We start from the raw sequence: 72,089 nt of genomic DNA on the forward strand, positions 1-72,089 counted from the left end.
GTCTGTTAGACGTGTGCGGTGCTGCACATTTCATGCAACCTCAGTGTATATGTGTGTGCTTAATCTGCATTTAAAAAAGAAAAAAACATTTTTTCCTTCATATTTAACTTTAAAGACTGTATGTCAGACAGACATTGCTTTTCTAACCTCCTCTTCAAAAAGCACCAACGTGAGAGGAAAATAATTATTTTACAGTATTTAGGGTAAAATAAATATTTTTCAGTTTTTCATTCAGATGGGGTTTTTTTTTTTTATTCAATAGCGGAATAGAACAACAGTATTCAACCTGGCTGTTAGGCGTGCGGTGCTGCACATTTCATGCAACCTCAGTGCATATGTGTGTGCTTAATCTGCATTAAAAAAAGAAAAAGGATTTTTTCCTTCATATTTAACTTTAAAGACTGTATGTCAGACAGACATTGCTTTTCTAACCTCCTCTTCAAAAAGCACCAATGTGAGGGGAAAATAATTTTTCATTCATACATTACAGTGAGATACACCCATTGCATACGGTTGTATTGCACCGTGCAAAAAAAAAAAACTATTTAGGGGACAAAAAAAGTAGATTGCGGCCCTGTCTGCATATGTTACAGTGAGATACACCCATTGCGCACTGTTGAATTGTGCCTTGCAATAAAAAAAAATATTTAGGGGACCAAAAAAGTTGATTGCATCCCTGTCTGCATATGTTACAGTGACATACACCCATTGTGTACTGTTGAGTTGCACCGTGCAATGAAAAAAACGATTTAGAGGACCAAAAAAGTTGATTGCGGCCCTGTCCGCATATGTTACAGTGAGATACACCCATTGCATACTGTTGATTTGCTCCTTGCAATAAAAAAAAACTATTTAGGGGACAAAAAAAGTTGATATATAAAGTCTGCATATGTTACAGTGACATACACCCATTGCATACTGTTGTATTGCGCCGTGCAATAAAAAAACATTTAGGGGCAAAAAAGTCTATTGCGGCCCTGTCCGCATATGTTACAGTGAGATACACCCATTGCGTACTGTTGTATTGCGCCTTGCAATAAAAAAGCTATTTAGGGGACCAAAAGAGTTTATTGCTGCCCTGTCTGCATATGTTACAGTGACATACACCCATTGCGTACTGTTCTATTGCGCCGTGCAATAAGAAAAAAACAATTTAGGGGACAAAAGAGTTTATTGCTGCCCTGTCCGCATATGTTACAGGGACATACACCCATTGCATACTGTTCTAGTGCGCCGTGCAATAAAAAAAAACTATTTAGGGGACAAAAGAGTTTATTGCTGCCCTGTCCGCATATGTTACAGTTAGATACACGCATTGCGTACTGTTGTATTGCGCCTTGCAATAAAAAAACTATTTAGGGGACCAAAAGAGTTTATTGCTGCCCTGTCCGCATATGTTACAGTGACATACACCCATTGCATACTGTTCTATTGCGCCGTGCAATAAAAAAAAAATATTTAGGGGACAAAAGAGTTTATTGCTTCCCTGTCTGCATATGTTACAGTGACATACACCCATTGCATACTGTTGTATTGCGCCTTGCAATAAAAAAACTATTTAGGGGACCAAAAGAGTTTATTGCTGCCCTGTCCGCATATGTTACAGTGACATACACCCATTGCGTACTGTTGAATTGCGCATTGCAATAAAAAAAACGATTTAGGGGACCAAAAAAGTTGATTGCTGCCCTGTCCGCATATGTTACAGTGACATACACCCATTGCATACTGTTGTATTGCGCCGTGCAATAAAAAAAACTATTTAGGGGACAAAAGAGTTTATTGCTGCCCTGTCCGCATATGTTACAGTGACATACACCCATTGCATACTGTTCTATTGCGCAGTGCAATAAAAAAAAACTATTTAGGGGACAAAAGAGTTTATTGCTGCCCTGTCCACATATGTTACAGTGACATACGCCCATTGCATACTGTTCTATTGCGCCGTGCAATAATAAAAAATATTTAGGGGACAAAAGAGTTTATTGCTGCCCTGTCTGCATATGTTACAGTGACATACACCCATTGCATACTGTTCTATTGTGCCTTGCAATAAAAAAAACTATTTAGGGGACCAAAAAAAGTAGATTGCGGCCCTGTCTGCATATGTTACATTGAGATACACCCATTGCGTACTGTAGAATTGCGTCTTGCAATAAAAAAAACTATTTAGGGGACCAAAAAAGTTGATTGCGACCCTGTCTGCAAATGTTACAGTGAGATACACCCATTGCGTACTGTTGAATTGCACAGTGCATTAAAAAAAACTATTTAGAGGACCAAAAAAGTTGATTGCGGCCCTGTCTGCATATGTTACAGTGAGATACACCCATTGCGTAAGGTTGTATTGCACCTTGCAATAAAAAAACGATTTAGGGGACCAAAAGAGTTTATTGCTGCCCTGTCCGCATATGTTACAGTGACATACACCCATTGCGTACTGTTCTATTGCGCCGTACAATAAAAAAAACTATTTAGGGGACAAAAGAGTTTATTGCTGCCCTGTCCGCATATGTTACAGGGACATACACCCATTGCATACTGTTCTTTTGCGCCGTGCAATGAAAATAACTATTTAGGGGACAAAAGAGTTTATTGCTGCCCTGTCCGCATATGTTACAGTGACATACACCCATTGCATACTGTTCTATTGCGCTGTGCAATAAAAAAAAACTATTTAGGGGGAAAAAAAAGTTGATTGCGGCCCTGTCTGCATATGTTACGGTGAGATACACCCATTGCGTACTGTTGTATTGCGCTGTGCAATAAAAAAAAACTATTTAGGGGACAAAAGAGTTTATTGCTGCCCTGTCCGCATATGTTACAGTGAGATACACGCATTGCGTACTGTTGTATTGCGCCTTGCAATAAAAAAACTATTTAGGGAACCAAAAGAGTTTATTGCTGCCCTGTCCGCATATGTTACAGTGACATACACCCATTGCGTACTGTTGAATTGCGCCTTGCAATAAAAAAAACTATTTAGGGGACCAAAAAAGTTGATTGCGGCCCTATCTGCATATGTTTCAGTGACATACACCCATTGCGTACTGTTGTATTGCGCCGTGCAATAAAAAACATTTAGGGGCAAAAAAGTTTATTGCGGCCCTGTCTGCATATGTTACAGTGAGATACACCCTTTGCGTACTGTTGAATTGCGCCTTGCAATAAAAAAAACTATTTAGGGGACAAAAGAGTTTATTGCTGCCCTGTCCACATATGTTACAGTGATATACACCCATTGCATACCGTTGTATTGCGCCGTGCAATAAAAAAACTATTTAGGGGACAAAAGAGTTTATTGCTGCCCTGTCCGCATATGTTACAGTGACATACACCCATTGCATACTGTTCTATTGCGCCGTGCAATAAAAAAACTATTTAGGGGACAAAATAAGTTGATTGCGGCCCTCTCTGCATATGTTACGGTGAGATACACCCATTGCGTACTGTTGTATTGCGCCTTGCAATAAAAAAAAACTATTTAGGGGACAGAAAGATATTAAATTGCGGCTTAGTCTGTATCCGTACGTGTGAGATACACTCGTTGGATATTGTTGTTCTATTCCGCTATTCAATAAACACCCATTTAGGAAAAAAATATTACATTTCGGCTTAGTCTGCATATTTTACTGTGAGATACACTCGTTAGATACTGTTATTCTATTCCGCTATTCAATAAACACCCATTTAGGGAAAAAATATTACATTGCGGCCTAGTCTGCATATGTTACAGCGCAACAAGGCACACAGGTCTCGCGGAGGCCCAGTTACTGGTGGTGAAGTGGTGCTGTTCCGCAGAGGGACTCATGCATGCGTGCTGCAGCTGAAACTCCACTATGGCCTGCTGCTGCTCGCACAGTCTGGCCAGAATGTGCAAGGTGTAGTTCCACCTTGTGGGCACATCACATATGAGGCGGTGAGCTGGAAGGCCGAAGTTACACTGCAGCGCTGACAGGCGAGCAGCAGCAGGGTGAGGATGCTGAAAGTGCACACTTTCTACAGCAGCTCTGACATATCGGGGTAATTTCTAAGGAACCTCTGCACCACCAAATTCAGCACATGCGCCAGGCAAGGGATGTGTGTCGAACCGGCTAGGCCCAGAGCTGCTATGAGATTTCGCCTATTATCGCACACCACCAGGCCAAGCTTGAGGCTCACTGGCACCAACCACTCATCGGTCTGCTGTTCAATGCCCCTCCACAACTTCTGCGCGCTGTGTGGTTTTTCCCCAAAACAGGCAAGTTTTAAAACTGCCTGCTGTCGTTTACCCCTGGCTGTGCTGAAGTTGGTGGTGATGGTGTTACGCTGACTGGATGAGGAGGCGGTAGAGGATGAGGAAGCAGGGTAGGAGGAGTTAAGAACAGGAGGCAAACTGAAGCGTACTGCAATCCTCGGTGGTGGAAGGACATGTGCCAAACTGCTATCCGCCTCAGGCCCAGCCGCCACTGCATTTACCCAGTGTGCTGTTAGGGAGATATAACGATCCCTGACCGTGCTTACTGGTCCACGCATCCATAGTTAGGTGGACCTTGCCACAGATGGCGTTGCGCAGTGCATACCTGATTTTGTCACCCACTTGGTTGTGCAGGGAATGGATGGCTTACCTGGAAAAGTAGTGGCAGCTGGGCACGACGTACTGTGGGACAGCCACCGCCCTAAGGCTTTTAAAACTCTGCATCTTCCCCAGACGGAATGACAGCATTTTAAATGCCAGGAATTTTGAAATGCTGGCATTCAGGGCCAGGGATCGTGTGTGGGTAGGGGGGGTACTTCCTCTTCTGCTCCAGTGTTTGGGAGATAGAAAGCTGAACGCTTCCACGGGACATTGTGGAGATGGTTGTAGGTGACCCAGGTGGTGGTGTTGCTGGCAGGTCCTCTGTTTGCGGGGTGGCAGGTGCCGGTCTCACTACAGAGGTGGATGAAGAGGCCGAGACTGCAGCAGCAGAAGAGGAAGCAGGAGGAGCCAGATACCTTTCTTGGTTTTTGAGGTGTGAACTCCACTGCAGCTCGTGATTTGCACTTAGATGCCTGGTCATGCAGGTTGTGCTCAGGTTGAGAAGGTTTATGCCTCGCTTCAGGCTCTGATTGCACAGCGTGCAAACCACTCGTGTCCTGTCATCATCACATTGTCTGAAGAACTGCCATGCTAGGAAACTCCTTTGAGCTGGCTTTGGTGTGCTCGGTCCCTTGCTGCATTGGGCAGTAGCAGGTTTAGTGTCTAGGGGACGGCCGCTCCGCTTTTGCACCCTGCTCCCTCTTCTGCTGTGCTGGTGGCTTTGTGCGACCACCGCTTCTTCCTCCAAACTACTCAGGTCACCTGCATGACGTTCATTCCATGTGCGGTCGAGGACCTCATCGTCCTCCACATCATCTTCCACCCAGTCTTCACCCCTGCAACCCTTGTCGGTCTCCACAATTCGGAATTCCGCAGCAGTTGGCACCTGTGTTTTGTCATCATCCTGGAAGTGCTGCGATGGTCCTCCCATGTACTCATCTTTCTTGAGACATAAGTGGTTGGGCATCGGTGCACTCAATCTCTTCCACTTCTTGGGCAGGGCTAGATGGATGGCCCTGGGAAACCATGCTAACAGAGTCATCAAAAAGAAGAAGAGACTGCTGCATGACGTGGAGCTCACACTGCTTGGCTGATTTGAAAGGGGGTGAGGTGAAAGATTGATGAACATCGGCTGCAGGTGCCAACTCTGACCTTTCAGCAGAAGACTGGGTGGGAGACAATGTGAAGGAACTGGAGGCACTGTCAGCAACCCAATCTACTATGTATCGCCTGTACTTGTTCTGGCCTCAACATTTGTAGAGGCGCATTAGGCCCTGCCAAATACTGCTGTAAACTTCTGCCGCCTACTCGCAGCTGAGAAAGGTGATTCACTTGTGCGTGTAACTGCCACAGATCGACCACGTCCTCTCCTGGCAACAGGAGCTCCACCAGCAGCACCACCACCCAGCACTAACATGGTGGAGCAGTATGTGTGCACACGCCTAGACATACTGAATGACGGGTCTGCCCCCTTCAACCAACTTCTGGGTCTCCAAATTGAGCACATGGCCTGAGCTTGCCCTTTACGCCTTGGAGGTGCTGGCCTGCCCTGCAGCCAGTGTATTATCTGACGTGTATTTAGAACGACTGGGGGCGTTATCACAGACAAGCGCAGCCGCCTGTCCATAGCCAATGTAGACAAGCTTACATTCATTAAAATGAACCAGGCATGGATCCCACAGGACTTGTCCGTACCTTGTGCAGAATAGACATGTATACCGGCCTTACCCAGCCATTGTTGTATTTTTTATCTTTCTCACTCTTTTTGGGATTTACCCTAATTTAAAAAGAAATAAAATTAAAAACAAAAACCAGTGTTGGCTACCTCGTCCTCCTCCACCACCACCTCAACCTCCTACTCCATATGGGCCTCGTCCTCCTCCTACATCATTCAAGATGATTATTTTTTATTTTTCTGTTTTTTCTGTTTTTTTAAGTTATTTCCCTATCCACATTTGTTTGCAGAGCACTTGCCATGCTCTTAAGATGATTTTGATGCCATTTGCAGCCCTCTAGCCCTTTCCATGTTTTTTTTAGAGGCATTTTAGTGCTCAAAAGTTCGGGTCTCCATTGACTTCAATGGGGTTCAGGATCGGGACAAAGTTCGGGTTAAGTCCGGGTCACGAACCAAGACTTTTTTTTCAAGTTCGGCCGAACCCGAACATCCAGGTGTTCGCTCAACTCTATTACTGATCTGTTACTGCAACTGTTAAATAAACTGAAGATTTTATGGATACTACACCATGAGGAGTCCATCTCTTGTGTTCCCTAAGTTCTGCATATAGGAATATCCTCCTTAAGCACCTATGGACTGGTGGACCAGAGACCACGGGGATCTCTTAAGTGCTATTTGATCTTCTTTTGCCATATGGTTAAATAAATCAACAACATCTGGTGAGTTTGAAATCTCTCTAACCTTATAACACACGGAGGGTGTCACCATCACTACTGGTTTGGGCAGATAGCACTTTGCACTTTTAAGAAAAGTATTCACCCCGTTGGAATGTAAAGGAATTAATATTTATTGAGGTTGAACTCCTCCTTTGGACATTATATGCACTTTTTTTTACATTCACCTGGACTGTATTTGCACTTTTTCTATTAATCATATTTCTTTGGAATAAATTTTCATTTTTTTTTCTAATTTATTATAATGTATTTATGTGTATATATTGCACTTGAGCACTTAATCTATGGTATGATTTTTTATCACAATATTTTACACTGGAATTGATTTATTTATTTGAGGAATTTGCGCTGCTAATAGTTATTGTCAGTACTATGCATCACGCTTCTATGGAAAGGCCAACTCAATAAACTGGAGAGCCAGCACGGAGGTCAACATAAATAAAAGGTATAGAAAAAGGAGAATAAAAAAACAGGAAAACACAAGAAAGGACAGAGGCCCGAGAAGAATTAAGGAATGTTGCAAAAAAAAGTGTGGTTTATGCTAAAGGGGAGACCGTAAAGCAGAAAGGGCAGCTTCAGAGGCGCAGCAATGGTAATTGCGACCTTTCAATGCGCAATCCACCTTGGAGGAAGGTACTGTTTTCTCTTCAGGCTCTTGAATGACCTAATTTACTTCTGCTGAGTGTTTATTAAGCAAAGTGACTGGTCACTTAGCTAAATGAATACATTAGGCTAAATTCAGGGAAATAAAAAAAATAGGATTGGATTACTGAAGAGTATCACAGATCGTTTTATTTTCTTTGTTAAGTAAACATTTGCCATTTCTTTGGTAAATCAAGCCCACATGGTGGAGCTACCAAATAAGCATAATCCCAACATTGATCATGATCTGAGGAACAGAATCGTTTTACTTTATTTTTACTGAAAGGTATTACAGAAAAAAGATAATATTATTTAGTGACTTTACATAATTTAAACATAAAATAATGTTTAGACACAAATATTGTAGCACAATTCACTTCTTTGCCTATCCTACAAAATATTTCAATATACTGATTCAAAGAAAAATTAGTCTTCTATTAAATTAAGTGTCCATACGTTACAAACAGTCAAAGACAAGAACATGAAAGAGTCTGGGAAAAAAAGCAATCTGAATGAAAAACCAAATATGGTTCCCCTACTGTGTGCTTGAATTGAGAATACATGATGAAAGGTTGCACCTTTACTGCTTAGAGTAACTTTTAGGTGCGAATATATTCAATCTCTTTTATGATGTATAAAGTTATTCATTCATGGATGTGTCATTGCTAAGATATCTCACAACAGATTTCCTGGATTTGAACATCCACATGTCTAAACTATATTTTACTGTGATTGTATCAGAAGCTTTTATGTAAACATTGTCAGCAAATCTTACATACCATATAATTTTAGAAAACATGTTTTTTTTCCATTTCATATAGTGCAAGAGCTGTAAAAAAAAAAAAAAAAAAGAAAAGAACCTTTAGATTTAGCAAATGGTATAATTCATTCTCTGTCTAGGTTTTAATAAATGCAGCCCACTCAAAAGTGACATTTTAATTAAATTGACTGTCATTGGTTAAACAAGAAAAAAGGTTGCTGTAGGTATAAAGTGCAGACAGGAAGAGGTGCACAGTGCAACTTCTCTTGCAAAGTGAGTATATGATTTGCCTTTGGCAAATCAACCCTTGAGTCTCTGCTAGTTTAGGAGCACAGGGCTTTTTTTCCTCCTTCTATGGGTAAATCCTTGGCAGTGCCTACTCCTAACTGGATATTACAAAGTTGAGTTAATTTCCAAAATTTCCACTTTGTCCAAGCATTTGCTTCTTATGTAGGTAAAATACAGTATATCAAATCCAGCCAATGAATATCTTTTCTGTATGTTTATTAAAACTTGGCTGATAAAAAGAAAAACAAGGGGTGGAAGGATTACCCAAAATATTAGAGCAGAGTTTCTATTACGACAGTCAGTCCCTGCATGAGTTTCAGATTGCCCTACTTGATCCTCACCTAGATAGCAAGCAATTAAGCTGCAAGTTTAAAAATTACTTGCTAAGCTATTGCTAGACTTGCCAGGCTTCACAAGTTTGTTGCACAATTGCAGCAAGTCCCCATTGTGTGACTTCATATCAACTTTCTTTGCAAACATTCTGCAAGTCTGCTGAAAGTTCTGGCACAGTTATGTTGTGCTATAGTCATCCCACCACAGGGGTCACTGTGACTTGCAGAGCTCTTGCTGTAGACACACCACTGCAACTTTGCTCTTGCTAAAGACTTGCCATGCTCATTTGCTACAAATTGGAAAAGTGTCAACTAGAACTTGTGCTTCAAGTGCTCTCCAAGTGTACAACTTGCCAGTGAAAATGTGCAGCAAGTTAACAAGACTTACAATTCAACACTGCCACAAATTTGTGGCAAGTTATCCTTGCTATCCGGGCATTCATAAAAGGCTAAGGTAGCATTCAGTCCCACAGAAATCCTTGTCTATTACTGTGTGATGTTTCTCATCATATTTATCTATTCTTGACCCAATGCACTGGGAGTAAACTGTTTAGACGAAAACCAACTCTTAAATATGCAGCATAAATGCCCTGAAACACTTTTGATACGCTCAGGAGCTAACTGGAACTCTTAAGCATGGCAAAAAATGCACTAGGGAACTACATCCATACAATATATTTTTTTAGTTACCAGTTTTATCTCTTAATTAGAGATGAGCATAAAAGAAAAGTATGTTTTTTTTCAGATTCATTTGTTAAGTAAATCATTTTGTTTTGTCATTTTTAGTATGTTAAAATATATATTTTTTCAGAATCAGTTTCATATATTCAGATTAGTTTCCTATATTAGTTATTTTGAATGAAATAACAAGTAATTTAAACCCGCCCTGGAACAGAAATGAATATAAATACAAATTAAAGAGACATCAATGTCTTTGATAACGCCCTGGTAGGTGGGCGAAACGCGTTGACACCCTTCCAGTCACGGCAAACCAACGCCGTCACTTCCTGGAGTCTGTGAAACGCACGCCGGCTGCGTTCCGGGAAGTTTTGCGATTCTGTGACTTCTTTCCTAAATGCGTGCCACTATTTTTATTCTTGTAAATATTTAACTAAGCGGCTAATAAACATTTACATGCGGACTTCACTATGTCAGTCATTCCTTTCCTTTGAGCTGCCAAGAGGAAGGCAAAAGAAAGGATCTTAGGTGGGTTCATTTGGAGGAGTCCTATCCTATACTGTGGATTTATTATAAGACTCATTTGACCTTCCAGGAAGGTCCATCGGTTCTGGTAAGTGGATTCCCAAAGGGATTCGGGACACTCTTGCACCGTTATGAGCAAGACAGCGATTTATGATAGCAGCACTTCAAGCACCTTTTCACATTATATTGGACCACACTTTAGCACTTTATATCATATATATTTTGCACAATTCTATTGGACTTTTTTCTTCATCATTTGCACATAATATTGTATTTCTAGCACTTTTGCATTTGCTCATAATTTCCAGCATTTTTGTATTTGTCAAAAAATGTGCACGACCTATTGTTGCATTTTAGCACGATTAAACTTTTTTTTATCTATGTTTACCAATTTATTGCTACATCACTGGTTATATATATTTATTTTTTGAGAGTTACACCATTGATTTTTTGCAAGCGCTATTTTTTGTGTATTAGTTATTTTGAATGGGTTTGTATTTTCAGAAGTCATTTCAGAAGATTAGCTATTGTAACGCTCCAGATCCACTCACCTGTGCCCGCTCCGGCTCCCTCCTCTGCTCCCCGCTCACATGGTTCCCGGAGCACGCGCCCCTGCACCATAGGGCGCGCGCGCGCAGGTCGTTTGAAATTTAGGGGGTCTGTGCACCAGTAATTGGTGCCTGGTCCAAACCTCCCTTCCTGTTTCCTGTGACCTGTTTCCTGTTTCCTGTGACCTGTTTCCTGTGACCTGTTTCCTGTGACCTGTTTCCTGTGACCTGTTTCCTGTTTCCTGTTTCCTATATAAGTGACCTGCCCCTTCCAGCCATTGCCGGATCTTTGTTGCCTTTTTGCCTTAGTGAAAGCGTTATTTGTGTAATCCTTTGCCTGTTGCCGAACCCTTTGCTAACGACTATTGCCTCTGAACCTGTGCTGCCTGCCCTGACCTTTGCTACGTCTGACTACGCCTCTGCCTGTCCCTTTTGTACTACGCCTATATCAGCAGTCGGTGAGGTTGAGCCGCTACCAGAGGACACGACCTGGTAGTTACCGCCGCAGCAAGCCCATCCCACCTTGCGGCGGGCTCTGGTGAAAACCAGTAACTACTTAGAACCTATCCTCCGGTACGGTCCACGCCAATCCCTCACTGACACAGCGGATCCACTCCCTGCACCGCTCCTGCTACCAGTCCGGACCCTGACAGTAAGATCCGGCCATGGATCCCGCTGATGTGCCTCTGCCTAGTATCGCGGACCTTACTACAGTTGTGGCCCAGCAGTCGCAGCAGATCGCTCAGCAAGGTCAACAGCTGGCACAGTTGACCGCCATGCTGCAGCAGCTTCTTCCAGCACAGCAGCAGCCGCCTCCACCACCTGCATCTGCTTCACCACCGCAGCCTGTGGCCGCCGCCACTTCTAGAGTCCTTCTGTCCATGCCGGCCAAGTACGACGGTGATCCCAAGTTGTGCCGCGGATTCTTATCCCAATGCTCCCTTCACCTGGAGATGTCGGCTGACCAGTTCCCCTCGGAGCGAGCCAAGGTGGCATTTGTCGTTAGCCTGCTTTCGGGGAAGGCCCTGGCCTGGGCTACACCACTTTGGGACCGCAACGATCCTGCCACTGCCAGTGTCCAGAGTTTCTTTGTGGAATTCCGGAGTGTTTTTGAGGAGCCAGCCCGGGCTGCCTCAGCAGAGACTGCGTTATTGAACTTGTCCCAGGGGAGTTCCTCTGTCTGAGACTATGCTATCCGTTTCCGCACCCTGGCTTCGGAACTCTCCTGGAATAACGAGGCGCTCTGTGCTACCTTTAAGAAAGGCTTGTCCAGTGCCATAAAGGACGTCCTGGCCGCACGAGAAGTCCCTACCAACCTGAGTGACCTCATCCATTTGGCCACCAGGATTGACCTGCGTTTTGCTGAGCGACGAGAGGAACTGCTACAGGAAAAGGGAAGTGCTCGTCCCAGACGCTTTCCTCGTCTGGCGCCTATCTTCCAGCCTCCACCGCAACCCTCTTCTGGGCCTCCCGCCGAGGAAGCCATGCAGGTGGATCGGTCTCGCCTGACCACGCAAGAAAGGAACCGCCGTAGAGACGAGAACCTCTGTTTGTACTGTGCCAGTACTGAGCACTTTCTAAAGGACTGTCCTCTCCGTCCACCGCATCAGGGAAACGCTCGCACCTAGTCAACGTGGGAGAGGCGTTGCTAGGTGTGAATACCTCCTCTCCACGCATTACGGTACCCGTGCGGATTTCCGTGTCCGCCAAGATCTCCTTTGCTGCCTCTGCCTTTCTGGATTCCGGTTCAGCCAGTAACTTCATCGACGCCTCGCTGGTGAACAAGTTCCACATCCCTGTGGTTCGTTTACTGAAGCCCATCTTCATCTCCACAGTTAATGGAGAGAGATTCGACGGTATGGTGCAGTTCCGTACAGAACCCCTCCAGATGGACATCGGAGTCCTGCATTCGGAGCGATTGGAGTTTTTTGTGTTACCCCATTGCACCTCAGAACTCCTCTTGGGTCTGCCCTGGCTCCAGCGCCATTGTCCCGTTCTGGATTGGACCTCCGGAGAGGTTCGAAGCTGGGGTTCGGCTTGTTTCGGCAGATGTCTCAAGTCGGTACGAGTCAAGTCTGCACCTGTTATTTCTCCTCCTCCCGGTCTGCCTGAACCATATGCGGATTTTCCAGACGTTTTTTGCAAGAAACAGGCGGAGGTGTTACCTCCACATAGGCCATATGACTGCCCCATTGACTTGCAACCTGGCACTACGCTGCCTAGGGGAAGAATCTATCCTCTCTCCCCTCCAGAGACTCTAGCCATGTCAGAGTATATCCAGGAGAACCTGCAGAGAGGGTTTATCAGGAAATCCTCTTCTCCTGCCGGAGCAGGATTCTTCTTTGTTGCGAAGAAGGACGGTACCCTTAGGCCTTGCATAGACTTTCGGGGTCTCAACAGCATTACTGTAAAGAACCGTTACCCTCTTCCCCTGATTACGGAACTCTTTGACCGGTTACAAGGCGCCAAGTACTTCACCAAGTTGGATCTCAGAGGGGCCTATAACCTTATTCGCATCCGAGCGGGTGACGAGTGGAAGACGGCTTTTAACACCCGAGACGGGCATTTTGAGTACTTAGTCATGCCTTTCGGGCTCTGTAACGCTCCAGCGGTCTTCCAGGAGTTCGTTAACGACATTTTCCGAGACCTGCTCTATACCTGTGTCGTGGTCTATTTGGATGACATCCTCATCTTCTCTACTAACTTGGATCAACACCGTGCTCATGTCCGCTTAGTACTCTCCCGTCTCAGAAAGAACCGTCTCTACGCTAAATTTGAAAAGTGTTTGTTCGACCGTACCAGCCTTCCCTTCCTGGGCTACATCATTTCTGCCAAGGGACTACAAATGGATCCTGCCAAACTGTCTGCCATCCTGGACTGGCCTCGTCCCTCTGGCCTTAAGGCCATCCAGCGATTCCTCGGATTCGCAAACTATTATAGACAGTTCATACCGCATTACTCCACCCTTGTGGCACCAATTGTAGCCCTAACCAAGAAGGGGGCTAACCCGAAATCTTGGCCGCCCCAGGCCGAGAAGGCCTTCAGCGCTCTTAAGTCTGCCTTTGCCACCGCCCCAGTTCTGTCCAGACCGGATCCTACTAAGCCGTTCTACCTGGAAGTAGACGCTTCCTCTGTTGGTGCTGGTGCTTTGCTCATGCAAAAGACTACGAGAGGCAAGTCGGTTACTTGCGGGTTTTTCTCTAAGACTTTCTCTCCCGCTGAAAGAAATGATTCTATTGGGGATAGAGAATTACTCGCCATCAAGCTGGCCTTGGAAGAGTGGCGGCATTTACTGGAAGGATCGGTACATCCTGTGAACATCTACACGGATCATAAAAATTTATCTTACCTCCAGTCTGCTCAGAGACTAAATCCCCGCCAAGCTCGCTGGTCTCTATTTTTTGCCAGATTTAACTTCCGGATCCACTTTCGTCCAGCGAGCAAGAACCTCAGGGCCGATGCCCTCTCTCGTTCGTCTGATGTCACAGGAGAGGAAGTCAAGCCACAGCACATTGTGCCCCCGGAATGTCTGGTCACTGTGGCACCTATAGACTTGCGTAACCTCCCTCCCGGAAAGACCTATGTTTCTCCCCGTCTTCGCCTAAAGGTTCTTAAGTGGGGACATTCTTCTCTTCTCGCAGGACATCCTGGCGTCCGAAAGACTCTACAACTTATCTCCAGGAGATATTGGTGGCCATCCTTGGAGAAGGACATCTCTGAATTTGTACAGTCCTGCTCTGTATGTGCCAGAGACAAAACCCCTCGCCAAAGACCCGCCGGCTTTCTCCAGCCACTTCCCATACCAGAGACCCCTTGGTCCAATATCGCGATGGACTTTGTTACGGACCTACCACCATCTCACGGGAAAACGATAATTTGGGTCGTCGTAGATCGCTTCTCGAAGATGGCGCACTTCATCCCGTTGCCAGCCTTACCATCCGCACCTCAGTTGGCCAAGCATTTCCTCCGACACATCTTCCGGTTACACGGCCTGCCTTCACATATTGTCTCCGATAGAGGAGTCCAGTTTGTGTCCAAGTTCTGGAGGGCTCTCTGTGGACGGCTTAAAATCAAGCTGGATTTCTCTTCTTCATACCACCCCCAAACCAACGGACAAGTAGAGCGGGTCAATCAAATCTTGGGCGACTACCTTCGCCACTTCGTTTCCTCCCGTCAAGACGATTGGGTCGACCTCCTCCCGTGGGCGGAGTTCTCCTATAACCACAAAGACTCTTCCGCCACCAACAAGTCTCCCTTCTTCGTGGTTTACGGTCGTCATCCTCTGCCTCCTCTGCCGTTATCCTCCTCCTCCGGTGTACCTGCAGTGGATGACCTGGTGCAAGACTTTTCTGCCATCTGGCGTGAGACGCGCCTGTCCCTCTTACAGGCCTCATCCCGCATGAAAATCCAAGCGGACAAGAAACATCGGTCTCCTCCTGTCCTGGTTCCTGGGGACCGAGTTTGGCTCTCCTCCAAGTACGTCCGCTTCAGGGTTCCTAGTTACAAGCTTGGTCCTCGTTATTTGGGACCCTACAAGGTCAAGAAGAGGATCAATCCTGTGTGTTACCAACTCCATCTCCCTCCCTCCCTTAAAATTCCCAACTGTTTTCATGTCTCCCTCCTCAAGCCTGCGGTCTTTAATCGCTTTTCCCCCAAGAATCTTCCTCCCACGCCTGTATCCGGTACCTCGGATGTCTTCTCCGTTCAGGAGATATTGGCCTCTAAATTGGTCAGGGGGAGAAGATATTTTTTGGTGGACTGGGAGGGCTGCGGTCCTGAAGAGAGATCCTGGGAGCCAGAGGAGAATATCTTGGACAGTAACCTCATCCTCAGGTTTCTGGGTACCAAAAAGAGGGGGAGACCAAAGAGGGGGGGTACTGTAACGCTCCAGATCCACTCACCTGTGCCCGCTCTGGCTCCCTCCTCCGCTCCCCGCTCACATGGTTCCCGGAGCGCGCGCCCCTGCACCATAGGGCGCGCGCGCGCAGGTCGTTTGAAATTTAGGGGGCCTGTGCACCAGTAATTGGTGCCTGGTCCAAACCTCCCTTCCTGTTTCCTGTGACCTGTTTCCTGTTTCCTGTTTCCTGTGACCTGTGACCTGTTTCCTGTTTCCTGTGACCTGTTTCCTGTGACCTGTTTCCTGTGACCTGTTTCCTGTTTCCTGTTTCCTATATAAGTGACCTGCCCCTTCCAGCCATTGCCGGATCTTTGTTGCCTTTTTGCCTTAGTGAAAGCGCTATTTGTGTAATCCTTTGCCTGTTGCCGAACCCTTTGCTTACGACTATCGCCTCTGAACCTGTGCTGCCTGCCCTGACCTTTGCTACGTCTGACTACGCCTCTGCCTGTCCCTTTTGTACTACGCCTATATCAGCAGTCGGTGAGGTTGAGCCGCTACCAGAGGACACGACCTGGTAGTTACCGCCGCAGCAAGCCCATCCCGCCTTGCGGCGGGCTCTGGTGAAAACCAGTAACTACTTAGAACCGATCCTCCGGTATGGTCCACGCCAATCCCTCACTGACACAGCGGATCCACTCCCTGCACCGCTCCTGCTACCAGTCCGGACCCTGACAGCTATATTCATTCTAACATAGTAATTTGTTATTTCGGGAGAATACTTATGCAGTCTGAGTCATCCCTGCTAGTCTAACCCACGAAGACAAACGGAATGAGCTGATTGGGCGATATTGACTGAAGTTGCCTGCATCCGCAAGTAACAAATGGACCAAAATGAAATTCAGATCCAATCGTTATGTTATGATTTGGAGATTCTGATGGATCTACCTCCATCCAATCCAAACACAATAAGCAGGAATCATCCTATTTCATTTGTATACCTTACTGTATTTCTTGCAATGTTTCCATTTCATATGTAGTGTGTTTTTTATAATATTGAACAATGTTAATGCAAAAGGAATCGGCTGATTATCCAAGTATCAAAGACGAACGCACCACTCTCCTCTGAAACATAAATATTGATTTGTTATGTTATTAAGTTGAATTAATTTCCTTATTCCCAACTGACTTTGTTGGGCAGCGCACATACAAATGAAATGAATGGCCTCTTAAGTGCAAACCCAATACAAAAATAATCATATTAGAATATTTGTGCTATGCTCACTTGAATAAAATCAAATGGATCCAAATAAATTTGGATCATTCGTTATGTTGTTACGTTATTTTGGATGCTATAAACATTAACAAAAGGCCCAAACTATTGAATCATGCCACCTAAATGAAACAAATGACTACGACTGAATTTGTTGTTTTCATTATAATTTATTTCAGATTCATTGAAATTCGGTACTATTGTGATTCAAAGATTCTGATATGTCCAAAATGATGGTACTTTTTACCTGTTTGATTTTGCTGGGAGCTATCATACTCTTGATGTTATGTGCTCTCCTATATGTGATTTTGGGAGCATCTGTAATGGACTTTTTTAGATAAGGATCCTCCAGAAGTATTCCCCAATGTCTCCACCAGATATGTCCTATTTTCTTATGTTGAGTGTGGAACTGGGTAATGAACCTAACTGATTGAGATTGCGTATGGTTTTGGTTTCTTTGGGTACAGGAGGTGGGCTGATCTGTCAAAAAGGTGGAGAATGCATCTTGTACCAGCGAGGATGGGTACCCTTTGTCAAGGAGTTTTTCTATAGCAGGTGACCCTGTGACACGAAATCCTCATTGCGTGTGCAATTGTGTTGGAGGTGACAGAATTATCTTTCATAGACATCGGTCTACTGTTCCCTGGTATATTATAAAGGTATGTACCAATGTCATTCATATTTTTCCTATAAAGTTTACACTCTATTTTGTTCATATTTCTCATTTTTCACAATTTCAGTGTCAACCTCTATCATTTAATTTTGTTAATAATTATGTTTACCATGTAGTCTTATTTTCCATGCTTCATTCTAACTAAAACAATAAAACACAGTTATCAGGTAACTTGGTATAATATTACCAAATTAAATTAAAATAGCAGAATAATGAATATCAAGCATGTTAAATTAAAGAGTATTAATCAAATGATGGAAAGCATCTTTTCTTCAACAGGAGGCCCAGTATGGCGCTTTGTAGAACAATTCATACATTTGCTATTTGTTGCCAATTGAAAAGGCCATACATGTTGTGCCAATTAAACCATGCAAGTAGCATAATTATGTGACAATGTAAATTACAGTTTCAGAATGCGCTGAAAAAATATAATGAATAATGTAAAGAATAGATGGAATTTTATACCATTATGCATAGATTAATGTGTGTTATATTTTTAGTTTTAAAAAACAAGTTATCAATTTACTTCTAGTTTTTTTGTATCTTCTTGGTACAATAAAATTTTTTCATCAGCCTTTTGTAAACCTACACATTATCAAGTATATTCTTTAAAAAATACATTTCTAATGTGTGGTTTGGACACCGTTAAAGATTTGTTTAACTTTGCAATATGTCTGTGACCTGTGCTACTTTTATTTTTCCCTAATCTTGTATATCTATTGATGCTGTCCCTGTTTGTACACTTTTGCCAGCATGCAAAATGTTGGTATAGAGTCTTTATGAAAATTAAAACAAAACTTCTATCTGCACTGCAATTCAGATGTATAAGGAAAACTTACTTGTAAGCAGGACTTTGTTAATATTAATAAAGGCTGTTCCTGGCCACCAGCAGGATTAGAAAAGACTACACCTTTGAGTACCTGGGCTGCACCAGTACCACTAGGGGCTTTATTATTATCTTTGTAGCATTGGGTGAATGTTCCCAAGTCTGCTTGAGTACAGAGAGGACATAACCTACTTCCATTTATAGGATACTAAGTTCTGCACTAAATGGAAAATGCAAAACGTAGGGTATCAGAATACTATACTAAAGATCTAATAACTAAAGAGTATAGTGCAGGCTTGCATAAAATATGTAAAATAAATTGCAATAGAAATAATTCAATAAATAGTAAAAACATTTCAAAGATCCAAAATTAATAAATAATCACAACACCTAAAAGTGCATCTATGCAAAAAAGTAACAAAAATCAATAAAAGTAATTTTCCCACATAGATTGTGCTAAACACAATATTCAAAAATTAAGTCCAGTAAATGGTGGACTTCATACAGAACATCTAATGACCAAACATACACTACACCAGATGAAAGATGAAAGCAAAAATGATCTTTAGCACACTACCACTGTGCACCAACCATCAAATCAATACACCACTACTGCTTATCAGATAGCAAGACCTCAAAAGCTCAGAGGTCTAACAGCCCTTAAGGGAGAAATCCGAGACCCAGATGGATGGTGCATCTCACATATTAGCCTCTCATCTATGCATTCGGCTTCAATTGGATCACATCACAAGCACCCAGGTAGTCAGTTAACCATATCATAAAAAGAGGAAGTAAAATTACCCATAGTGCAATGCCCTATTGAAACCATTTATATAAAATGGCAGGTACTCACATCAAAGTTAAACAATTTACAGCATGCATAAACCTTGGTCAGCCACCCTGGTGATGACATCACTGCAATAACTCTATCTTAGACACGTTTCGTCTGAAAAGACTTCTTAACAGGGGCTCACTGAGATAGATGCTAAGGATCTCTTTTAGTATGTTAAAAGTGTTAACCACCTTGCTAAGCCACCAAAAGGAAAATGTCCCTTGACCATGAGATCTGTGAGTGGGGTGGCCAGTGTAAAGATGTTTCTGTGTCCTAAATTAAATCCAAAAATTCCCTTTATCTTGACAATATCTTTTGGAAAACCCAGCTGAGACACAATTTGTCAAAATACATCTTAAAGCGGAGTTCCGGGCACAAAAACAATTTTTTTTGTGCCCCTCCGCTAGGTAGAGCTCACCTGAAAAGGAATTGGATAGTTATTTTTATTTTTTTTGTTTACTCACCTTTTTATTGAAGATCGTAAATACTCACCTATGACTGCTTCCTCCTCCAGCGCCGAGGCTCACCCCGTCACTTCCTGCCTCACGATGATTCCTGGGAGCTAAACGTCATAGCTCCCAGGAATCAATGCGACGGCACCGGCCCCGCTCGTCATTTCCGGGCGACGCCGCATTCCCCTGCTAAACAGCTTCTGGGCATGCCCAGAAGCTGTTTAGGAATGCGGCGCCGCACCGAAAGTGACGAGAGGGGCCGGTGCAGTGCATTCTGGGACACGAAGACGCGGAAGAAGACAGAGAAGAGGACCGCGCCGGCTTCAGCTGCCCACAACAGAGATGGAAACGCTGTGGAAGAAATTTTCTAAGTAAGTATTTCTTCTAAAAGGTAAGTGCGAACCGGGACAGATCAGAGGCTAGCCATTGTGGAATGTGCTAGCCCTGACTGTCCCGGGGGTATGTTCAGCAAAAAATCATTTCTGTGCCCGGAACTCCGCTTTAAGGCTTCATTTACACGGGCAAATGTATATTTTCTGCACAGAATGCAGGTTACATAGTTAATTTGTTTTGAATTTATCAACACTGCCTGCTGACTACACTAACTGTGTGTACTACAGCGTCTATGAGTGAAACATGACCTATGAATGGAGGAGAGGCAGATGATTGACAGGTCCGCCCCCTGCATTCATAGATTACATTTCACTCATAGAAATTGTAGTACAGTTTCTATAAATGGAGGAGTTGAACAGAAAGGGCGAAAATAGTTAACCACTCTTAATGAGTGCGTGTGACAGCTCATCAATTTCATTAAAGTGGTTATAAACCCTTACATATACCCACTGCAGTGACTAGCCTCAGGTGATACACAGAGATTAAACAAATTCTCCTACATAAGTTGAACTTGTTTATCTACAGCAATTTCCCCCATAGAGCCTGCTGTGTGCTGGAGGGAGGTGACTGTCTCCCTGCAGGCTGTTGTTTCAGTTACGTGTTCTATCAGTAACTCATGCAGATACAGTAGCAGAAAGAGGAGAGATTGGGGAGGAACCAGGCTCAGTACTTTGGATTCAAACTAATACACACTGTGCTGCCAAGCAGCTTTAAGCTTTAACTGTCTAGCAGTTGTTATTACATGTTATGTTATGCTATGTTATTGGTATCATCCTTGCACCCCTGCTGTTTCCGGCTAGTTGGTTGCTCCCACCTCCATTTCCTGCTGTAACTCCCATTTTGTTTAGTTGTTATGAGGAGACTGCAGAGTGTGGAAGCTGTGTAACTTCATTGGAAATTTACCTATGGAAAAGTCTCTATGTTTATGCCTTTGCTAACTTGAAGCATAAAGAAGCATTGGAGAACACCTCTGGAGTCTTTATTCATTGAGTAATCTATCTGTTAAAGTCATCATTCAACCTGCTGCACACACTTCAGACTGGGTCTACAAGAAGGTCACAGGTACAATCGATGCTGAGACAGAACAGTAAATTTCCATGAATCCATCACATGGTTATCTCTGCAGCTTCAGAAAGTAAATTTCCAGAAGAATCCATCAAAGGTATCTCTGCAGCTTCAGAAACGTGAGTAGCCACTTGCCTGTGTGTTACCTGCAGTCACCAGAAGCATTACTCTGCATATGAAACCAGCCACCTACTGAATGCTTCATTACTGTTACAGCCTTCTGAGCTGAGCTATCCAGTCTGAACCAGTTGCAGCACTAGCTAGCTATTGTTACAAATATCCAGCTCCTCAGCCCAGCCTGCTTACTAACAGAAGTCACTACTTACAGAACTGAGCTCTGGCAGATTTCTAACAAGACACAAAAACTACAGTACTTATTATGTCTGACAGAGATTCCACAGAGTTACCTGCATTTAGTCAAGATAAAGCAGACTCCTTACTTCATTCTCCTCGTCCTGTTAAATCCCCTCATCCATCCTTGAAGGCAAGGGAGGTTTATGAAGCAAGTAAGGAAGAAACATCTAGTAACCTGACTGCATTATGGGAAAAGACTTTAAGTTGTATTACAGCCACTAATGAAACTAGCAACAATTCTGAGCAATTGAACACTGCTCTCTCAAGGGTTAAGAAGGCATTTGAGAATTATAAAAGTCTTTCTGAGAAGTACTATTCCTTATTGTCACATTACAACATAGAGGAAGCTGCATTGGAATTAAAGGACTTTACTTCTAATGACCAGCAGAGGCATAGTACATATCTTGAAGCAAAGGCACAGATAGAAGGTAGATTAGCACAGCTACATGAAACTACATCCTGTAAATCTGCTTCTTCCAGACACTCAGGAAAATCTTCTAGGTCTAACCGCTCATATCATAAATCTTCTTCTAAGTCATTACGGTCCTGCTCTATAAGGTCAATACTGAAGGACCAAATACTCAAAGCTCGCCAAAAGGTTGCAGTAGCCCAGGTTCAAGCCGCCTGCTCTGAAAAAGAAGAAGCCTTCAAGGCAGAAGCTAAATGCAAGGAAGCAGAAGCTAAACGCATTCAAGCAAGAATACAAGCAGAAACAGAGGCTCAGCTAGAAATTCTTCAGAAGAATAGAGAAAAGGAAGTAGCTTTAGCAGAGTTATCTGTCTTGGAACAAGCCCTATTGGAAGAAGAAGGAGCAGCTTGTACCAGCTTGGCTGCTTGTCAAGACCCTGTTGAAAGGACCCTACAGTTTGTCTTAACTCAGAACCACGACAATACAGTCCCACCTACAGTTGGAGATTCTTCTCATAATCATCCAGCAAGTGGATCAGAAGGCAATGTGTCGCCAAAACAAGCTGGTCAACAAGACACACCTACTAACAGAGATTCTCCACAACTACCGCACGTCACAAAATCAAGTGAATCAACTTACGCAGCTCATGTGCCACCACAACCCTATGTGCATAGAGATTACAAGGTCACAGCAGAAGACTACAGAATGAACTCTATACCCCCTTTGATACAGCTCTCTTTAACTTCAAATGCTCAGAGACCTTCAGACGACAGACCCTTACCTAGATTAAACCCATCTGCAACACCTTTCTCTCTACCTACCAGCCAACATCATATACCAACCATGGTCCAAGACGGCGCACCATCAGTACCCCCTGTGGCTATAAAAACTGAAAGCACTGACATTGCAGAGTTCAGCAAGTATATGATTCGACGAGAGTTGATTACAACTGGACTGTCTAGATTTGATGACCGCCCAGAGAACTACAGGAGTTGGAGATCTACATTTAAGGTGGTAACCAAGAACTTGGACATTGAACCTCAAGCAGAACTTGACTTACTAATAAAGTGGTTGGGGCGTCAATCTTCAGAACAAGTAAAGAGACTTAAATCTGTCTACATTTATAACTTTAAAGCAGACCTTGATGCTGCCTGGGAACGTCTAGAACAAGACTATGGGAGCCCCGAAGTCATTGAATCTGCCTTATTCCAGAGACTAAAATCTCTGTTAAGGACAATCATAAGCTTAGAGAGTTAGGTGACCTCCTTCATGAACTTGAAATTGCTAAGTTAGATCCTAGTTTACCAGGTCTTAGCTATTTAGACACTGCTCAGGGGCGTAAATCCTATTGTAGCAAAGTTGCCTAGTTATCTTCAGGGAAAGTGGACTAGTGTAGGATCAAAGTATAAGTATGAACATCATGTTTCCTTCCCTCCCTTTTCTTATTTCGCAGAGTTCGTGCGGAAGGTTGCAAGATCCAAGAATGACCCAAGCTTCTTCTATCCAGATACAACCACCATTCCTTTAACTACTTCAAGGGGTATTGCCACCAACAGTAAATTCAAGGATTTAAGGCATCCTATAGCATCCAACGTCTTAGCTACAGACATTAAAGCTAGCAATCTCAATCAACAGTGTCCTATTCATAATTCGCCACACTCTCTCTCCAAATGTCGTGTATTTAAGGACAAGCCTATTGAAGAACGCAAGTCATTTCTCAAAGAGCATAATATCTGTTTTAAGTGTTGTGTATCCTCTGATCATTTAGCTAGAGACTGTAAGATCGCCATCAGATGTTCTCTCTGTAACAGAGCTGTGCATATCAAAGTAATCGAGTCAATGGATACTTCGAGCTTTATCAATGCTCTAAGGAGATTTTTTGCTCTAAGAGGTCCCGTGAAGATGTTGAGATCAGATTGTGGAACTAACTTCATTGGTGCTTGCAGAGAGTTACAGATTGACTGAAAACAAGTTGGAAATTATTTGAGTGATCTAGGCTGCATGTGGAAATTCAACCCACCACACGCTTCACACATGGGCGGAGCATGGGAACGTAAGATTGGGATGGCAAGGCGCATACTGGATTCTATGTAGCTTGATGTGAGTTCTTCACGTCTTACCCATGAAGTACTTACTACATTCCTTGCTGAGGTCGCAGCAATAATCAACTCAAGACCGTTGACCGCTGTATCCACAGACCCAGAATGTCCGACTGTTTTAACTCCAGCTGCATTATTGAGCCGGAAAATTGGACAGATCCCAGCGCCAAAGAGCATCTTTGATGAAAAGGACATATATAAACGTCAATGGAGATACTCTCAATACCTTGCAGATTGTTTCTGGGGCAGATGGAGGAGGGAATACCTCACACTTCTCCAAGGACGTAAAAAGTGGCAAACCCAGAAGCCTAACTTAAAGGAAGGGGACCTGGTTCTTATAAAAGACAAGCAAACCAATCGGATCCAGTCGCCAGTTTGAGTTATTACAAAGGCCATTGCTAGTGATGATGGAAAGGTCCGAAGTGTGGAAGTCAGGATTGTAAAGGACGGGAGCCCAAAAACCTTCCTGAGACCAGTCACTGAGACAGTCCTAATTATGCCTGCTTCCAAAAATTCTGATTCAGTGTTATGTGAAGGAGTCACTTAGACCTCTAGTATAGTTATCTTAGACTAGAGGGATACATAGCATTCTACTGTATGCAATGTTAATTGTATGTTTATGGAAAATAATTGTGTAGTGGTATCTCACGATACCAGGCGGGGAGTGTGCTGCCATGCAGCTTTAACTGTCTAGCAGTTGTTATTATATGTTATGTTATGCTATGTTATTGGTATCATCCTTGCACCCCTGCTGTTTCCGGCTAGTTGGTTGCTCCCACCTCCATTTCCTGCTGTAACTCCCATTTCGTTTAGTTGTTATGAGGAGACTGCAGAGTGTGGAAGCTGTGTAACTTCATTGGAAATTTACCTATGGAAAAGTCTCTATGTTTATGCCTTTGCTAACTTGAAGCTGAAAGAAGCATTGGAGAACACCTCTGGAGTCTTTATTCATTGAGTAATCTATCTGTTAAAGTCATCATTCAACCTGCTGCACACACTTTCAGACTGGGTCTACAAGAAGGTCACAGGTACAATCGATGCTGAGACAGAACACACACTATAGTGGAATGTGTCTTGTTCATGTCTGAGGTTTATGACCACTTTAACCCAAGAAGTTTATGGCGGCAGGGGGTGGAGGGGAAATCGGTGGAGGAACATTGTTACTGAACTAGATGAGAGAAGCACATGGGACACATCACACTGAGAGTAAGTAACATCCCTTGCGCTTTTTTCTTTTTTAGGTAAACTTAAGCTTTAAAGATTATGTAAACCCAGAACTTTTTGATTGACAGAGTAGGGAATGCTTAAAACTCTTTTCCTTCTTTTTTTTTACTCTGCTCCATTTGGGAGATTTCACTTCACTATCTCTTGATCACACAACAATAAGTAACTCATCTTATCAATATGGTAAAAGATGAATTCTGAGATGCAATTAACCACTAAATTAACACACAATGCTAGCTGAGAGTGCCATCTAATTAATATTTGCCACTAGTGGTAGCATACAGTTTTCACTCAAAAGGCTGATAATTCCTGATTAATAATTTCATTTCACACATTTGATACAGCACAGGAGGGAAAATCATTATCTGTAACACAGTCATGGTTGGCTTAAAAGAAAGGTCAGGGAAATTATTGAAGCATCAAAAAAATGTCCTGCCTGTTTATGTGAATCGATACATGGGCTGATCTATAATTTATGCAAAGAAGTTTGTGTTTGTGGCCTAGGGTATTTTTTGCTTGCAGTACTCAAAGGTTTAGAATATTTCTTTCCTACTTTGTAACACTATATTATCATTTAGCCCCTATTATATTAAAGTTGAATGTCAGATTACATTTTTGTTTAGTGTTTGTAGAGAGATATAGTTAAAGCTAGAAATTTTTCTTTTCAGTACTTGTTATTTCACTTCAGGAAGTGAAGAAAAAATCTTTTCAATTGGGACACAAAAAAAAAAAACATTAGTGTTAGAACCTCTTTAAAATAATTGCTTTCTGTGTAACCACTAGGAAGCTGGCCATACTTCCTGATATGTCACTAATCTACCAAAAACAAAAAAAAAAAATTCACACTAACCAATTTACAGCATTTGCATGTTCCAATCTCAGCTGCAGTACTCAGTGGCTCAGAGTGACTCAGGAGGCAGCAATGGGCCTGGAATAATGAGCTATCAGTGACAGCAAGGATCCAGTGCTCAGCCAAGATGGTAAATCATTTAGCTCTAGGAATTTATATTAAAGGGGTTGTAAAGTCCGAAGGTTTTTTGTTTCTAAAGCATTTTATGCATTGAGATAAAAAGCCTTCTGTGTGCAGCTTTGCCCAATCAGGGTGACTGTAAGTTGGTTGTTAAGAAGCGGAGTCGGGAAGCTGGACGCAGCATCCTTAACAACCAATGACTTATCAGCTGTCAATGGGTTTCCCTGCTGACAGCTGAATAAAAAAAAGTGCTGGTTAAAAAAAAAAAGGCGTGGCCTTCGGGTCTGGTATGGGTTTTAAGGGGAATCCCACACAAAACTACAAAAAAACAGCGTGGGGTCCCCCCAAAATCCATACCAGACTCTTATCTGGGCATGCAGCCTGGCAAGTCAGGAAAGGGGGAGGACGAGCGAGTACCCCCCTCCTGAAACATACCAGGCCACATGCCCTCAACATGGGGAGGATGCTTTGGGGCAGGGGACCTCTGCTGATTAGAACAAGAGTCTCTTCCTGACAACCCTGGCCTGTGGTTGTCGGGGTCTGCGGGCGGGGGGCTTATCAGAATCTGGAAGCCACCTTTAACAAGCGGACCCCGGTCCCGGCTCTCGCCCATGTGAATGGGTATGGGGTACATAGCATCCCTACTCATTCACCAAAAAAGTATACAAAAAATAAATAAAAACAGGAGACAAGTTTTTGACAAATCCTTTACAGTGTCCCTCGATGTAAATCCATCATCAATCACGCTGCCCGCCGCACTGGAAAAGAAAAAAAAACACTCCACCTTTTAGGACGGCTGGCCACCCAATGCCTTCTCCGCGCTTTGACAGTTATAATATAGGTAAAGGTGGGGCCACCTGGCAACGTCACCTGATGGCCCCACCCCTTGTAACATCACAGACCGGTGCATGCTGGGCCGATGATGTCACAAGGGGGCGAAAGCCACCAGGTGACATTACCAGATGGCCCCGTCCTTACCTATTCAATTACTGTCACGGAGGAGGCATTTGGTAGGCTGTCATCCCAGAAGGAGGAGTGTTTTTTTATTTTTTGGAGTGCAGTGGGTGGCGTGATTGACAATGGATTTACATTGAGGGACACTGTTTTTTTTATTTTGTAATAAAGGATTTGACAAAAACATGTCTCAAAAAAAATGAAAAAACATTTGTCCAATAATCTCATTGTGTGTACTAGGCTTTAACCACTTTACGACCGCTCACAGTAATATTACTGCGGCAAAGTGGCTCGTTATCGTCTGACGACGTAGTACTACGTCGTCAGACACTCCCCCTTCTGCTCGCTCCCGCTGTTTTCATTCACAGCGGGAGTCGGGCCAGGGGAGGAGCACTTGCTCTTACCCGATCGTCGGGGATCGAGTCTGGCGATCCGCCCACTGTGTGTAAATACAGCGGGCGGATCTCCATAGTGACACGGAGTGACAGATCGGACTGTTCAGCATAGCTGGACATCCGATCTGTCCTTGACTCACTCAGTCACCTCCCCCCCTACACGTCAGTAAGCACCAGGCATACATTAACCCCTCCCTCTCCAATAAAATTAACCCCTTCCCTGCCAGTGTCATTTTTACAGTAACAGTGCATATATATAGCACTGATTACTGCAGTAATGTCACTGGTACCCCCAAAAGTGTCAAAAATGTCAGTCAATGGTCCGATCTGTCGCAGTCCCGCAAAAAAAAATCGCAGATCGCCGCCATTACGCGTTAAAAAAAAAAACACCAAAAATGACAGAAATCTTTCCCTTTGTTAGTAAACGCAATAACTTTTGCGCAAACCAATCAAAATACGCTTATTGCGATTTTTTTTACCAAACATAGGTAGCAGAAAACAAATTGGCCAAAAATTTTTTAAAAAATTGGTTTTTACATCTTTTTTGGGGGGCATTTCATATAAAAAAATGTTAAAAATATTGTTATTTTTTCAATATAAACGCTCTTTTTTTGTTTATAGCGCAAAAAGTAAAAATCGCACAGGTGATCAAATACCACCAAAAGAAAGCTCTGTTTGTGGAAAAAAAAGGACGTAAATTTCGTTTGGGTACGGCGTCGCACGACCGCGCAATTGTCAGTTGAAGTCGCACAGCGCCGAATCGCAAAAAGTGGCCTGGACGGAAGACAGCAAAATCCTCCGGTGGTAAAGTGGTTAAAATAACAGTTACATTTAATCTAATCTTATCTTGAACAAAAAAAAAAAAAAAAAAAACGAACAGCTCCAGTTGGAGCTGCTTTACTAACTATGCAAAGTAAGTACAGTGATCTCCCCTGCTGAGGTATTATGTTCTGACAGAGGGATGGCCCCCCTGCCAGAACACTCCAATTAGTGCTCTCTGCTATTGGCTGAGAGCGCTATATGGGAGTCGGTCGGCTGATGGTTTTCCAACAAGCACGTCTGACAGAAGCCAAATGGTTGGCTTCTGTCGGACAGACTGACATACACACATGCTGAATGTCAGCCGTTTTTTTTGTTTGAACAGACAAATGTCTTCCAACATGTGGCCCGTGTGTACCCTACCTAAAAATCATCCTAACAGCATATAATGCACAGCATTGTAAGTATGAGAATTTGGCCTGATATCAGTCACCTACAATCCCCTATACAGCAGAAGACAGACTGGGAAAAAGTGAGACAGTACATGGAGCAAGTTAGTTGCACCGTAGTGTAAGAAGTATGCTGATAGGATTGGATAATGTTAGGAATAACACTGAAAAGTCAGAAAGCAATGTGCTAAATCCTTCTCTTCTAAAATGTCAACACCTAGATTATTTCTAAATTATTTTGCCAGAAGTTATTGATTTGGCACCACTAAACTAACCAGATAAATTAGATATTCTAGCTGGCTATTGCTTACTGGTCTTGATCTGGACTGTTGCTTTAAGACCCAGAGCAGCAGAAGAAACATGCAGTTTGTCTGGTAAAATATTACACTTAGGTCTCATTCATACTTGGGCGATTAGGAACCATGGTTAGAACCGGCGTGATTCTGCCCGTGATTCCCCAATAGCAGAAAAATACGCAATGCTCGCTTGGGTGCTTTTCATTGTGAATGGCACCCCAAACATGGTGCAAATTTGCCACAATTGTTGTATGACAAAACACGAGAATCACAGCAAAGTGCAAGTGTAAAAACTCTCCTGACACAGGGTCAAACTTTGACCCTTGAGCTTCTGTGCCACAACAAATGCTCATAGGGCAGCCCATTCAAATGAAAAGGTTGCCCTATCCGTGACACGTGAAATCATGTGAGAATCACACAAAAAAAAACACAGAAAGTGTGAATGGGGTCTTAGGGTTCTATATACAGATAGATGTTTGAAAAGCCTTATATAAACCAATACAAATGTAAATAAAAAATGACAGAATTAGCAGATGCTTGGTAAAAAGATTTAGGCAAGTTAGAAGACCATACTCTGCATATGTTGTACATTTAGTTGTCATAATTATTATCAATGCATTTCGCTGTGTGCTGGTAAAGTAAAAGTTAATTATAATAATAATCATCATGTTAGAAATAATAGGAAATACAATAGAAATAATAATAACTATAATTATTCTTCTTATTATTAATATACTCTTTGTAGGAAAACCACAATAGTTCGGTATTTTAGAAATGGGACCCAGAAAAGGCAATATCCTGGAGCAAAATAAATTTCACAGTAATTAAATGTCATAAGCTTGTTACATGAGAAAACTTATCTTAAAGTGATATTAAAGTCAAAAATGAAAAAAATGAAAAAAACAAACATGTTATACTTACCTGCACTATGCAATTGGTCCCATTCTCGGGCCCCCGCGACGCTCCTGGCCCCTCACTCCTGTAAAGTTCCCCAAGAGCAAGCAGCTTGCAATGGGGCACTCAGTCTTGCTCCTGAGCCCTGGCTCTGTGTGTCCATTCACACACAGGGCCGCGGTTTGGCTCTGCCCCCTCTCTCTCCTCATAGGCTCACTGGCGGTCATTGACAGCAGATGGAGCCAATGGCTCCCGCAGCTGTCTTAGCCAATGAGGAGAGAGAGTTCCTGGGGAGCTGAGGCTCTTGTGCACATTGCTGGATTAAGATTGAGCTCAGGTAAGTATTGGGGGGGGGCTGGGGGGGATGCTACACACTGAAGGTTTTTTACCTTCATGCATATAATGCGTGAACGTAGATAAACCTTCAGCCTTTACAAACGCTTTAAGTTACTGAGGAAAAGGGACCCCTTAAAGTGTGTCCAAACCCAAAGATAAAAATTATATATTGTAGCTTTAAAGTCCTTAGGCATGATGGCTGCATTAGCTTTTGTTTTTTTAGCTTTTTTCTCTATTTTAACTTGGTGATCCAGCCAGTAATATTAACTCTATCTACAGAGGAGCAACATAGACAGCAGCACTGTCAACCTGTAGAGAGGGTAGTGTGAGATGGACTAGATGTCAAGCTAAATAAAACAATACATTAACTAATCTATACATGTCTATACTGTACATGTTGCTCTTAAAGTAGCTCTAAACCTTAAAGTTTTACTAAACCCAAGACCCTGCATTTACTAGATCTGGTCTCCCACAGTACACAGAACATGAAAATGCAATTATTTTAGTAAATATAAACTGCTAAATACCTTTTTTCATCAGGAGTATATAGCAGTCTTATGACTCCTATCAGTGTCTGGTTAAACCTTGTATTAGGGGTTTTTATTTCTACTCTGACTGTCCTATGAGGCTGCAGGACCCCTGATCCTCTGTCTGGACAGTGCTGATTGGCCCTGTGCTGATCACATGCACCCTCCCGAGAAAAAAAAACAACTCTCTAGCACTACACACCAAACTAAGCATGTACAGATTGACTCCAAAGGCTCTGTCTTATCAGGAGATGGATTGGGGACTGTGAAAGAATGGGTGGATCAGGGAAGACAAGCTCAAACAGCCTTTTTACACAATGCAGAGGATTCACCCCTTAGGTTCCACAGTGAGTATAACAAGCATGCTTTACTCTATATGCAGACAGATTTTACTTTTGTGGGTTTAGTAACACTTTGACTGGAGGATATTTAGTTTGCAAAAACACAAAAATTGCCATTTCATTTATAAAAAATAGTTTCCCCATTTTTTTTATTTATTTTTTTCATTCACTGCTCCTGATCACTACCAGCCTCTTTCAGCCACTTTTCATCCCCAGGGTGGGCTTCCATGATGGTGAGAACCAGTGGCGGCTGTTGCATCGGGGGCACAGGGGCGCCGCCCCCCCATCCATGCGTCCCGCCCCATGCAGGTAAGCCGGACGCATGAATTTCAATGGTTTTTTTTTGAAGCACGTGATTAGAGCCAACGGCTCTAATAGTCTTCGAAAAAGGGTGGGCTCAGGTGGGGGGGGGGGCAGAGCACTGCGCCCTGAGCCCACCCAGTTGTGTGACAATAGCGAATGAATATTCGCTATTATCACACTGATTGTCCTCCCAGCCAATCAGGAAGTTGGTCCTGTGACCCGTTTCCAGATTGGCCAAAAGGATAGGCAATGCTATTGGCCAAAGGGGAGGAGGAGGGAGGAGACACAGGGGAAGCCGCCGCCGCCGCTAAGGGAAGCCACCTCCGCTGCCTGCCCTCCACGTCAGTCCACTGGTGACAACAGTGGGACATTCCAGCAGGATGTGTGTCACCACAGCCACATGTAGTCTCCACCAAGGGCACATGTGGCAGGGAGACAATATAGGAGCATTGCTAGCAATAATTGTCATCCTATAACATGAATAAATGAAAGCTGCAAATGAAAAAAAAGAGTAGAAATTACATTAGCATGTAAAAGTGTGTGTGTGTGTGTGGGGGGGGGGGGGGGGGGCATAGAGGTACTTCTCACTTGTACACGCTCACAAATGCTTGGGACCAGGCGGCTCTGCAGTCATGTGAAAGTCATCATGAAGATAGAACTGCAGCTTAGAGATGACTCGTAAACCGTGATGCAATGTGCAGGGTCTCTTTGTAAAACATTCTGTCTCAAATCTATAAATACCTTTGCCTAATAAATTTTGCATTTAGGATGGACACAGCTGAGCCTGTGCCCTATTCCACCAGTCCACCAGCCCAGGATAACTCTGCCACCTCACTGCCAGTGACAGAATGGGCTCCAGTCATGCACTAACATGAACCTCATGCGTGCACTTAATTAACTCCTCTATCCTATACCTTACGGCTGTATGCATAATCTCCATACCCTGAGTTCAGTCCCAGTTACTTTTTGGGGGAAGCGACCACTAGAGAGGGAGTCAGTGCACCGACCCCCTCAATACCAGAGGACCTATCGCTCATGCCTGGTATCGCTCCATACTGTCTGGCTGCTTTTTACTCTCACCTGTTCATGTTTACCCGTGGCAACTATTCTCCTCCTCCGAGTCTTCTGCCAAGTTAACCCTTTGTGGTGGCCTATCTCTTGTACCCCATGTGTGCGTTACAGGCCCTGTTCTTATGATAAGCCATTTACTACCATGCACCCCTTTAGAGTAACTTCAGACCTGGCTCAGAAATAGTTAGCAAAACTTTACTTGAAGGCTTTGCAACAGTAAAGTCCAAGAACAGTTAAGTCCCTAACTTGCTATGCCTAGGCTGCCCAGGCATACCTTTGCAGGTAGAAGTCCATACATGGCAAAGTTCTTAGCAGGTAGGTTCCCTAGGGTGGTAGTGATTGTAGGTTAGTCCTGGTTACATCTTCTTTGTTGGACCTTTTTCTCTTCTCCTATGCAGTCCTGCTCTGGGGAGCCCCCCCCCCCTTTTTATAACAACACAGGGTGAAGGGCAGAGCCCAGAGAAACTCAGGAAACCTAAAGACCCAGAATGAACCCTTTCCCACCTGGGCAGCCCCCAGACTCCCCATCTTACAACAACCTAGCATGTAGGCACCTGCCTACAAGCGTATATGAACTTCTAGTAAGCGCTTTAATGACATCCATAATAACCTCACACTAATGTAAGACCAATAGAGATTTTATTCATTTGGCATGCTGTGATAGGTCATGTTATCTCTTTGCCAATTTTTCTAGTAGTAGCAACAAACTGTAATTTATAGATTGCTGTTTAATAATATTTTTTAGTCCTTTCACACCTAAATACGTCAGGGATTTGTGTGGATCATGTTTTATTTCTTTAAACTCAGCTCCTGAAATTGCTTTTCTTGAACTTGAGTGGCATAGTGCTAGAAGGGATTGAAAACACAGTACAAAGCGCGGTTCCATTAAGAAAGCTATTCAAGGTTTTGCTGTTATGAAAATAAGATATAGCCAACATTTAACCTGAATTCTAAAATAAAAAGCTTTCAAAGTTAACCAAAAACAATTTATCCCAGAAAACTAAATTCAGAATAAATTTAATCAGTCTAGTGTGTGAAAGTGCTGGGTTTCCTGGCAGGGGCTTTTAATAATCACAACTACTCCCCACAATGATAGTTAAAGCATGATATGTATAAAAAAAAAAAACTGCACTGCTGTTTTATATATTCTGGCTAACTTCACACTCCAATACATTATATTAATGCAAGGTAAAATAAGCATTTCTCTGCATGTTATAACAATGCACATTAATGCATGAAACTTTCTACACTTTTGTACAGGTTTTTTTTCTTGTCAATCGCGATGTGTTGGCAGCCCATTCATTCATTAACATGTGTGCACTGAGTAAGTGCAATGAAGCAGAAAAGTGTGAAGGGGTCCATAAAGTGGAGTACATACTATAGGAAAATCGGGCGAACGATTGTCTGATTTTCCTCCTTGTTTCACATCAAATCGGAAAGATGAAGGAAAATTCGTACAAAAATTCTCGTACGCCAATAGCTTTTTTTTTTTGTTGTTGTTTATTGCTTCTGATCATGCACAGTCTTTAATTTCTGACTTTTCTCAAACGAAAATCGTACCAAAACGGTACACATTAAACATAAATCGTTCGTTCTGTTCCTGTACGAGAACTATTTTGGAGTTTGTCCCTTCGGAAATTTTTGTTCTGAAGGACGGAATCGGCTGTAGAATGTATACACTGTAAGAAATTTTGTACGAAAGTTCCTTGGATGAAAATGTTCGCTTAATTTTCTTATAGTGTGTATAAGCCTTCAATTCCAACTCCACCCCTGCAGTGGGGCCTCTCCCATTGCATAGCTTAATTGCTTATTATGTCTAGGGTGTCAAAGGAGGTTCTATCACTTGCCTTGTTCCTTGCTTCAGCCAGCTCCAGTACTCTCCTCCTCCCACAGCTCCAGTCTGTGGGCTGAGCCTCAGCCTCATCACATAACATACAAGGACATTATCCCTGTATGATACTTTGAGGGGTGTCATATTAAGCAGGTCATAGGGGACCAGTCGCAGCACTGGAGGGACCTTGTTGGAGCGAGGAACAAAGTAAGTATTCACTCCTTTATCCTATGCCCCTAGACAAAATGAGTACTCAACCCTTGCAGTGCAAGGAGCCCACTGTAAGGGTGGATTTTGTATTTTTCCGCAGTTGGGCTTAAAAGTGTATGTAAAGCCTTACTCCTTTATTTTTGTTTTTGGACAGAATAGGTAAGGGTTACAACCTCCATTAGATATTTTTGCTGCTTGCTTCCTGCTAGGGAGATTTCCTTTTATTTCCTGTTCTGGAAACCCAATCAGAAATAAGAGGTAAACTTTCCAAAGTGAACAGAATTATCACCTTAGAGGGTTGTCATACTAACAGGTGACCAATTTGGGGGATGTGTCCCTGGTGACATCTCTAATTTAATTTAGATTTCCAATCACTTTCTGTCTCTGAGGAAAAACAGGGGTAAATCTCTCCAACGGGGATATTTCCAAAAAATCCTGTTCTAAAAATAAACATTTAATGCCAGGTACACTCATAAATAAGTACTATGGATTTTCTAAGCAGAGCATAGCAGAATCTGATTGTTTGTTTTTCCTTATCACTAATTAAAAATTTGGAGAAATCCAAATGAAACATCTGAACTTGTGTATAGTGGTACTGTGCACAAGTTCTGATGTTTTGCCTGCCTCCAAAAACCCCCAAAAAATGCCAGCAAAAACACACCTGGGCATTTTTTTTTTTGACGCTAGCGTTTTTTTTTTGGCATTTTTTGGGGTTCTTTTGAGGCAGGCAAAACATCTGAACTTGTGTATAGTGGTGTATATACACACATCCATATATTTATATACACACCTAGACATATATAGGTGTGATAGTAGCAGAAATATATGCTTGCGCTAATGAAATCATTTACAGTAATATATTTCTGCTACTATCACACCTATATATGTCTAGGTGTGTATATAAATATATGTATGTGTGTATATATACCACTATACACAAGTTCAGATGTTTTGCCTGCCTCAAAAGAACCCCAAAAAATGCCAAAAAAAACGCTAGCGTCAAAAAAAAAATGCCCAGGTGTGTTTTTGCTGGCATTTTTTGGGGGTTTTTGGAGGCAGGCAAAACATCAGAACTTTCATGACAGGGTTCCAGTAATCCATGACCTTAGTTTGCTTGTCTTCAGCAAACTGTTTGCAAGCTTTCTTGTGCATCATCTTTAGAAGAGGCTTCCTTCTGGGACGACAGCCATGTAGACCAATTTGATGCAGTGTGACGCGTATTATCTGAGCACTGACAGGCTGACCCCCCACCCCTTCAACCTCTGCAGCAATGATGGCAGCACCCATACATCTATTTCCCAAAGTCAACCTCTGGCTATGACGCTGAGCATGTGCACTTAACTTCTTTGGTCGAACATGGCGTGGCCTGTTTTGAGTGGAACCTCCTTATAGCCTAGGCCATCTTTATGTAGAGCAACAATTCTTTTTTTCATATTCTCAGAGAGTTCTTTGCCATGAGGCAACATGTTGAACTTCCAGTGACCAGTATGAGCGAGTGAGAGCGATAAGACCAAATTTAACGCACCTGCTCACCGTTCACATCTGAGACCTTGTAACACTAATAAGTCACATGACAGCGGGGAGGGAAATTGGGCCCAATTTGGACATTTTCACTTAGGGGTGTACTCACTTTTGTTGCCAGTGGTTTAGACATAGTGTGTTGAGTTATTTTTATGGGACAGCAAATTTACACTGTTATACAAGCTAGATATAATAAAATATTTACAATAATTTGAGGGTGTACTCACTTTTGTGAGATACTGTATATCATATTTTAGTTAACTCACTTTTCCTATTTTCAAGTGAGTACTCATCTACCTATCAGCTCAGCAATAAAAAAAAACAAAAAGGAAAAATGGGTAATCAAAAATATTATTATTTTTTTAATCTAATAAATGAATGTGTCTACAAAAACACTTATTTCTTCCCAGAATAAGAGTGAGAAAAAATTTGATAAAGGTAATATGGACTTTTTTATCGAATGAAGTGCAATCGCTGTTTTAGACAGTTATGTGGATTTTATCAGTTGTTAGTCACCATGATGTTGGATGGTGTCACTGCACAAGTACACACTTAAGTAAGTGGACTTCTGTATTAATTAGATTACAAATAAATAATTTATAGTTTTGATTGCCCACTTGATGTACTCAAATACTTACAAACTTTTTTCCGTTCTGTGTTTTTTATAATATCATGGTTTGAGTCTGCTTTCCTGCCTCGGTACCGGGATAGGTTGATGTCACCAAGTGAAAATGCAATTCAAATTTGTATCAAGATCAGGATAGGGGTCTTTAAGCAGAAGTTTAATAGAACTTGTAATTAAAAAAAGAGGGTGACCTTAAGCTACACAACAGTAAGCAAATAATCAGTCTAACTAAAACTAACATATTCGTTTTTGGTGGATGTAGCTACCTTAAAATGTAATTATTCTCTTGGAGTCTGTTGACACTATTTTGAGGGTGTTTCAATCTGCCCATGGGGTAAATTTATTTCATTTTGAGAGGACTGCAAAACAAGGTGATGGAGCACCCAAAATGGATTGGTATATTTGAATCACCCAATTAAACATGAACAGAGTCGAAAACTATAGCAAGTCTGATTAGCAGCCTCAAGAAACAGTTTTTGATACTATTGCCTCTGAATGAGGCTTATGTCTACAATAGGTTAAAAACTTTTGGCAGTCAGGACTGCATAGGTTTAAAGTTTCTCTAAACCAAAAACTTTATTTTTTTCTTTTTTTTTATAGTTTTGGATTGCGTGCCCAGGGGCTAGATAGCATTTCAAGCTTTTGGGTGACTGTTATGGAGATTTATTCTATGTGTCCTGATGACAATTGTCACTGGAGCTGAAAGTATGGGAAAGTCCAACATTTTGAGAACAGGGATAGAGGGGAAATGTTCTATAGAGGACTGTCAAAAGCACTTTCCTCATTTTTGGAAGATTCCCTTGCAGTTTCTGTTGTGTCAGGACAGGAAGTAAAGTGAAATCTCTCCACTGGTGGAATACCAATAAAAAAAAAGGAAACTGACCCAATTCATGGTATCTGACATAACACAGTGAAATGATTGGATTTATATTTATTGCTACTAAACAAACTACAGCCCAATCATGGAAACCACATATGTTAAGTTACTAGGAGGTCAAAACCCAACTAAATGATGTAATGGTCAATGAAAGATGGCTATATTCAAGAAAAAACATGAGAAATCTCTAAAAATATGGTCTCCATGGATAGCCTATTCATAACCTAATCATAGAGCCCTAAGTATATGATAAGGAGTAGAGGGGGCCTCAGGTCTTGGGATCCCACATTTTACTCTCTTCTAAGCTGCCTCTCTTCTACCCCCCCCCCCCCCCAAAGATCAAATGAGTCTTTGGTCTTTCTATTATCCCCTTCTGTCCTCTTCACTACTTTTTCTTTTTTTCCTTTACCCCCTATAGTAGGTAATTCACAGACAAAACATTACCAAACTGAATTCATCAAAGCCATATTCAGGGTATCTCTAGTCCTACCCTTTAAAATCTGATAAATTAGACCAAACTAAAAAACAATATATGGTATAGCTTTGATTTAGCATTACTGAATATTCAGCTTAACATTGGTAATTCCATACCTGTTTAAAAAGAAAAGGTCAAACTTTATCTTGAAATTTTGATCTCTTAATAAAACTGTACTTCCAAACCTAATATGTATATGGAATGGTCTATATTGTTTATTCTGTACTTGCAGAACTGTAAGTTCTTTCAAAAAATAAAAAAACTGATGTGGAATTTAACCATTCCCTATTCTATACAAAATTAAAAAATACAGTTTTGGCTTTAAATTTACATTTTACTTTAAACAATATTTTTAATAAAGGCAGTAAAGAGTACAGCTGTACATTATCAGCTTAAGCAGGTTGAATTTGTCTATTTTTGTGAATTATGCTACCACAGATATTAGACAGCAGTCTGAAGATACAGATGATTTCTAGTCTAATGTTCATTATCTCAGAAAGTTCATAAAAAGATAACTTGCATGAAAGATCTTTTGTACATCTATGGTTCGATACTACTGTTGGAAAGAACAGACAGTGTAGAAAGTATTCTGCTAGCACTAAAACAGATCATTCCAATAATCTGTAACTAGATAAACAAAATAAGCCAGTGCGTAAAATCAAACCTGTATAAGCATTCAATATTTATTTGGTTTAGGGAAGTTAAGTAAAACTGTTGGAATAATATTATATAATCTATATATTTATATAGGTAAAAATGTCACCAATTGCCATTAAATTGGATTAACCACTTGCTGACCAGCCGCCGTATAACTGTTATTCGGCGGCAGGTTCCTGCGAATCGCCGTACCTGTATGGCAGTTCTCAGGAGCGATCCTGGGGGGGGGGGGGGGGGGGGGCGCGCACCCACTCGCTAGTGGGGAAGCCGATCCACGGGACTGACTGCCGCGATTGCCGCTGGGCACCCACGATCGCTCCCCGTGACGAGAGAACGGCGGTCTGCTGTTGTAAACACAGCAGACAGTTGCTCTCTCAGCTTTAAACACAGGGCTCCTGTAGTCCTCCTATTTAGGAACACAGGTCTCTTTGTTGATTTTACAAGCCCATTCCCCTCACAGTTTGAAAACACCCCCTAGGCTAACATTTAACCCTTTGATCGCCCCTGGGTTAACCCCTTACCTGCCAGTGTCATTATTACAGTAACAGTGCATATTTTTAGCACTGATTACTGTAGTAATGTCACTGGTCTCCCCCAAAAGTGTCAAAAAGGTCAGTTATGGGTCTGTCCTCCGCAATATGGCAGTCCCGCTAAAAATCGCAAATCGCCGCCATTACTAGTAAAAAAAATAAAAAAATAAAAATGACAAAAATCTTTCCCCTAACTTTTGCGCAAACCAATTAAAATACGCTTATTGGGATTTTTTTTTTTTTTTTTACTAAAAATGTGTAGCAGAATACAAATTGGCCTAAAATGATGAAAAAATTTGATTGGGAATGTTAAATAGCAGAAAGTGAAAAATATTGTTTTTTTTTCAGAATTGTCGCTCTTTTTTTGCTTATAGCACAAAAAATAAAAATTGCAGAGGTGATCAAATACCACAAAAGAAAGCTCTATTTGTGGGAAAAAAGGAAATCAATTTTATTTGGGTACAGCATCGCACGACCGCACAAATGTCTGTTAAAGTAACACAGTGCCGAATCGCAAAAAAAGGAGGGAAATCTTCCAGTCCAGAACTGGTTAAAGAAATGAACATTAATAAAATAAAAAAAAAAAAAAACACTGTATGCATGTGGTGTAAGGAATAAAGGGAAAAAAATCACAAAAACTGCAGAATTTTGAAAGTGCAGGACAGACCATTGCCTCAAACTCTTAAAGCAGGCCATAGATTATGCGATTTGCTTTCTTTTCTTTCAACTTGGTTACAAGCCAGCCCATAGATGGATCGAATTTCGGCCCGTCCCTGCTAAACCAATCCATCTACGGTCAACTTAAGATTGAAATGTTTCTGGGAGTCCCCCTCTCATTCTCGGAGGCAGGGTGTGGTTGAATGGGCATGAATTAGGGTGTAGCTGGACAAAATTAGCCTAATCTGACCATTTTAAAGTATGCATATAATGCTTTAATGTTTTAACACTATAACACAAATAAAAGCTAATTATAATTATGGACCTTAAAAAATATACAAAAAAGTATGTATATATATATATATATATATATATATATATATATATATACATATATATATAACATATGCAATTGCTGCGCAAGCTATATTGTAATTTAAAGTGGAAATAAATATACAAAATAAAAAATTGCGAACAGGCAGGCCTTTTATTGCATGTCTCTTCTGCAATTGAAATGCACTTATCTGCTTGTTCGCAATCCTAAGTAATGTACACAGAGCTTTAAATGCATAGTTTAGTTGCCAACAGTCCTGGTCTTACGGTGTCCTTTGGAAAATTCAGATTTTCCATCTGTGTCCTGGACATCGGGACTTTTGGCAGTGATAGAGTTAATACAGGGCGCTGCCAGGCCGGGGTAAAGCAGCCAGAATCATGTGCGTCCACAGGTAGGGGCAAGGGGGACAAATGCCCCCTCCTAGGATCTCAAGTTCCCCTTTCAAGTGGTTGTTAAGCCACTTTACTGTATACCATCCTGTCTGGTCTGTCCTGTGTGACTGTGTATGTGTTTTTAAAAAAATAAGCCGTTCTTTACCAGTTTTCAGAGGGCCGAGCGCCGCTCACGTGACCCGTCAGCTCTCTCCTCTTTCCGTCTGACTGCTGCCTGCAGCAGGCGGGGCCGAGGATTCCTCACTGATGTCAGTCAGGAGGGGAGGAGGAAGGGAGGAGAGAGGCGGCGGGTCACGTGAGTGACGAGTGGTGCTCTGAAAACTTGTAGAGAATGGCTTTTTTTTATAAAACACAGACACAGGGACACACAGGATAATGGAGGCATGTAAACTGACCACAGTGTCAGGGCTCAGCCGACATGGTATACCGTGGTCAGTTTACAGAGGGGAGGACATAGCCAGGCAGGATCAGCCAAGTATTTTAAGTGATAGAAAGGGCCAAATTACACAGCAAAGCACTGTGCTGTATAACATGCTTTAACGGAACAGGATCTGTGTTTTTTTTTTTTTTTTTTTTTAGGTTAACAAATGCCTTAAAAATAAATACTGCTGTTTGCTCTTTAAAAATAAATACTCAAAATAAGTATAATGACATTGTTGAAAAGGGGCGGAGCATGAGTGACCTTAAAATATTGCGGCCCCCCCACCTGAAAAAAGTTCTGTGGACACCCATGGCCAGAATCCTTCCCCTACCTCCTCCTTAGCTTCCACCGGGCAGTGCAATCACATGCTCCAGCTGCCTTCCGCGATTTGTCAATAGAAAAATCATCGGGAGAGTGGCTAGCTGAGAGCTACCATGCCCAGAGCAGATCAGTTGTTGGTGCATGTGGAGAGGAAGAGGGAGCTGTTGCTCCTCCTCCTTTCAGCATGTTTCCTGATGGCCTCCCTGAACTTATTGTCTCCTCTGCAGTGCCATAAAGCAGTTTCTCCATCCTGAAGCCATGGTTCCTAGAGATCCTGTTGGAGTTGCACATTGTCATGGTGGGGGTAAGTGTCGCAGACTACCATAGTGTGGGTGTCTGTCTGTCTCTCTGTGTCTGTCTGTCTCTCTGTGTCTGTGTGCCTGTGTCTGTCTGTCTCTGTGTGTGTGTGTTTGTCTGTCTGTGCCTGTCTCTCTGTTTCTGTCTGTCTGTCTCTCTATGTCTGTCTGTCTCTCTCTCCCTCTCTCTCTTTCTCTGTCTCTCTCTCCCTCCGTCTTTCTCTCTTTGTCTGTCTCTCTCTCCCTCTCTCTCTCCCCCCCCTCTCTCTCTCTCTCTGTGCCCCCCCCCCTTTCTCTCTCTCCCACTCTCTCTCTCTCTTTCTCTCTGTGTCTCTCTCCCTCTCCCTTTCTCTCTGTCTTTCTCTCTTTCTCTGTCTCTCTCTCTCTGTCGGTCTTTCTCTTTCTGTCTTTCTCTCTCGCTCTCTGGCTTTCTCTCTCTCTCTCTCTCTTTCTCTGTCTTTCTCTCTGTGTCGCTCTCTCTCTCTCTCTCTCTGTCTGTCTCTCTCTGTTTTTCTCTTTCTGTCTATGTCTCTCTCTCTCTCTCTTTCTCTGTCTTTCTCTCTGTTTCTGTGTGTCTCTCTCTCTCTCTGTCTTTCTCTTTCTGTCTATGTCTCTCTCGCTCTCTGGCTTTCTCTCTGTGTCTGTCTCTCTCTGTCTCTCTCTGTCTTTCTCTCTGTGTCTGTCTCTCTCTCTCTCTCTCTCTCTGTCTCTCTCTGTCTTTCTCTCTGTCTTTCTCTCTGTGTCTGTCTCTCTCTCTGTCTCTCTCTGTCTTTCTCTCTGTTTCTCTCTCTCGCTCTCTCTCTTTCTCTCTGTTTCTGTCTCTCTCTGTTTCTGTCTCTCTCTCTCTCTGTCTATGTCTCTCTCTCTCTCCCTCTCTCTCTCTGTCTCTCTCTGTTTCTGTCTCTCTTTCTCTCTCTGTCTTCCTCTCTGTGTCTGTCTCTCTCTCTCTCTCTGTCTCTCTCTGTTTTTCTCTTTCTGTCTATGTCTCTCTTGCTCTCTGGCTTTCTCTCTCTCTCTTTCTCTGTCTTTCTCTCTGTTTCTGTCTGTCTCTCTCTCTCTCTGTCTTTCTTTTTCTGTCTATGTCTCTCGCTCTCTTGCTTTCTCTCTGTGTCTGTCTCTCTCTCTCTCTGTCTTTCTCTCTGTGTCTGTCTCTCTCTCTGTCTTTCTCTCTGTGTCTGTCTCTGTCTCTCTCTCTGTGTGTCTCTCTCTCTCTCTGTCTGTCTGTATGTCTCTCTCTCTCTCTCTTTCTCTCTGTTTCTGTCTCTCTCTCTCTCTCTGTCTCTCTCTGTCTTTCTCTCTCTCTCTCTCTCTGTCTCTCTCTCTCTCTCTCTCTGTCTATGTCTCTCTCGCTCTCTGGCTTTCTCTCTCTCTCTTTGTCTGTCTTTCTCTCTGTGTCTGTCTCTCTCTCTCTCTTTCTCTCTTTCTCTCTGTGTCTGTCAGACAGTAACTTTCTCCTTCCTCTCTTCTGAAGGCAAACAGTGGCCTTAAACCTAAAGAGCATGAGGTCACGTCAAAGCCATGGCACTGGCCAATAAACCTTTAGGTGAGCCATGGTGTGAATGGCAGCGATCGCACCGTCTCACAGAAAGTCGACATTGCGTTGTGCAGTGGGCGGGAGAGACCACATTTATTTATTTATTAAAATTCTGTCTCTGTAGGGTCTCTGATTCTCGGGCGCTAGTGCTACAGACCCCTGTGTCTATCTCCTAGGAAAATCTGGTGAGTGTGTCTGCTGGTCCACAGAGGGATATAGAGACTACTGGGATCTGATTCCTTGGTAAGAGTAGCACAGGCACCCCCCACATTCCCATAATACAGAGCTGGTCTTGTTAGGTTTGTGTTATTCCACTATGGTGCTCAGACTGCTAACAGGTCATGTTGTGCAGACTTCCAGGTAGCAACAAAGCTGTGATAATTACAGGCATGTCATGGTCTCCCGATTTCCAGGTAGCACCAAAGCTGTGATAATGCTGGGTTACACTCTTCAGTTTCCATGTAGCAGAACAAATTGATAATAAAGCCCCGTACACACGTACCGATGGTCGGCTTACAAATGTTCCTCTTTTCTCCCCGGGATGTCGGTGTCTGCTGAAAAGTGCAAAGACAGCACAAGGACAGCACAAGAATTTTGTCCGCCGACTGCAGAAGTGATGTCATGTAATGGTTAACTTTCCCTGTGTTTTCTATTTTCTGAGCATGCCCAGTCTTGCAAATCTGCGGTCTGTCGGCCGAATTGTGTACTGACAGGCGAACAATCGTCCGTTCTGGTGTCGGCATACAAATATTTTCATGTTTGCACGAAAGACTTTTGTCCGCGGATTGTGCGCAGACATCTGTCGGAGGCACCATACTAACACGCGTACAATCGGCAGATCCTTCGTCCACCGACGTTTGTATGCCGACGATCGGTACGTGTGTACGGGCCTTTAGGAACAGGCCATGTTCTCCTAATTTCAGGTAGTGACACAGCTGTGATAGTGACAGGTCATGTTCCCCAGCTTCCAGATAGTTGCACAGCTGTGCATTGTTCCTCTGTAGTACTGTTGTAAGCTGTAGTTTTGTCTGCACAGTCTCTGACCAACTCTTGTATCTGTTTGATGGGATATTCCTTTGGGGATGGTGTTTGGAGTATCTTTATCTGCTGAGCATTACATTTTCTGGAATACACATATTGCTGTTGTGGTGTAGGATCTGGGCCTGCTGTCGTTTCTCCAACTTTCCTTCTTTTTTTCCTCCCCCATCCATTCTTTCTTTCTTTTTCTTTCTTTCTTTCTTTCTTTCTTTCTTTCTTTCTTTCTTTCTTTCTTTCTTTCTTTCTTTCTTTCTTTCTTTCTTTCTTTCTTTCTTTCTTTCTTTCTTTCTTTCTTTCTTTCTTTCTTTCTTTCTCCCCCCATCCATCCTTTCTTTCTTTCTTTCTTTCTTTCTTTCTTTCTTTCTTTCTTTCTTTCTTTCTTTCTTTCTTTCTTTCTTTCTTTCTTTCTTTCTTTCTTTCTTTCTTTCTCCCCCCCATCCATCCCTCTTTCTTTCTTTCTTTCTTTCTTTCTTTCTTTCTTTCTTTCTTTCTTTCTTTCCTTCCTTCTCTCTCCCCCCATCCATCCCTCTTTCTTTCTTTCTTTCTTTCTTTCTTTCTTTCTTTCTTTCTTTCTTTCTTTCTTTCTTTCTTTCTTTCTTTCTTTCTTTCTTTCTTTCTTTCTTTCCTTCCTTCTCTCTCCCCCCATCCATCCCTCTTTCTTTCTTTCTTTCTTTCTTTCTTTCTTTCTTTCTTTCTTTCTTTCTTTCTTTCTTTCTTTCTTTCTTTCTTTCTTTCTTTCTTTCTTTCTCCCCCCCATCCATCCCTCTTTCTTTCTTTCTTTCTTTCTTTCTTTCTTTCTTTCTTTCTTTCTTTCTTTCTTTCTTTCTTTCTTTCCTTCTCTCTCCCCCCCCCCATCCATCCCTCTTTCTTTCTTTCCTTCCTTCTCTCTCCCTCTTTCCTTCCTTCTTTTTTTCCTTCTTTCTCCCATTTATTTTCCTTCCCTTTTCCTTTTTCTTTCCTTCTCAACTGCCTTCACCCTTATTTCTCTCTCCCTCCATCCGTCTTTCATCTGAGACTCTATGTAACCACACCCTTTTTAAGCCACAAGAGAATGAATATTGCTTTACAAATCTATTGTCAGGTTTTAACATTCCTGCAAATATTTTTCAGCATTTTGGCTGGCATTGCCCATTCATTTTACAAGTATAATATATTCTCACTTATGAATTCATTTATTGAGCTATCACATAAATATAAAGTTTCTAGTCATTTAGACAAATACAGAGAAACAAATGTTGGTGTGAAAAATGATGAAGGAATAATATGATATAATATTACTTTATAATAATGTTTTTAAAAATACATTTACTATATCTCCCCAAATGTGATTTGCATGTCATGTATTATCTGCTAAACAAGTGATGATAGTGGTTGATAATTGAACAGTTTCTAAATCCTTAGCATACGCCTAGTGCAAACAAGCACAACAATATAGATAGTCTTTAATATTATCACACAGTCCAAAATGGTTTTCCTTTGTTAAAAAAAAAGTAATTATATGCAAGTCCATTATGTGATATCATATACTTTCCTCTTCAGAGATACAGCAAAACTGAGATTTCAGGAAGATGAACACTTGTCATACTGTGAGCAGTAATAATAGATTTCATTAAAGTTATTTGGGTTTTTGTGCAGCTCAGATTTTCTGTATGACTGAGTTTAATAAACTGCAGTTTTATTAGCAACAAAGTAAAGAAGCTGTTTTAGTCTTTAGAAACATAATATTAGGAGAAGACAGCGCACCAGCTCCTATTGCAACACTTTTTTTTCAATACAAATAAAAAGTAACAAAGTAACACTATGCATTCACATGCCAGTGTATGTCAGAGGGCGTCTGTGTCAAGCTGTAGTTTCACTCCAGTGATCAGAGCTTCAGGCTGAATCCAGGGGAGGCTTGCAGTGGATGGTCCCAGTGTGTCAGCGTGCAGCCGCCGACAAGCTGCATGTGAGCCGCTTGCTCAATACAGAGATCCTCTGATGACAGGGGAACCCGGCCCGCCTGTGCAATCATGTGGTGCTCAAACAGTGATAGCTGACAAGGAACGCTAAGGGTTGCCAAGACAACGTGTTTCAGTGAATGTGGCCTCCTTCTTCACCCTCTGAAACATGTTGCCCTTCACATTACCCCCCAACCCTGCATTCGGAGCATAACACACTCCTGAACCCTGCATTCTGAGTATAACACACTCCTGATCCCTGCATCGTGAGCAAACTGCACTCTTCAAGCCGGCTTTCTGAGCGTAACACAGTCCTGAACCCTGCATTCTGAGTATAATGCACTCCTGATCCCTGTATTGTGAGCAAACTGCACTCTTCAAGCCGGCTTTCTGAGCGTAACACACTCCTGAACCCTGCATTCTGAGTATAATGCACTCCTGATCCCTGTATTGTGAGCAAACTGCACTCTTCAAGCCTGCTTTCTGAGCGTAACACACTCCTGAACCCTGCATTCTGAGTATAATGCACTCCTGATCCCTGTATTGTGAGCAAACTGCACTCTTCAAGCCTGCTTTATGAGCGTAACGCACTCCTGAACCCTGCATTCTGAGTATAATGCACTCCTGATCCCTGTATTCTGAGCAAACTGCACTCTTCAAGCCTGCTTTCTGAGCAGAACACACTCCTGAACCCTGCATTCTGAGTATAATGCACTCCTGATCCCTGTATTCTGAGCAAACTGCACTCTTCAAGCCTGCTTTCTGAGCGTAACACACTCATTACCCTACATTCTTAGAGTAACGCACTTCTTTGACAGAAGCACAAAAGGGTCTTTTTTGGGCAGAATCATACGTTTTTGGTTTCTTAGGGCTCATTCAGAGGGGTAATAAGCTCATCCTTTGTACAGAGCCACTAGCAGGTTTAATTCAGTATTGGCCCTTTGAAATAAATAGGTTGGTTTTGTGTTGCAGTTTGGACACTGGTTAAAGAAAACCTGTACAGAGAAAATGCATAGACTGCCATTGCTGAAACTTCCTGCTAAAAAATGCTAGTTGTCTGGCAATTATGCTAATTGGAATGCTTCAATACATACATGCTAAGTCACTGGCACATAATGTTCATATTTTGGAGATCAGGAGTTCTGTCTTGCTTCTGATTGTGATTTGTTTCAAAGCAGTGAACCAGAATGTATAGGAACATCAAGGCAACCAGTATTTTTAGAAAGATGTCTGGAAAAAATAGTAACTATATGCCGTTCAGTATATAATTACTTTAAAGTGTATGTCCAGGCAAAATAATAAAAAAAAAAAACCTATGCAGTTCATCTCTGCAACAAATGCAAATGTACCTATCTTTTATCCTTGCTTTTATTAAACTTTGGCAGTACAGAAAAATACCTGCTGATTTGCTAGAACGGCATCCCTCTCCTAATGTCCTTTTGTCAGATGACACCACATGCCTTTTTTGTTGACTGGAATTAGTAGACTTTGTGTAAGCCCTGCCCAGTAGTCTGTTGTTAAACTACTGAATCCCACGTATTTTCCTCATCTCCACACCATAGGCACTATTTGTTCTTTAGTGCAACATATGAGCTGGGGAGACTCCTTGAGATAACACAGGAAGTGTACATATGGCACAGAACAGCTCTAAACATCTGATGAGATCCACAGGTATATTTTTGCACTTAAAGCGGTAGTATACTCTGCCATTAAACTTCTACCTACAGGTAAGCCTATGATAAGGCTTACCTGTAGGTAAAATTAATATCTCCTAAACCTGCACGGTTTAGGAGTTATTCGCCATTCATGCACCCGCTGACACCAGTGGCGCATGCGGTCTGAAGGTCTGGCGGACCTTCAGAGCTCTTTGCCGGCTCCTTGACGGAAAGTAAACTCCCGCGCGCATTCTCCCCCACTCCCCCACTCACAGCACCGGAGCCACCGAACCCGGAAGAGACGCCGAGGGAACATGACAGCTCCCTCAGCGGTGTCAGGGCTTAGTTTTAAGGTAAGTATTTCATAATGAGCTAGTATGCGATGCATACTAGCTCATTTTGCTTTTCTCCTGCAGGGTTTGTCTTTTGATTTTTTTTTATTTATCAGGATACAACCGCTTTAAAAAACAGATATAACAAAACACTTTCAATGGTATATTTAAAAGACCAAAAGGGAACAAATAGGAAAAGTCATATGTTAGGGTTTGCAAATACTTTAATAGAGGCTGCTCCAGTGTGAAACATTTTAAATCTGAATTTACAATTTTCCTTTTTTTTTTATCGCCTTTTTGGGCCACCTTCACCTTTGAGAATAGGTGAGTTCTACAAGTACCAAAGCTATTGGGGTACAGTCTCCTATTGGTTGCACAGAATTTTCCACAGTAAACAGTTGCAATATCAGCTGTATAATTAACTGTAATTGGTTTTGGACTGTTTTAGCTACTAGAGATTTGCCTGATGATCAGATTTTGGAACTGCTGGCTTTTGGCCTCACACTACAGTATATCAATATAACTGCCTAAGCTTGTGCAAACAGCTCACTATTAACTGAATGAGAGCAGTAACATTGATGTTTGGAAGCAAACGGAAACAGAATGTGAATATCTACTCTGCTATAGGCTGGGTGTACGGGCAACAAAAAACACCATAAAACGACATGTGTTAGGCCGCAGGCCTGTATTTATGGGAGGAGCTAGCAGGCTATAAGACGCTGCTCCTCTCCTCCCTCCGCCTGCCGCATCGCACACTGTCATCCCAGACAGCTGAACTTACGGTTCCCCAGCCACCGCAGTAGCAGCCGCCGTTGCCGCAGCGTCCTTCCAGCCTGCCTCCAGCCTCCTGCACTCGCATCATCCGCTCGAGCGGCCCGTCCATTCATCCGGCCGCTGGCATCAGGTACCGCTGGGGCGGGGGTTTCTTGCGGGGGCTTGTTTCTGCCTTGCCTGCACCAGGCCAGGGTGCTTCTTCATACCTTCCCCACAATAGACACATGTGTAAACTACTTGGCAATTCTGGCAGCTTTTTCACCCCTGTGATGGAAGCTGGTGCACTTGGGGTAAAGTTGGTATTTCGAGTCAGTGGTTGGGTTGTGGCTGGGGCCCCCACTGATACTATTACTACCACTGCTACTACCTGGGTACTATTTCACTGCTGGTACTGCTGCTACCATGGCTACTACTACTGTAGCTACTGCTACTGATACTATTGTTACTATGGATGCTACCACTGTGTGCTGCTCTACTAATACTATTGTTACTATGGGTGCTACCAATGTGTGTACTGCTGCTCTACTAATACTATTGTTACTATGGGTGCTACCACTGTGTGTACTACTGCTCTACTAATACTATTGTTACTATGGGTGCTACCACTGTGTGTTCTGCTGCTCTACTAATTCTATTGTTACTATGGGTGCTACCACCATGTGTACGGGTACCCCACCAATACTATTGTTACTATGGGTACTACCACTATGTGGACTGCTATCCCACTAATACTATTGTTACCATGGGTGCTACCACTACGTATACTGCTGCCCTAACTATGCTGTTGTTATCTTTTGGACTATTGCTAGTCATACCGCCACACTCCTCTTCCATGTTCTACTGCATACTTACTGCAAGATTGTGTACCACTGCTACACTACAGATACCATTACGGCCACGAGCTACAGCTATACTGATACACTGCTAATACTATTACTATGTGTACCACTACTATACTGTTGCAATGCTAGTACTATTTCTATGCGCACTACTGCTGTATACCACTACACTATGATACCAGTACTACCACGTGCGCTACTGCCATACTTTACTGATACACTGCTGATACTATTTACCTTATGTTACTACTACCACATACCATCATACTATGTTACTCCTTAAACGCTGTCATATTGCTACATTGCATCACAGCTTGTACCATTACTACTACATCACTGCCAATAACTTTTACTACCGCCGTGCTACAGCAACAGATATTGCTACACTACGCAACTAATAAATACCATTACTGCCACGGATATTACTGCTAGATGTGTACTGCTACACTACTTTTACTATCATGTGTACTACTGCTTATGGATAAGGTATGTTGCATTACCCTCAATCAAGCCCCCATACAGGGTGAGAGAACTGGCTATTTAGGGCTAGGCGCTGGCCTTAGCCTCCCTCCTGGTAGCTGGTCCAGCGAGGCCAACTCAACAATCTCAACACAGAGATTTTTTTTCCCTCGGGCCAAATCATAGTTAGAGCCTCGCATCCACCCATCTCTTGGGGTCATAGTTGGGCCTCACCTGTCACGGCCACACGTTTTAAATCTTTTCACCGTCACAGAGAGGCCAACCCCCCCACCACCACGCTAGTGACTCGTGCCCCACGCCCAGATCATAGATAGAGCCTCTCACCTGCTGCTCAGCAACTAGCAGGGCCTCACTTGTCACAGGGTAGACAGCTTTTCGCCTTGGCACTAGCTAGCCAGCCAGTTCTGTTTTAGCTTAACGGCGTTGTTTAACCAGAGTTTGTTTGTGTTATTTTTTCTCTTTCAGGATGTCTCAAGGAGCCGAGGGGATTCCAAGAATCATCCACGCCAGGCTCTTTAAGTTCCTGGACTATCTCCAGGATTTTGGCTGTATTGCACCGTAGGGGCATCCCTTTCCCAGCTATATCGAAAGGGAGATAGTGTCAACACAGGATGACACTGTGGACACTTGAATTAATACGTGCCACGTCCTAGTCAAAGTATGTATAGAAGGAGTAAGAACGAATGGACTTTATTGGCACTGACAACCAGACATTTACGTCATAAAGATAAAATTATTTTATTAAGAAATCGTTAAAAAACATATATGCGTATGTGTACCACCACAGGTGCAGAACATGAAAAACAAATCAAAAAACAATCACATTCATATCAAAAGACACAGCTTTAAAAGGTATATATAACCTAAATAACCATAGCCTCTACAACCACCTAAATGGACCAAATATACCGTGATGGAACTATACAGACTGGAAGTTGTGGAGCAGCCCTAAGGCTATTCCTGGTAAAGTAGCATGAAGCTTGTGAGCAATTCCATCGGCGGTAGAAATAAGGAGGCTTGGTATTTGGGTATTGATTTCGGTCAGAGACAAACTCTACATGTTTCGCGCGATTAGCGCTTCTTCAGGAGTTTATGTAATAGCTGAACAATTCAATGTAACAGTGTTGGTAGCATAGATAAACTGCTTACAAGCACACGGAGACCAAACTAATTGCAAGCAACCAAGCGCTTAAATGAGGAGATAACTCTCACAATAATATGGTAAATGCTGCTACTTAATAAAAAACATAGAATAAAAAAGAATACTGAATACACAAATGGTAAAATATTCCTGTAGCGCAAGGGGAGACCACACTCCAGCCCCTACCAAAATTGTCAGCTGGCACTAACAATGTACAAAAACAGTATAAATCACCAATGGGGTACAGTTCATAATTTGATATGCAGCAATAGTCCACAAATATCGGTTTTGAGGAAGCAAATTGTAGGTGCAGATGTATGGGGTAACCAAACCGTCACCACTGTGCTCTGAAGGGGGATAAGCAATGCCCACTCACCGACTCCATAGGCTCAGTCACTCTCGTGACAGAGCAAACAGACAAATAGTAGTAACAGCTTCCCTCAGACTTCCAAACCGGAACAATGACTCGGGACCAGTCCCTTGCTTTTCTGGCTCCCACTGATTTCCTAGGTGGAGCCCTCCTGATTGCTGCACAGAGACCTCTGGTGGAGCCCTCCTGTGCAGCAATCAGGAGGGCTCCACCTAGGAAATCAGTGGGAGCCAGAAAAGCAAGGGGCTGGTCCCGAGTCATTGTTCCGGTTTGGAAGTCTGAGGGAAGCTGTTACTACTATTTGTCTGTTTGCTCTGTCACGAGAGTGACTGAGCCTATGGAGTCGGTGAGTGGGCATTGCTTATCCCCCTTCAGAGCACAGTGGTGACGGTTTGGTGACCCCATACATCTGCGCCTACAATTTGCTTCCTCAAAACCGATATTTGTGGACTATTGCTGCATATTAAATTATGAACTGTACCCCATTGGTGATTTATACTGTTTTTGTACATTGTTAGTGCCAGCTGACGATTTTGGTAGGGGCTGGAGTGTGGTCTCCCCTTGCGCTACAGGAATATTTTACCATTTGTGTATTCAGTATTCTTTTTTATTCAGTGTTGGTAGCATAGTGCGCAAAGGCACTGTTTTCTATTCAATAGGTGCAGATGCCTGTGCCTGCGAGACAGACGAAAAAGAGCAGCGGTCCGAAAAATGCCAAAACACACCCCAAACAAAAACCTCTCTGAGGTCACGGCCGTTCCAGCCGGCGCTCTACCCCGGATACATTTGGGCATCTTGGACAGTGCTATAGGAATTGACGCCCTGCTTACCATTAAGGGTCTCCCTGCCCAACAGCAGAATATCCTCATATAGGCTACTTGGTCATCCTGGGGTGGTCGTGGTTTACTATACAATTCGAGGGAACACAGAACTACCTTTCAGGGATCTGTCTGTGACTGCATCTATGCACAACAGTATCCAGCTATATACCTCGTGACCTTATCTACATTGTTTAGCTTGAATAGATCAAGGACCGTGATTCTAAATATCCCCCCACCTCCTTTATACATATCCCCCTTTTATTGTTTGGGGTGTGTTTTGGCATTTTTCGGACCGCTGCTCTTTTTTGTCTGTCTCGCAGGCACAGGCATCTGCACCTATTGAATAGAAAACAGTGCCTTTGCGCACTATGCTACCAACACCGTTACATTGAATTGTTCAGCTACTACATAAACTCCTGAAGAAGCGCTAATTGCGCGAAACATGTAGAGTTTGTCTCTGACCGAAATCAATACCCAAATACCAAGCCTCCTTATTTCTACCGCCGATGGAATTGCTCACAAGCTTCATGCTACTTTACCAGGAATAGCCTTAGGGCTGCTCCACAACTTCCAGTCTGTATAGTTCCATCACGGTATATTTGGTCCATTTAGGTGGTTGTAGAGGCTATGGTTATTTAGGTTATATATACCTTTTAAAGCTGTGTCTTTTGATATGAATGTGATTGTTTTTTGATTTGTTTTTCATGTTCTGCACCTGTGGTGGATTTCTTAATAAAATAATTTTATCTTTACGACATAACTGTCTGGTTGTCAGTGCCAATAAAGTCCATTCGTTCTCACCCTTTCCCAGCTATGGCTAGAAAGGCTGAACTTTACAGACTACTATTGGCACACCTGGAGAATCCTGGGCTGGGTACAAGCTCTCAGGGGGTTAGCACGGACATACACGGGACTCTAAACACCATCCTGTCATTTACTGCAGTCAATCAGTGATAGACTGTCCAAGCTGGAAAACGCCAGCCCTTCCCACGTGGACCCGCCTCCCTCAAGGCCGATACAAGCTTCGCTCCTGCCAGCTCACAGGGTAGGCTCCTAGTCCCCCCCTTTTTTTCCCCTGCTGCTTCACCAGTCATTACCCCAGCGCACATGGTTCCCCCAGCCCTCCGCAAGGACATCTTAGACGGTAAAGACGTGAATCTGGTTTCCTTGCTAATTGCATCCCAAGACATTGTGGAGAACAGGGTGTACAATTACGGTGATTTGGCCATCGTAATGAAGGCCAGGGACCCAAGACTCAACAAAAAACTTACCATCCCGGAGTTTGTCCTAGCTTTTGGTATCTACAGGGATGTTGTGTGCTCAGTGTATCCGCAACACCGGGAGGAATTAGATGTATACCTTCATAAGGTGGTAGACTTAGGCCACACGTATGGGGGCTTCATGTTTTATGACTTTCATAAGTCTGTATCGGCGAAAGCAGCCGCAGCCTTGGCCCAGTTTAACATCCATTCTGACTGGAGCCTCTTGGACACGGAACTCTTTTGCAGACATTTTGCAGGCTTAGTACCACCGGCTTGCCTCTTCCACCTCTCATACCGCCAATCTGTGCCCCTTGGAGGCCGATCCCTCCTTTTCCGGGTTCTCAGGGGGAGCTAGTAAGCCTGACCAACGTGGCCTAAGGGAAAAGCTTGGCCGTCCCATCGTTTATTTGGGCAAGGCTCTGATATGCAATAATGGTGGGGCCTGTAGCTTTAGCGCCTGTAGATTACTACACGCCTGTTCCATTTGCTTTAGGGCCCATGCCAAATCCATGTGTCCTTTCAGGTTAAATCCCAAAAAATGACTAACCGAGGTAAAGATAGATGTTCTGGCATTCTACTTGAAGTCACACACGTCTCCTCACCTGGTGGAATACCTATTACATGGGTTCTAGGTAGGTTTCCACACTGGGTTGGTATCACTGCCTACAGGGACTCTAGAGTGTCCCAACCTCTTTTCAGCTAGGAACAATCCACAGTCAGTGGACGATCTGCTCAGCAAGGAGAACCAGAAAGGTTTCATGATAGGCCCCCTTTCCTCCCCTCCCTTCACCTCCTGGCGCACAAACTCAATTGGAATAGCCACTAGCAAATATTCTAATAAAAAACGTCTTATCATTGATCTGTCTGCTCCTCATTCTTCCACAATCCCAAAAGCCTAAATTCCCTCATTCCATCTGCTGAATTCTCTCTTCACTATACCACTGTGGATAATGCCATTCAAGTAATCTTGAGGGCAGGTAGGGCTGCATGGCTCAGTAAGACCGATATCTCTAACGTCTTTCAACTTTTACCCATTCATCCCTCTTTATGGCATGTTCACGGTGTCAAGTGGAGAGGGGCATACTACTTTGCTGTTAGACTCACGTTTGGGTCCAAGAGTAGCCTGAGAATTTTCGACACATTTGCTGAGACTCTCTGCTGGCTCCTCCTCAATGTCGCTAGGTGCCCCACGGTGTTACACTATTTGGATGATTTTTTGTTGGTCGAGCATAGCGACTGCAGCCCCGTCAGTCTAAAGAGCACCGTAGCTTTGCTTTCTACCTTAGGCGTCCCCCCTGTCACCAGACAAGACAACTGGACCCTCCACCAGACTAGACTTCCTGGGCATCACACTCGATTCCGACACCATGCAGTCTAGTCTCCCCGAAGACAAGCTTGGGCGCATACGCAAGGATGTAGTCAAGTTCCTACAAATTGGAACTTTTACTCGTAAAGATCTACAATCTTTGGTAGGTTCTTTGAATTTAGCGATGCACATTATTCCCCAAGGTAGATCATTTATTTCTAAGTTATTGTGCTTATTACCTGGTCTTCCAGGGGAACATATAGGTCACTTAGACTCCCCGGCTAGGGCAGACCTGGCTATGTGGATGGAATTCCTAGAACATCGGAATGGGATCTCCATGTTCATCTCACCAATTTCTGCCCAATCCCCAGTTTTTTGGACAGACGCAACTGCCAATACCGGGTTTGCAGCGATATATAAAAACTCTTGGTTAAGAGATTATTGGCCGGTAGAGTCTCTTGGTTTGCCTGCCTTCTGCGAGACTTCGGCCTTATTGGAGATTTACCCTACAGTGGCGGCGGCTTTCACATGGGGCAAATCCTGGACAGGTATGGCTGTGAAGTGTTACAGTGACAACAAGGCAGCCTGCGACATAATCAATAAGGGCCGTTCATCGTCTTTGATCATTATGAGGCTAGTCCGCAGGATGACATGGTTGGCGGCCACCTTTCAGTTCTTCCTCTTTTGCGAACACATCCCAGGCTACTCCAACTCCGCCGCTGACGATTTGTCCCGTTGTAAATTACAGGTCTTCTTCAACCTCCACCCATCTGCCGACGAATGCCCCACCCAGACCCCGGAGTTCAACAAGTTAGTCCTGGACTAGCCCGAATTTTGGCGCACAGTCACGAATTGGCTCGGGCAGCCTTGTACGCGAACACCAGGAGGGCATACGACAGAGCCGTGACCGTCCTCCAAAGGTTCTCAGTAGAATTCATTCAGTTCAAACCATGGTCACATTTGCTGCTTTTTGCCACCTTCAGCTCAGTCTTTCGTATAATACGATCAAACTTTACCTATCCGGCATACAACACCACGTCTTGACAACCGACCCAAACCTTTCTCCTTTCCTCAGGGCTTACCCGGTGAAGAACATATTGAAAGGTATTAGTAAGGTAGATCATCACACCACAAACAAACCTTTACCCATAGATGGGGGAAAATTCCGGGCTTTATCTGATATGCTGGACACATTACCATTTGAACCTCATACCAACTTAGTCATTAAAACCTCCATGTATTTAGCCTTTTACGGGTTCTTTAGACCCAGAGAATTTACCATTGCAACCTGGTCAGATAGGCAATCATGCCTCCTCAAAGAGGATTTAGTGAAGGTAGAGGACCACTACATCCTGTCACTCCGACATTCAAAGACCAGACAGGTAGGCCATCCATTGGCCATCCCTTTCTACCCGACTGAGAATAACTGGTGCCCGGTTAGAGTCTTGGACATTTACCTAGCTCAGATCAAAGACTCTCCCAGCTGCTCTCCACTATTTTCCCTGTTAGGTAGTTCCCCTAACCACTCCTAAGTTCATGTTTTACATTCGCACGTTGTGCATTAAATTAGGCTGGGACCCCTCATCTCATTCCGGACATTCGTTCAGAATAGGGGCGGCATCAGCTGCTTCCAATGCCAATACGCCAGGTCACATAATTAGGAAACTAGGGCGGTGGCAATCAGCTATTTTTCACACATACATCCCGCACCCGGAAAGAGAGTTAAGGTTAGCTTTCAAGAATCCTGTATCATAAGTTGTGTTAGGAATAAAGTGTGTTACTGCACCCCTTTTTTGCCCTCTTTTATTTACAGGCCTACCCCTACATCGGTTCTGGCACACCACACTGACTTTAGCCATACACGTGGTTCGATATATCATAAATTTACCCACCACAAGTGTTAGGCAGCAGGCCTGTATTTGTGGGAGGAGCTAGCGGGCTAAAAGACGCTGCTCCTCTCCTCCCTCTGTCTGCCGCATCACACTCTGTCACCCCACCCAACTTCGCCCTCTTCCTTGTTACACTATCCCTTCGGGGGGCCCTGTCTTATTTACAGGTCTACCACCTACGTCGGTTCTGGCACACCACACCGACTTTAGCCATACACGTGGTTCGATCCATCATTCATTTACCAACCACAAAATCAATGTACACGTTATGCAGGTGAAAAACACAAGGTGCAGGTAGAAACGTTTAAAATGCCTTTGACATGAAGTTCAGCTTTACCGAGTAAGGTACTTTTCACATGATCGGTCTGATCGGGTCTGCATGTCCATTTTTCAGCCAGACTATGATACCAGTACTACCACGTGCGCTACTGCCATACTTTACTGATACACTGCTGATACTATTTACCTTATGTTACTACTACCACATACCATCATACTATGTTACTCCTTAAACGCTGTCATATTGCTACATTGCATCACAGCTTGTACCATTACTACTACATCACTGCCAATAACTTTTACTACCGCCGTGCTACAGCAACAGATATTGCTACACTACGCAACTAATAAATACCATTACTGCCACGGATATTACTGCTAGATGTGTACTGCTACACTACTTTTACTATCATGTGTACTACTGCTTATGGATAAGGTATGTTGCATTACCCTCAATCAAGCCCCCATACAGGGTGAGAGAACTGGCTATTTAGGGCTAGGCGCTGGCCTTAGCCTCCCTCCTGGTAGCTGGTCCAGCGAGGCCACTCAACAATCTCAACACAGAGATTTTTTTTCCCTCGGGCCAAATCATAGTTAGAGCCTCGCATCCACCCATCTCTTGGGGTCATAGTTGGGCCTCACCTGTCACGGCCACACGTTTTAAATCTTTTCACCGTCACAGAGAGGCCAACCCCCCCACCACCACGCTAGTGACTCGTGCCCCACGCCCAGATCATAGATGGAGCCTCTCACCTGCTGCTCAGCAACTAGCAGGGCCTCACTTGTCACAGGGTAGACAGCTTTTCGCCTTGGCACTAGCTAGCCAGCCAGTTCTGTTTTAGCTTAACGGCGTTGTTTAACCAGAGTTTGTTTGTGTTATTTTTTCTCTTTCAGGATGTCTCAAGGAGCCGAGGGGATTCCAAGAATCATCCACGCCAGGCTCTTTAAGTTCCTGGACCATCTCCAGGATTTTGGCTGTATTGCACCGTAGGGGCATCCCTTTCCCAGCTATATCGAAAGGGAGATAGTGTCAACACAGGATGACACTGTGGACACTTGAATTAATACGTGCCACGTCCTAGTCAAAGTATGTATAGAAGGAGTAAGAACGAATGGACTTTATTGGCACTGACAACCAGACATTTACGTCATAAAGATAAAATTATTTTATTAAGAAATCGTTAAAAAACATATATGCGTATGTGTACCACCACAGGTGCAGAACATGAAAAACAAATCAAAAAACAATCACATTCATATCAAAAGACACAGCTTTAAAAGGTATATATAACCTAAATAACCATAGCCTCTACAACCACCTAAATGGACCAAATATACCGTGATGGAACTATACAGACTGGAAGTTGTGGAGCAGCCCTAAGGCTATTCCTGGTAAAGTAGCATGAAGCTTGTGAGCAATTCCATCGGCGGTAGAAATAAGGAGGCTTGGTATTTGGGTATTGATTTCGGTCAGAGACAAACTCTACATGTTTCGCGCGATTAGCGCTTCTTCAGGAGTTTATGTAATAGCTGAACAATTCAATGTAACAGTGTTGGTAGCATAGATAAACTGCTTACAAGCACACGGAGACCAAACTAATTGCAAGCAACCAAGCGCTTAAATGAGGATATAACTCTCACAATAATATGGTAAATGCTGCTACTTAATAAAAAACATAGAATAAAAAAGAATACTGAATACACAAATGGTAAAATATTCCTGTAGCGCAAGGGGAGACCACACTCCAGCCCCTACCAAAATTGTCAGCTGGCACTAACAATGTACAAAAAGAGTATAAATCACCAATGGGGTACAGTTCATAATTTGACACCGGGAGGAATTAGATGTATACCTTCATAAGGTGGTAGACTTAGGCCACACGTATGGGGGCTTCATGTTTTATGACTTTCATAAGTCTGTATCGGCGAAAGCAGCCGCAGCCTTGGCCCAGTTTAACATCCATTCTGACTGGAGCCTCTTGGACACGGAACTCTTTTGCAGACATTTTGCAGGCTTAGTACCACCGGCTTGCCTCTTCCACCTCTCATACCGCCAATCTGTGCCCCTTGGAGGCCGATCCCTCCTTTTCCGGGTTCTCAGGGGGAGCTAGTAAGCCTGACCAACGTGGCCTAAGGGAAAAGCTTGGCCGTCCCATCGTTTATTTGGGCAAGGCTCTGATATGCAATAATGGTGGGGCCTGTAGCTTTAGCGCCTGTAGATTACTACACGCCTGTTCCATTTGCTTTAGGGCCCATGCCAAATCCATGTGTCCTTTCAGGTTAAATCCCAAAAAATGACTAACCGAGGTAAAGATAGATGTTCTGGCATTCTACTTGAAGTCACACACGTCTCCTCACCTGGTGGAATACCTATTACATGGGTTCTAGGTAGGTTTCCACACTGGGTTGGTATCACTGCCTACAGGGACTCTAGAGTGTCCCAACCTCTTTTCAGCTAGGAACAATCCACAGTCAGTGGACGATCTGCTCAGCAAGGAGAACCAGAAAGGTTTCATGATAGGCCCCCTTTCCTCCCCTCCCTTCACCTCCTGGCGCACAAACTCAATTGGAATAGCCACTAGCAAATATTCTAATAAAAAACGTCTTATCATTGATCTGTCTGCTCCTCATTCTTCCACAATCCCAAAAGCCTAAATTCCCTCATTCCATCTGCTGAATTCTCTCTTCACTATACCACTGTGGATAATGCCATTCAAGTAATCTTGAGGGCAGGTAGGGCTGCATGGCTCAGTAAGACCGATATCTCTAACGTCTTTCAACTTTTACCCATTCATCCCTCTTTATGGCATGTTCACGGTGTCAAGTGGAGAGGGGCATACTACTTTGCTGTTAGACTCACGTTTGGGTCCAAGAGTAGCCTGAGAATTTTCGACACATTTGCTGAGACTCTCTGCTGGCTCCTCCTCAATGTCGCTAGGTGCCCCACGGTGTTACACTATTTGGATGATTTTTTGTTGGTCGAGCATAGCGACTGCAGCCCCATCAGTCTAAAGAGCACCGTAGTTTTGCTTTCTACCTTAGGCGTCCCCCCTGTCACCAGACAAGACAACTGGACCCTCCACCAGACTAGACTTCCTGGGCATCACACTCGATTCCGACACCATGCAGTCTAGTCTCCCCGAAGACAAGCTTGGGCGCATACGCAAGGATGTAGTCAAGTTCCTACAAATTGGAACTTTTACTCGTAAAGATCTACAATCTTTGGTAGGTTCTTTGAATTTAGCGATGCGCATTATTCCCCAAGGTAGATCATTTATTTCTAAGTTATTGTGCTTATTACCTGGTCTTCCAGGGGAACATATAGGTCACTTAGACTCCCCGGCTAGGGCAGACCTGGCTATGTGGATGGAATTCCTAGAACATCGGAATGGGATCTCCATGTTCATCCCACCAATTTCTGCCCAATCCCCAGTTTTTTGGACAGACGCAGCTGCCAATACCGGGTTTGCAGCGATATATAAAAACTCTTGGTTAAGAGATTATTGGCCGGTAGAGTCTCTTGGTTTGCCTGCCTTCTGCGAGACTTCGGCCTTATTGGAGATTTACCCTACAGTGGCGGCGGCTTTCACATGGGGCAAATCCTGGACAGGTATGGCTGTGAAGTGTTACAGTGACAACAAGGCAGCCTGCGACATAATCAATAAGGGCCGTTCATCGTCTTTGTTCATTATGAGGCTAGTCCGCAGGATGACATGGTTGGCGGCCACCTTTCAGTTCTTCCTCTTTTGCGAACACATCCCAGGCTACTCCAACTCCGCCGCTGACGATTTGTCCCGTTGTAAATTACAGGTCTTCTTCAACCTCCACCCATCTGCCGACGAATGCCCCACCCAGACCCCGGAGTTCAACAAGTTAGTCCTGGACTAGCCCGAATTTTGGCGCACAGTCACGAATTGGCTCGGGCAGCCTTGTACGCGAACACCAGGAGGGCATACGACAGAGCCGTGACCGTCCTCCAAAGGTTCTCAGTAGAATTCATTCAGTTCAAACCATGGTCACATTTGCTGCTTTTTGCCACCTTCAGCTCAGTCTTTCGTATAATACGATCAAACTTTACCTATCCGGCATACAACACCACGTCTTGACAACCGACCCAAACCTTTCTCCTTTCCTCAGGGCTTACCCGGTGAAGAACATATTGAAAGGTATTAGTAAGGTAGATCATCACACCACAAACAAACCTTTACCCATAGATGGGGGAAAATTCCGGGCTTTATCTGATATGCTGGACACATTACCATTTGAACCTCATACCAACTTAGTCATTAAAACCTCCATGTATTTAGCCTTTTACTGGTTCTTTAGACCCAGAGAATTTACCATTGCAACCTGGTCAGATAGGCAATCATGCCTCCTCAAAGAGGATTTAGTGAAGGTAGAGGACCACTACATCCTGTCACTCCGACATTCAAAGACCAGACAGGTAGGCCATCCATTGGCCATCCCTTTCTACCCGACTGAGAATAACTGGTGCCCGGTTAGAGTCTTGGACATTTACCTAGCTCAGATCAAAGACTCTCCCAGCTGCTCTCCACTATTTTCCCTGTTAGGTAGTTCCCCTAACCACTCCTAAGTTCATGTTTTACATTCGCACGTTGTGCATTAAATTAGGCTGGGACCCCTCATCTCATTCCGGACATTCGTTCAGAATAGGGGCGGCATCAGCTGCTTCCAGTGCCAATACGCCAGGTCACATAATTAGGAAACTAGGGCGGTGGGAATCAGCTATTTTTCACACATACATCCCGCACCCGGAAAGAGAGTTAAGGTTAGCTTTCAAGAATCCTGTATCATAAGTTGTGTTAGGAATAAAGTGTGTTACTGCACCCCTTTTTTGCCCTCTTTTATTTACAGGCCTACCCCCTACATCGGTTCTGGCACACCACACTGACTTTAGCCATACACGTGGTTCGATATATCATTAATTTACCCACCACAAGTGTTAGGCAGCAGGCCTGTATTTGTGGGAGGAGCTAGCGGGCTAAAAGACGCTGCTCCTCTCCTCCCTCTGTCTGCCGCATCACACTCTGTCACCCCACCCAACTTCGCCCTCTTCCTTGTTACACTATCCCTTCGGGGGGCCCTGTCTTATTTACAGGTCTACCACCTACGTCGGTTCTGGCACACCACACCGACTTTAGCCATACACGTGGTTCGATCCATCATTCATTTACCAACCACAAAATCAATGTACACGTTATGCAGGTGAAAAACACAAGGTGCAGGTAGAAACGTTTAAAATGCCTTTGACATGAAGTTCAGCTTTACCGAGTAAGGTACTTTTCACATGATCGGTCTGATCGGGTCTGCATGTCCATTTTTCAGCCAGACGTGATCAGACCCTCCATTCTCCTCTAAAGGCAGTCAGATGTATGTTTAGACCTGGTTACCTCCAAACCGATCTGCCAAAAAGGAACAGAAGAGGGTCTATTCCCCACCATCTGGCTAGATTAGATCGGAGGGCAGTTAGCTGTAAACGGACAGTCGGTCCATTTACATGCATCCTTGTCCGCTCTGCATAGGCGGTAAATGGCATATGGCAATGCTGGTAACATCATATCTATGTAGGACAGAATTGTCACCCTAGGCATTTGGACTATAATACCTCCCCCAGAGGTATTACTAGCTTACTAGATTTTTGATAAAATCAATAGTTTTTTTGTGTCATTGAACAAACTGAACAAAACATGTTCAATACTATAATGAACTGTACTATAGTAAATGAGAGAAGTTTGTTGTTGGGGTTTACATACATTCTATCTGCTGTCATCTACTTACCAGTGGGACTTGTTGGCATATAGCTTGTATTAACTGACAACATATTCTAAAGACAAACTCTGATTTCTTTTTTTTTCTTGTCCTTGTGCATTGTTCCGGCTGTAGTACTGTTTACTGAATAGATGCTCTTACTGATTAATGGGCATATATTGCTTTTGTCAGATATTGACAGGCATTTACTTGAAGCAGTGGCATATTGTAGCTTTTGTGACAGGAGTATGGACAGAATAGATTTTACAGCTGTAAATATTGAAGCTACATAATTATCTTGTGTCTTTGATAGAAAGTATACTACAGCCTTTAAAGGATGTTGCTATTAGGGTGTCCATCCATTATACAACTGCTTTTAGTAAAATCAAAAGCAGTATTTGCTAAAATCATGCAAGGACTGTAAAAAATGTATCAAAGCACAGATTCAGAATATAGGTGCCTCAATGGCTTTCAATGACTCCCAGTCACTACCCTCATGCAGTCAGGTCCATAAATATTGGGACATCAACACAATTCTAATCTTTTTGGCTCTATACACCACCACAATGGATTTGAAATGAAACAAACAAGATGTGCTTTCAATGCAGACTTTCAGCTTTAATTTGAGGGTATTTACATCCAAATCAGGTGAACGGTGTAGGAATTACAACAGTTTGTATATGTGCCTCCCACTTTTTAAGGGACCAAAAGTAATGGGACAGATTAACAATCATAAATCAAACTTTCACTTTTTAATACAGTACTTGGTTGCAAATCCTTTGCAGTCAATTACAGCCTGAAGTCTGGAATGCATAGACATCACCAGACACTGGGTTTCATCCCTGGTGATGCTCTGCCAGGCCTCTACTACAACTGTCTTCAGTTCCTGCTTGTTCTTGGGGCATTTTCCCTTCAGTTTTGTCTTCAGCAAGTGAAATGCATGCTCAATCGGATTCAGGTCAGGTGATTGACTTGGCCATTACATAACATTCCACTTCTTTTCCTTAAAAAACTCTTTGGTTGCTTTCGCAGTATGCTTCGGGTAACTGTCCATCTGCACTGTGAAGCGCGTCCAATGAGTTCTGAAGCATTTGGCTGAATATGAGCAGATAATATTGCCAGAAACACTTCAGAATTCATCCTGCTGCTTTTGTCAGCAGTCCCATCATCAATAAATACAAGAGAACCAGTTCCATTGGCAGCCATACATGCCCACGCCATGACACTACCACCACCATGCTTCACTGATGAGGTGGTATGCTTTGGATCATGAGCAGTTCCTTTCCTTCTCCATACTCTTCTCTTCCCATCACTCTGGTACAAGTTGATCTTGGTCTTATCTGTCAATAGGATGTTGTTCCAGAACTGTGAACGCTTTTTTAGATGTTGTTTGGCAAACTCTAATCTGGCCTTCCTGTTTTTGAGGCTCACCAATGGTTTACATCTTGTGGTGAACCCTCTGTATTCACTCTGGTGAAGTCTTTTCTTGATTTTTAACTTTGACACACATACACCTACCTCCTGGAGAGTGTTCTTGATCTGGCCAACTGTTGTGAAGGGTGTTTTCTTCACCAGGGAAAGAATTCTTTGGTCATCCACCACAGTTGTTTTACTTGGTCTTCCGGGTCTTTTGGTGTTGCTGAGCTCACCGGTGCGTTCTTTCTTTTTAAGGATGTTCCAAACAGTTGATTTGGCCACACCTAATGTTTTTGCTATCTCTCTGATGGGTTTGTTTTTTTTTTTTTTTTTCAGCCTAATAATGGCTTGCTTCACGGATAGTGACAGCTCTTTGGATCTCCTATTGAGAGTTGAAAGCAACAGATTCCAAATGCAAATAGCACACTTGAAATTAACTCTGGACCTTTTATCTGCTCCTTTTAAATGGGATAATGAGGGAATAATACACACCTGGACATGGAACAGCTGAACAGCCAATTGTCCCATTACTTTTGGCCCCGTAAAAAGTGGGAGGCACATATACAAACTGTTGTAATTCCTATACCTTTCACCTGATTTGGATGTAAATACCCTCAAATTAAAGCTGAAAGTCTGCAGTTAAAGCACATCTTGTTTGTTTCATTTCAAATCCATTGTGGTGGTGTATAGAGCCAAAAAGATTACAATTGTGTCAATGTCCCAATATTTATGGACCTGACTGTATGTTGTAACAGGGGAGTACCTCCTTTACACACACGATCAGAAATCCATATTAACTGCATAGAAATCATACAACCTTTTTTTTAGTTCTGAAACTTGCAATCAATTCTTTCCATGTAGAATTTGGTTTTCATTTGTGAACTTCGGATAGTAGATTATGGTGGGGGTGGAGTGGGGGGAAAGTATGACTGTGAAACTTACCTGTTACTTTATTAGCTGAGGGTCTGATTAATGATACCTATTCTAAGGTCAGTTATAACACAAATAAAGTGGTAAATGAACATAGTATGCAAAGCTCTTTATTTATTCTTCTACAGTGACGGGAGAGTGACATGATTCATTTACATTAGACACATTAATTATTGTGCCTGATTGTGTTCCATTATAATAAATGAGGATAAGTGTTGTCTGAAGTGGCACTGACTGTTTCATCGCCCACCTACTTTAAAGTTATATGGCATACATTCTTCTACATAAACACAGGTTTACTTACAATGAAGCGCTAAAAAAATACTTTAAAGCCCTAATGCAGAACTGAACTGTATCTGAGCACCAAAAATACTGTTTAATTACATTTTTCAATTTTAAATCCAACTCCCCCATCCATCCGTGTCTCAATGCTTTATTTTGTTGAGAAATCACTTTGAAACCCCCCCCCCCCGCCCCCCAACATTTCTAATTATGGCGTCAGGTTTTCATGGCAGTGAGTCCTTGTAGAAAGGCAACTCAGGGTTCCTCTGGGGTATAGACTCTAAGCCCCAGCCTGCTTCTTCTCCAGGACCCCTGATGGTGGAGTTGGACTTACAGCAAGCTGGAACCAAGTCGTGGCCTGGCCCTGCCAACGCCCAGCTGACAATGCGGAGATCATTTACATGTTCAGAGTACAGATGACGGGGGGCGTGTCTGAACAGCGGATGTAGTCGGACCCTGCTCTGCCAAGAATCCTTTTCATTATCCTGCGGGCACTGAATCTCCTGGCCGATCACTTCACTGAAGGTACCAGAGGCTTCACATTGGTCCAGACTACCTGACGTCCATGTCCAAAGGGCTAAAAGATGTCCGACCCCTGGACCTTATGATCCAAGATGGTGGCAGCCCCTAAAGAACTCCTAAGGAGAAATATAAAAATTAGTACAAAGCGATTTTCAAAAGCGTTGACAAAAGACTCCCTTCCTTGGCTCCAGAGGATTTTTCTAGAGGTGTCTCATGGGCAGATGACACAGTTCCCCCTCGAGGATGGAAATTGATCCAGGCTCAATTGGGACACAGTAAGTACCCCAACAGACATCTTTGCTGTGCTATTGGAGCCTGTGATGGCCACGGAGGTTTCTGACCCAACTCTCCAGAATATTTTCTCCATGGTTACTACTTGTAATGTGTTCCTTTCTGCTCTCACAGATAAAATCAATGGGGTAAATAACATTTATTCGGCAAGACATGCAAAAGTTAAGGGAGAGTGTGTCTGCCCTTGAAGAGGGAGTTAGTTATGTGGAGGGTGAATTGGCCCCCACGCATAGAGATCTCAGTTATAATACCCACCTCACAGCTCAGCATGCTGCCCACCTGGATGATTTAGAAAACAGGTTATGGCACAACAATGTGCCATTGGTATACCAGAAAAGGCAGTGGGGAAAGCCTGGTACCATTTATTGAGAAATGGCTGGTCTTGGGGAAGATGCATTCTCTTCTATGTTCTCTGTGGAAAGGGTGAACAGGGTTCCAGCACGCTCGCCACTACCAGCAGCAAAACCTTGCCCTTTCCTATTTAAACTTCTGAATTACAAAGACCGGGATATGATACTCTCCAAGGGTTGTAATATGTCCGGGTCATCAACAACGCTATAATCTGACTTTTTCCGGATTTTTCTGTGGAACTGCAGGAACAAGGATTACAGATGGCAGGAGACAGAACAGGATCCAGGAAATTAGGGAAGGCAGTGGGACAAGCAAAAATGATACCCAAAGCCAGGGTCAGTACATGAGTAGTCAGGCACAGAATATAAGTAATACAAGGCAAACCAGGAGTACAGAGAAACTAGAAAGTTGCCCAGGCAACCCGAGCTGCACTAAATATGTCTATGTAGCCAGGTGCTGGCTAGCTTTGCTTTTGTAATTGTGGTACATTCGCCAGCATCAGCTCAAGTGGGCCTGTTTCCCTCTAGTGCTCAACATGGACACTGTGTCATCATCTCCTAAATGCAAAGTGAGCAGAGACCACAGCTGAGAGTAAGGGATCTTGGGATATGTGGTCTGAGGAGCTAGGATTTGCACTGGAGCCAGACTGTTGCAGACTACAAATTCCAGCCGGCTTGGAGAGAGAGCAGAATACTAAGTGAGGAATTATATAGCTGGGAAGGAGTCTTTCTCTTGGGACCACAGCCTTCAGCTGCGAGCAGGGACCTGGACAGTCAGAGGGATACGAGCTGGAGCCACGGCCTAGGTGGTGTGGAGAGTCTCTGGTGGGTGTGTGAATTGATCCATCCTCACCAGCTACCTGTCGGCCGAATAACAGTCAGGAGGGTCACTCTCATTGTCACTGATACAGATCCCTCTGAATCCCAGAGCCGTGAGCTGTGCGCCCAGGCATCCTCCTCTGGTTGCATATTATCCAGATGCCTGTTCCAGGACATCCTATTCCCTTGAACCTTGGTGTCATCAGGATTGGTGAATGGGCAAAAGCCCACCCTCTGTGAATCCTACAAAGACACTGCATGCAGATATCTTTATTCCTTTCCCTTTTATTAAAGCCTTAAAAGAGAACACTTTGCACCTGCTATTCTCAGTAGCTGAACCCCATGTCATAGAAATTTCTTTCGGTCCTTGTTGAGCTTGCTACAGACACTGGACATCTATCTCACCAGGACTTCTTCACTATTTTCCTTGCCCCCACTTAACAGACACCGTGCATAGTATCTGCATGCATAATGGCAACTCTTCTTAGACATCAAGCATTGCATTGCATTTCCTATACCCAATAACATGTTGTTCTGTAATTGTATCACCAGTTTATTGTACCCCGTGGCATCAGGATTTAAAGGGAGCAGCCTGACATGAAATAGGGTCATACTCTTCTCTTTTATACCTGAGGTAATAGTAGCTAGCAGACCCTGATAGAACCTATTTGTTTGTCTTGTAATTCTCTTCTCTTGCATTGCATACCCTTTGCATATTCTCAAGTGTTAGAGTTTAACACTAAAAACTGCTACTTGTCTATCCATTTTTTGTTTTTCTAAAATACTTGTTTATCTGCTGCAGTTTGGTGTCTTTATAATTCCATTATCCCTTTGAAACATGTCCGAACCCAGAGTGTCAGAGGTGTCGGGAGGCTTGCAAGGTCAGGGCAACCTTTGGGGTCAGTCATCTTCCAGTGGCCCTCTGGGAAGTGGGGCAAGAAGTGATAAAAGGGAAAGAGATGTAAATCTACAGTAGAGCAGGCAACACCCATAGGTGAACGCAGAAGCCAACATCACAAGTGAAAAGAATCACAGATCTTGCAGTACCACTACAACAGGAAGGTAAGAATTTCACAAACAAAATATTACAGGCTAGACTGTGACACACGGCCATCTTGAATAAGAGCAGATTATTCTTGTAGCATTTACTTCCTGGAATCCATCTGCCATTCAGGCATGCAGGCAGGAGGGTGTACTTAGCTGAAAAAGCCCCTCCTCCCCTCTAGATGAAAGAAAAAAAATGCTCATGAAGACTCCTGGGATATATGACGTAATTTTGGCCTAGGCCAGGAAACTGAAGTAATGTAAAAAAAAAAAAAAAAAGTTTAAAGCGGTTGTAAACCACTGGAGTTTTTTCTTTTTTAACCCTGCAAGGTAAAGCCATAATGTGCTAATATGTATCGCATACTAGCACATTATGTTAAGCTTACCTTAAAACGAAGGCCTCCCACACCGAGATCCCAGAACTGCAGGAGCTCCCATCTTTACCTTTCTTGCCTCAGCGTTTGTGGACTCCAGCTCTGTGACTGGCCAGAGCTGCGATGACGTTGCAGGGCTTTGAAGGAACAAGCACCCGTGCATGGCTGCATGTGTAGCACCCTCCTAGTTGGGTAGGTAAAATCATCTGTTGCTCCTGCTGCTTATCAGGGGAGCCTGACCTATTAGTTTGGCTTTCACATGTTTCCAGGTGAGATTCACTGGGTTTGAGGGAGTGTCCTCACTGTATCCAATGAGGGAGCGTGTTGGACAGTGGAGGGAACCCAGCTAGTGACACATCCTGTTTTATGGCAGTCCCAGTGGGAGGGCATTCCTGCAATGCATCATGGGATTGACCATAAATACAGAGAGGACATGTGACAGGGTGTCTTTGGTGGGAAGCAGAGGCCCAGGAGGAGGCAGACAGTTGGTCTCTCCTCCTGCAGGTGAGAGGAAGGTGGTTCAGGCAGTCGGCCTAGTGAACCGGGTGTGGAGCTGAGCTGCAGAGGATCCAGAGTGCTGGCAGTGGAGTTGGTGGCAGAGTCTCTCAGGAAAAACAGTGTCATGAGTACTTGGGATTTGCCACAGAGTCTGACTAGGAGAGGGGACCATTACAGAGAAGTCAGGGGATCAAGGAGCTAGCTCACACAGGAAGTTTAACAGTAAAGGGGGTGCCGTGTAGTTGACCCTGAAGAATAGGAACAAAGGGGGTGCCAGGAAGGGCCCTGAAGATTGTTCTGCAGTACAGCACAGTTGACCTTTAGGAAGTTCACTCAATTCTACTTTACTGCTTATGACAAGGTGAAGCAGCGGCCTAGCCGTGACTAGTGCTATACAGTGCTACACAGCGTTACTCAGCGTTACTCAGCGTTAATCAGCATTAATCAGTCGTCCCATCTCAATGTGCATAGTTATACAAGTTGGAGTATTCCACTCATTCCCTTCTCCCATCCAAGTTCTCAATAAAAACACAAAAACCAAAGCTCCTAGACTGTTTCCTGACTGAGCCAAAATCACTTGGAGAATGTTGAACTGTTGTGTTGTTGCTAATGGTAACCCAAGGGAACCCAAAACCAGCAGCTCCCAAGGGAGTAGTGCTACACATGTAATGTAAGTATCCCCCAAATGGTGAACATTTAGGAGGTATTTAAACTACCTATAGGTAAGCCTTATTATAGGCTTACCTTAAGGTAAAGTCATGTATGGAAATTTACTTCCATTTTAAGTAAATAGTAATATACTGTATATTCCTACTTATGTATCAATGAAAGAAGCATAAGGATTAAAAGTAGTTCATATTGATTGATGTAGTTAGTTCCATTTAATACAAATCAGTCATACATTTTCTGCAATCATTGTGGATTAATTAATATACCAGGTATATTTCTGGTTGGCTGGATTTAACTCTAATTCATGATACAGATAATTTAATTCTAAAGTTGGCCAAACGCTTGTAGAGAGGTTTTCCATCCTGCTCGTTTGATATTCCTTGTCACTACAGTCAAAATCGAACATCAGTTTGATCCCACTAACAATCAGAAAATCAAATTGACGTTCTTAGACAAAAAAATGTGAACAAATTTCTACTGATATATAGCCAGATTAAGGTACAGTATGAAGAAAGTACTGATTTGGTAATTTACACTTTGACACCTTTGAAAACAACACATGTAGCACCTTCCTAGGTAGGTACTAGAGAGAGAGAGCATAGTTTTGGATGATGGATCTTTTCTGTTTTTCAGAGAGATTGCCAGGTAAATCTATATTGTTCTCTGCCTACCAGAGAGCTGGATCTGCTTGTGAGGTCTGCTCAAGGTGCTCAGGTAGAGAGGCATATTGGACAATGGGAAGAAACCTGACAAATGAGTGCACAGGTATTCAGTACAGCCCTGGTGATTGACAGGGGAAAGTGCCTCGGTGGATGCTGGGATACAGTATAAATGCCAAAGGCACATTTGCTTGCGGTTTTTCTGAAGTGGCTGCCCCTCCTCTGTAGAAGTTGCCTTGCGGCCTCAGGTGGTCGACCAGAGGGCCTGAGAGTCAGAGAGGAGCTGAACCTGGAGGTCCTGCAGAGCTGACTGGAAGGGAGACACTGGAAAGGATCTAATTCAGCATATAGTGAGTACAGATCTGTGTCATGGGGCCTGTCCTGAGAGGGCCATCCCTTCAGCTGGAAGAGTCAGTCGATGGGTGTCAGTCAAGGGGATGCTAGAGAGTGTCCTGAAGATAATGTAACTGCATCAAGTCTGCTGCTAGAGAGAGCAAGAAGACTTGAAGCGGAGTTCCACCCAAAAGTACCTAGATTTGACAGGTATTCACTCCCACTTCCACTTGGGCCGCCTAGGTAGCTCAAGCGGAAGTTTTCCTCTCTCCCTCCCTTTAATTTTCTAGGATGCATCAGAGGTCCCAGAAGATTGCCCCGCCATTCATGATGTGCAACACGACTCGCACAGCTGTCACAGCCAGGTGCCCACACTAGAGATGCCGGCGCCGCCGAGAGGAGAGGGAGAAGAGCGACCGCACTACTGGATAGTGGGACAGGTGAGTGTGTGTTTATTAAAAGTCAGCAGCTACACTTTTTGTATCTGCTGACTTTTATTTAGTACAAAAACTAGTGAAACGCCACTTTAATTCCTCTATACAAGGGGCAGTATGGTTAAAGCAGTGTGTCTGCTTCCACAAATAACCTAGTAAAGGCCAAGTGAGAGTTGTAAATAGTTCTAGTTCCTTACTATTCCCTTCTCCCATCCAAGTTCCACAATAAATATTGAACCACAACCCCTGGACTGTTTATTGAGTAACAAGCCTCTGGGAGTAAGGATGGATGTGTGAACTGTCCCTAAGTGACTGTCTGAAGGTAATCAGAGGAGGCCCAAGAAGTCATCACACAGCAAGGCCTATGGGGAAGGTGCTAAATTTGGGGGCATCGTCCGAGATTACCTCTGAGTTACAGACCGGACA

Source organism: Pelophylax lessonae (genome assembly GCF_965119305.1).
Source record: "Pelophylax lessonae genome assembly, chromosome: 9".
Taxonomy (NCBI): Eukaryota; Metazoa; Chordata; class Amphibia; order Anura; family Ranidae; genus Pelophylax; species Pelophylax lessonae.